We start from the raw sequence: 72,089 nt of genomic DNA on the forward strand, positions 1-72,089 counted from the left end.
TTATGAGTAGACTGCAATAGCTATGGATACACTTGTGCATGTATGTGTGTATAAATAAGAAAATGTGAGCTTAAATGCACAATACACAGAGGCATGGTGCTTTACACATGATACATTTCCTCAACAGGTTTCCAGCTACAATCTTCTAGCTACCCTCACAATACACTTCCAATTACCCTCTGCTTCAATGTGGTTGTTGCTATTGTTTTCCTCTTCTCTTTGTTTTGCTCATTCATGGGTCTGGCCATGGCTACCTGCTCTTGGAACGTGGAGATAGAATACATTAGCTTTGTTTGGGCCAATGCTGTTCGACAATCCAAATCAGCTACTATTCAATGAGGGCATGCTTCACCACACCCAAAACATCAGCTTGTAGACATGATAGCTCTGCATGTTGCACACATATATGGAGATAGCATGTATCCATACGTCATGATAGCTAAGTCTTCAACCTGACACTCTTTCTACATATTGAAAAAACACACACACCCTCAATGGTTCCTCATCCTCAAAAGATGTCGACCTTCATTTGCAAGCTTACATACACACTCAGGGGGTTCACCATTCAGTACCCCCCTACAGAACGTGTGTTCATAGGGTATTAAAAAAACCCCTCTTTTAACATGTCTCAATGAATAAAATGACCCCTTATTTTAAGAAAATTTTTCAAAACTAATTATAAAAACCCTATATTTTAATGTATCTCTGTTAAATTGCCTAATTTTTTTGCATTTTAAAACACTTCCTTTCGAACTCACGTTATATATTAACATGATTACATAGTGCACCCCCGAGCATACACACTACGAGAGAGAGAGAGAGAGAGAGAGAGAGAGAGAGAGAGAGAGAGAGAGAGAGAGAGAGAGAGAGAGAGAGAGAGAGAGAGTGCTTCAACTTCCTAGACTCAAGGTCTAATTAAGCTCCCAGAATTAATCGATGGAATACACATATCTCACCATTATCACTTAATTACCCCTTGAGGCTAGGTAGTTGAAGCATTGGATCTCTCTCTCTCTCTCTCTCATATTCCCTTGCATGACATCCCACCTCCTCTCTCTCATTCATGTCTATCTTGTGCATGCGTGTATTCTCTCTTTCTCTTGCTCATGAGATAATGGGTTATCTTCAGTGTTCGGGAAAAATGTGTCTCAACTTAATATCGTGTCGTTTTCAATCCCAAAAAAAGCAGGTTGAGAGCAAGAGGAAAAGGAGAAATTCCGCACCAAAATAGAGATAAATAGTGCAAACCCCCCAAATAAAACCTAATGTATTAAAATTTCGTCTTGACAAATTTTAGGAAAGGAATTTTGTATGTTTAGAAAAATGATTTTTCCCGAACACTGGTTATCTTGGATATTTAGACATCCCCCCTCTCCATCTGCACCTCAACATGCTACACAATTATCTGTCATTTTTTCCCTCTTTTGGCTAGATACTTCAATTCAGTGCTCTCTCTCTCTCTCTCTCTCTCTCTCTCTCTCACACACACACACACACACACACACACACACACACACACACACACGAAAACTAAATGTGCACAATTTATGTCTCTCTCTCTCTCTCTCTCTCTCTCTCTCTCTCTCTCTCTCTCTCTCTCTCTCTCTCTCTCTCTCTCTCTCTCTCTCTCTAGTCGCATAGCTCCATGTCTATAGCAAAGCTCCACGTTGCACATTCCTCTGTGGATCCACCTTTGCCCATGCTCGTGTCACTATCCTCTGTTCGTTTCCATGCTTAGGACTCCTCTGCCATGCCCTTCCAATTATGCCAGTCCGCATCCTCTGACTAAGTGTGTGTGTGTGTGTGTGTGTGTGTGTGTGTGAGAGAGAGAGAGAGAGAGAGAGAGAGAGAGAGATAAGTAGCTGATGTAGTTTCTCCAACTCCCATCTCATCCTCAACCCCGATCCAGCTCCATCTTCAACGGGCTTGAGTGGCTTAGGCAAGTGTTGATATGCAAGGGATGGCTAGGATTCTTATCTGCAAAACCATGGAGGAGCTTATAGCTATGAGTTATGGGGTTGATGTAGCAAGCGGGTGCTATGAGCAAGACCTTTGTGAGTGGTTTGCACTGTCCTCTCCCAGGCTGAATTAGTGGAATCTTGTACCCTTTGATCTGGGAATGATCTGGGAATCACCTCACAACTTCCCTTGCAACCATGCCCATCTGATCCACATGTAGCATAGGCTCCTATTCGCCTGTGTTCACCGATTTTCCATCTTCACTCTTGCCTTGCCCACACGCTGCTAGGAGCAGTTAATTGGAGTGGGGTAGCTTGAGGCTATATATTCTAGATGGGTTTCTAGACTCGTCGCATCGACACCTCCCGCCAGCAAGACGTTACAAACAGGCTTAAAATACCCATTGAACCCGTTTGTTTAGAGAGGGAATCTATTTCAAAAAGCCACCACATCCATTGAATGTCGTGAGTCTATGTGCACACATGGATTGGGAGTCAGACACTTGAATTCAAACTTGCTCTCTCTCTCTCTCTCTCTCTCTCTCTCAGTGTACGTACGTACACACACACACACACACACACACCAACACTCAAGAGGGTTTAGCTTTGTGCTCAATGGGGCTGGGGATAGGTCTCTCTCTCTCTCTCTCTCTCTCTCACACACACACACACACACACACACACACACACACACACACACACACACACACTCACACACAGCCCCCTTTACTAGTGATGTGTACATATATAAATAAGTCTCGCCAGGTAGAAAGTTGAAAACTCACCCTGCATAGGCTAACAAAACATCAATATAGATAGAGTATACTAGTATGTGACCCGCGCTTTGCTGTGGCCAAGAAGGAGTATCATTGAATTTTGTGTAACCCCCCCTCCCCCCTTCTTTAGAAGAATAACATGTGTAAGTATTTTTTATGCATCCAATTGAAGGTAGTGACAACTATATCTTAAATGCTTTATTATGTGTAATAGTGCATTATGGTATCGACCTAAATCACACTGGATTTGTGAGACAATAGAAAGTGCATAGAGAATTGAATGAACATAACAACTACATAACATAAACTTAAAAGACTACATATGAGGTTTTGGGGGGGGGGGCGGGATGAAGAGAGAGAGTAGAATAAGTACATGTTTTTTTTTAAACTTTAGAGAGAGAGAGAGAGAGAGAGAGGAAAAGGAAAATTAAAAGAAAAACAACAATCCACTTTCATTACTATAAGTAGTCTTTGTAAGCCCTAATATTTGTCTCTAAAGAAACTTCTTTGCAAGCCACTAAATCTTAACTAACAAAACAACTGAAACTTCAAAACGACAGCCTTTGGGATGTTGCATTTGGTACTCGTAGAACCCATGGACCCACACAATAAATGCTCCTACCAAAATGACGATGTCTCTCACACAGGGTGTATAATACAATCCTCCAATTCTCATACCTATCCCTATAAGAGCATTCTGCATTGGCCGGCAAGCGATCTCTGAGCTCGTGAATCCGTATGCGAGCTGAACCTGCATTACGATTTAAAGCCACACTGATATGAAAGTACCCTTGGAGTCCTCCGAAAAACTCATGCACTTCCATTAAAATGTTATCACGATAAAGTGATTCCTGCAAGCCAATTGGTTAATTACAATAAGTTCAATAACCAAAAAATATTTAAAAAAGCATTGTGCCTCATTGGTGTTCCTTACCTAACGACTTCAAAGCTTTCACTAATGTCTACTACATCATGCGTACTAAGTGGGCCTCTCGAACAAGGTGGATCTAAATGAGAAAATTGTTAGTTTGAACACCAAGCTGGAAAATTTTCAAAGGATATACTTAGATCCTACCATAGATAAGAAATGGCCGATGATGAAGCATCCAACTAAACATAGATACTATCCAATGCCTTCTTTGACGTGGCATCTATAAATACAATATTTCAACCCCGTCCAATAAACATCATAACATCAGCTTTTCATGACAATCAAAGTGTATAGAGAATTGAATCAACATAGCACCTATAGTATGCGATACACATGTTGGTGTAATCCAAAAGAGCACACTATTGATACCATTGAAACTTTGAAATTTGCAACAAAATCTTAGTTCTCGATCACTCATAGACATGCATAAAGAGCTACACAAATCTACTCGTTTATGTGTACATAAACCTTAAAATTTCAACATTTTCACAAATGAGATGGAAAAACATGAAAATATCATGCATATGCAACACATAGTTTTGAGATTTTAAGAAAAGAAAATAACTTCAAATGCACTACCAATAAACCTTCAAACACCGACAGATCTTATTTACGATTAACATTTCCACTCCATGCAAAATGTCAAAACTCTTAGGAAACAATCAACAAAATAGTTAGTGGCAAAGCATGCTTTGGTGGAGTTTCAATTGGTAATATATAATAACTATAATAACATTCAAATTTCCTACACTATCATACGTAGATGACCCTTTTATAAAAATAATCGCACAAACTCTATCGTCTTATTTGAACCTTCCACAATTAGGATACATTATACATACTGATAGCCGTTTTTTGGCTCTCCATAATTGCCATAGTGAGTTAACCCACCCTATCAAATCACTCAAACATTGTGGTTACCCTCACTATTTCACTGTATATAGGTGTGTGTGAGTTAGGGGACTTTTCCCTTATCTTCTTAAAAACCCTTAATTAGCTAGTCATTGGGCTAGTTGAGCCAAAAAAATAAAAAAAATAAGTATATTATGGCCCATTTGTGTGTAAATATTTCATTGGCCTAAATAAAAGAATTTTTCATAATTATTTTGGTATTTATTTAAATATTTCTACCTATGGTGTGTTATTTATGCTATGTACATTAACTCAACATTACCATATTTTTTCTTACCATTTTGCGTACTCTTTATTCCATATAAAACATGCAAGCTTCTCTTATTTTTGGTGTAACTGTTAAGTATGGAGACTGATTTACCCTTGTAATTTTTTGTGGTAAAAGCGCACATTTGTAAGGCCCCCATTATGAGGAGAAGCCATCGTGCGTGAAGGAAAATCACTCACCAGAAACCAAAATTTTCATGGACAAGAATCAGGGGCAACTTTAGGGGCCTCAGGGACGGAGGCCCCCGAGACTTTATTTTCCTCTCCGGAATATTCCTTTTCGCCGGAATATTATGGCCGGACGGCGGCCGGAAAGTGGTCGGAAAACAACCGGTCGGTTGGCCGGTGGCCGGTGGTCGGAAGTCAATGGCCGGTGGCCGGTGGCCGAATTCAAAAGCGGATTTGTCTACACAAGGGCGGCCACACATGGGCGGATTGGAGGGTCCGATTTGGACTTTTTCACACAAGGGCGGCTACACATGGCTGCCTCTCATAAGAGAGGGCAGCCCTTTTGGCCTATATAAGGAGGCCATTTCTACACACATTTCATAGTGTGAAGTTGATGCAACAAGGTGAGTGTGAGGTGGTGAGAGTGAAGCAAGACGGAAGCTCTATTAAGGGTTTAATCCCTTTGTAAACTACTTCTTCTTTTGAAGTGCCAAAGCCATTGAGTGGCTGCTTTCCCGTGGACGTAGCCCACATTGGGTGAACCACGTATATCGTGTATACTCTCTCTCTCTCTCTCTCTCTCTCTCTCTCTCTCTCTCTCTCTCTCTCTCTCTACTCTATAATATCTTGTGTGTGAAATCTATCTCTCTCCATTAAGTAATCTACTCAAATATCTATTGAGCTACGTCTTATTTCCTAACAACTGGTATCAGAGCAAGGTTTGCTCGTAGCTAAATTATCTCAAGGAAAGGATTCCTTTAATTGAGAGGGAGTTATGGGGGAGGAAGGGAAGCTCAAGATTGAGAAGTTCAACGGCAAAAACTACCAACATTGGAAGATGCAGATTGAAGACTATCTCTACCAGAAGGACCTCTATTTGCCACTCGGCGGTCTTGCGAAGAAGCCCGCAACAATGGCAGATGAAGCATGGATTATCCTTGATCGAAAGGCACTGGGAACAATCCGGTTAAGCTTGGCGTCAACAGTGGCCTTCAATGTTTCGGAGATGAAGACCACGGAGGACTTGATGAAGTCACTTGACGACTTCTACGAGAAACCATCGGCATCCAATAAGGTATTTCTTATGAAGTGCCTGTTCAATCTAAAGATGGCAAAGAATGGTTCAATTGCAGAACACCTAAATGACTTTAACACAAACATAAGTCAACTTCGATCAGTGAAAATCAATTTCGATGACGAAGTGCGAGCTCTCCTTATACTATCATCTCTACCGGATAGTTGGGACAGCCTTGTGATGGCTGTAAGTAATTCTATCTCTGGCACAAATACTCTTAAGTTTGATGATGTTGTGGGTGTTCTCCTAAGCGAGGAAATGCAAAGGAGAAGCACATGAGAATCATCAGGTGCTGCACTATCATTGGAAACAAGAGGAAGGCATAAGGAGAGGTTCAAAAACCAAAAGGGTCGTGATCGCTCAAGGCGGAGCAAGTCACGCACAAAGTCAGTTCTTGAATGTTGGAACTGCGGCAAGAAGGGCCACATCAAGAAGGATTGCTGGTCCAAGAAGAAGAAGGAGACAGAGTCTCAAGACAACAAGCCAACATCGGAGGCCAATGTGGCAGGTAAAGTAGAGCAAGATGCTCTAATGCTCTCATTAGACAATGTGTCTAATTCCTGGATAGTAGATTCCGAGGCTTCATTCCATGCGACACCACACAAGCAACATTTCCAAGACTACACCAAAGGTAATTTTGGGTATGTATACTTGGGAGATGATGAAGCTTGTGAGATTGTCGGCAAAGGTACAGTTTCTGTCAAAACTGCTAACGGAAATGAATGGAAGCTTAAAGATGTTAGGCATGTTCCTTCTCTTCGCAAAAATTTGATCTCTACAGGACAATTGGACGATGAAGGTCAATACATTGCATTCAGAAACAAACGGTGGAAGATCTCAAAGGGATCTTTGGTGGTTGCCAAGGGAGAAAAAGTCGGTTCACTTTACTTGTGTCCTGTTAGCACGCAGCCTTCAGCTTGTGCAGCAACTATACAAGTTGACAGTGCGGTGTGGCACTACAGACTTGGGCATATGAGTGCCAAAGGAATGCAAATCCTTCAAACAAATAAGCTTCTACCAGGTTTGAAAGAAGTGGACTTAGAGTTCTGTGAAGATTGTGCTTATGGTAAACAAAAGAGGGTAAAATTTCAAAAATCAAGAAATGAAAGAAAAAATAAAAAACTTGAGTTGGTTCATTCTGATGTTTGGGGTCCTGCAAGTACACCATCACTTGGTGGCTCATTGTACTATGTAACATTCATAGACGATGCGAGTAGAAAAACATGGGTTTATGTCATGAAGAATAAATCCGATGTATTTTCCATATTTCAAAGGTGGAAAGCCTTTGTGGAAAATGAAACAGGTACCAAGATTAAATGCCTCAGATCCGACAATGGAGGCGAATATTGAAGCCAAGCTTTTGAAAGCTTTTGTGCTAGCAATGGCATTCGGAGGCAAAGGACAACCCCAAGGACACCTCAACAAAATGGGATTTCGGAAAGGATGAACAGGACAATCATGGAACGAGCATGAAGCATGCAGCTACATGCAGGCCTATCGCTTGAGCTTTGGGTGAAAGCTGTAAGTACGTCTCTGTACTTAATCAATTGGTCACCCTCAACGGCATTGGATGGGGGAGTTCCAGAAGAGGCATGGACAGGTAAACCGGTGAATTATGCATTTCTCAAAGTGTTTGGGTGTGAGGCTTTCATGCACATAGATAGAAGCCTAAGATCAAAGCTAGATGCAAAGTCCAAAAAGTGTTTCTTCATTGGCTATGGAGAAGGAGACTTTGGGTATCGCCTATGGAATCCTGAAGATGGTAAAATCTTAAGAAGTAGGGATGTAATTTTTAACGAACAAAATATGTACAAAGATTACTTGGAAAAAAAAAAAGAAAAAGAAACAGGTGATGAGTACATGGAGCTTGAGGACGGTGAAGACTCAAGGACTGCAAACGGTGACAATGTGCAACAACGTCAACCAAATGAGGAGCCTCAACCTATTCCCCGAAGATCTACAAGAGCAAGTAGACCTCCAGAAAGGTTTGTTCCTTCCTTCAACCATCTCTTGATCTCAGATTCTGGAGAGCCGGAATCATACGAAGAAGCTATGCAACATAAATCCAAAGAACAATGGACGAAGAGCATGCAAGTGGAGATGGACTCACTACATCGCAACCAAACATGGGAGTTGGTTGAGTTGCCTAAAGGTAAGCGAGCACTTCAAAACAAATGGGTGTACAAGCTGAAGGAAGAAGAAGGTGGGAAGAAAAGGTACACGTCTAGGCTTGTGGTAAAAGGGTTTTCTCAAAAGAAAGGTATTGACTTCAATGAAATATTTTCTCCTGTTGTAAAAATGAACTCAATTAGGCTTGTCTTAAGCCTTGTGGCTGCTCATGATTTAAATCTCGAGCAAATGGATGTAAATACGGCATTCCCTCACGGTGACTTAGAGGAGGAAATCTACATGCTTCAACCAAAGGGGTATGAAGTAAAAGGTAAGGAGAAAATGGTTTGCAGATTAAAGAAGAGCTTGTATGGTTTAAAGCAAGCATCAAGACAATGGTACTTGAAGTTTGATCGATGGATGTTGGATCATGGATTCACAAGATGCAACCCGGATCACTGCGTCTACATGAAGAATTTGGGAGATGGGAAATTCATCATCCTAATGTTGTATGTTGATGACATGTTGATTGCAAGTGCTAACATGTAGGACATCAAAGACTTAAAAGAGGAGCTGTCCAAATATTTTTCAATGAAAGATTTAGGTGCTGCAAAGAGGATACTTGGTATGAAAATATCAAGGGACAGGACGAAGAAGACAATAAAGCTATCTCAAGAAGATTACATCAAGAAGGTACTAGAAAGGTTTGCAATGCAAAATGCAAAACCAGTTTCTACACCTTTGGCTGGTCATTTTAAACTAACGAAGGATATGTGTCCAAAGACACAAGAGGAGATAGCCTATATGTCTAAAGTTCCATATGCTGCAGCGGTAGGTTCTCTAATGTATGCTATGGTCTGGACAAGGCCAGACATTGCACATGCAGTGAGAGTTGTGAGTAAGTTCATGGACAACCCAGGTAAAGAGCATTGGCAAGCTGTGAAGTGGATACTTAGGTATCTAAAAGGGACAACAACAAATGCTTTGTATTTTGGAGTAACTGATATTTTTCTAGAAGGGTATGCTGATGCAGATATGGAAGATGACAAAGATACTCGAAGGAGCACTACTGGCTATGTGTTCACGGTTGGAGGCACAGAAATAAGCTGGGCTTCAAAGCTGCAGAAAGTGGTTTCACTTTCTACCACGGAAGCAGAGTATGTAGCAATGACGGAGGCAAGCAAAGAAATTCTATGGCTTCACAGATTCTTAGAAGAGCTTGGATTCAAACAAGACAATTGTGTCTTGTACAGTGATAGCCAAAGCGCTATCCATCTTACGAAGAACTCAGCCTTTCATTCAAGGACAAAGCACATTGAGGTGAGATATCACTTCATACGCACTCTTTTGGAAGAGGGACAGCTAAAGCTAGGAAAGGTGCATACAAGTGAAAATCCTGCAGACATGTTTACAAAGGTGGTCAATAAGGAGAAGTTGAGCTTTTGCTCATCTTCAATCAGCATTGAAGGATAAGAAGCCAGAATGGAAAGTAGTTACAGGTTTGGTTTGGAGATCAGTCTCCAAGTGGGAGATTGTTAAGTATGGAGCCTAATTTACCCTTGTAATTTTTTGTGGTAAAAGTGCACATTTGTAAGGCCCCCATTATGAGGAGAAGCTATCGTGCGTGAAGGAAAATCACTCACCGAAAACCAAAATTTTCATGGACAAGAATCAGGGGCAACTTTAGGGGCCTTGGGGGCGGAGGCCCCCGAGACTGTTTTTTTCCTCGCCAGAATATTCCTTTTCGCCGGAATATTATGGCCAGACGGCGGCCGAAAAGTGGTCGGAAAACAACCGGTCGGTTGGCCGGTAGTCAATGGCCGGTGGCCGGTGGTCGGAAGTCAATGGCCGGTGGCGGGTGGCCGAATTCAAAAGCAGATTTGTCTACACAAGGGCGGCCACACATGGACGGATTGGAGGGTCCGATTTGGACTTTTTCACACAAGGGCGGCTACACATGGCTGCCTCTCATAAGAGAGGGTAGCCATTTTGGCCTATAAAAGGAGGCCATTTCTACACACATTTCATAGTGTGAAGTTGATGCAACAAGGTGAGTGTGAGGTGGTGAGAGTGAAGCAAGGCGGGAGCTCTATTAAGGGTTTAATCCCTTTGTAACTACTTCTTCTTTTGAAGTGCCAAAGCCATTGAGTGGCTGCTTTCCCGTGGACGTAGCCCACATTGGGTGAACCACGTATATCGTGTATACTCTTTCTCTCTCTCTCTCTCTCTCTCTCTCTCTACTCTATAATCTCTTGTGTGTGAAATCTATCTCTCTCCATTAAGTAATCTACTCAAATATCTATTTAGCTACATCTTATTTCCTAACAGTAACTCCATCCCAACAAAAATCCAAAAAAACTAGTTTATTTATGTGTATATTTTTTCACTATTGTCATTTTTTCCTTGCTACATCTATTCTCTATTACTCTCATAAATTAGACCACCAAAAATATTCATCTTTTTATGGTAGACTTATAATGAGAGAGATTTATTTTGACCCCTTTATATTTTTTCCACCTATATTATTTATATTTGACATGTACATATTTTTTTAGACCCCTCAATATTTGATTTTCCTAGTTCTACTATTCACTTATATCATGATCTCAATAATATCTTCAGTTATAGACCTGCCAAATAAGGTCAAGGGTATGTGGCATGCATGCATGCACCATGGGGAGCTCACTCTTGGAGGTATTCAAAAGAATCATCCAAAGAAGGACCTCATAAGGACCTTGTGCAGTGGAAAAAACAGTCGGTTTTGCTGAATTTTTAAAGATCACATGCTCCCCGAATTTGAAAAGGTGATACAAACAAAAGTTGTAGCTCGTGAGCTGAACTTTTACCTCAAATTGTTTCATGTTTTTTTGAGCTACGAGCTGTGAGCTATGATTTTATTGGTGGACCCCAGTTTGCCCATGCTATGCAGCCACACTCCCTCTTCCACTTTATCATTTTCCTCTTTCACACACACTTCTCCACTCATCATCCCCACCTCTCTCACCACTCCTCTCTGCACCCTACTCACCTTCTTCTCAACCTTGAAGAATAAGAGAAACCATGGTGAACTCATGTCTCCTTCACACACTTCCATTCCAAAATTGATCACCTAGTCTCATTTTCCCTCTTCCATATTACCCATATCTCTCAAAAAAACCATAAAATTCAGCCTCTTCTCTTGAAAGACAGCATCATGGTGATTGATTACTCATGTTCACTTACCTTGGCTCCCAAAGGAAGGTCAAGAGTGGAAAAAACGTACCGTCATAGCTATTGGACCGTTAACAAGCGTCAAAATTGACCCTACTCAAGACACTTGGAACATCAACCTTGTAAGAAATCCATCTTTTCTTACCTCTTAAGAGGTTTTCTTCCTTATTTGTATCCTACTTGGATACTCCCATTGTAAATATCCAATTCCATTTGTAAATCAATAAAAATACTAACTCTACTAATTTACTAACACTAACCTACTATGAAAAGTCCTATCACCTCCACTTCTCTCCTCTCTCTCTTCTTCATCTATCCACACCAACTTCTTGATAATTCCAAGCAAAAGAAATTAGATAAGTGCTGAAAATCTAACCCAACCATGGTTAGAGGAGTAACCCTAGCCTTCAAAATTGCTATAAAAGGAGGGTGTAGCTAGCACAAAAAGGGGGGAGCCATAAGCAAGAGCACTATGCTATAGCTTGAGAATCCAAGCTCAACCTCTCTAGAAGGAGCTCTTGAGTGGAAGCTCATTGTCTTATGCATATGCATGTGTTGTATTAGGGGTAATTAGCAAGGGAACTCTATGCCATTGTAAGAGAGAGTGATCATTCAATTGAGAGTAGGAAATCTATCGTTTCTCCTACTAGTGTAAGCCCAACATTTGCTGAATCAAGGAGGGTGGATCTGGACTAAGCTTGGATACTTTGTCTCTCTTCCAACGTGAAGTAATGGACAACAATGATGTATAAGTGTCTTGGTGTTTTTTAAGTTCTTGATAGCTTGTCTTTGGGTGTTGTCATCAATTCAACCATAAATCCCACATACTGTAAGAGGGCGACAGGGTGGAGAGGACTCCCCGGGCTTTAAGACAGTGATTGGGGTGGCTTTTCTTGTGATGTGTTGTGGTGTAATTTAATAAAGCTATGTTGAAAAAATACTAATCTCACTTTCATTGGTCATGACAGATTTGTAAGAAGGTATTAGTGCAACAATCACCCCCTCCCCCTTCCCTCTCTTTCTTACATATATAATTGTGTTTGCTTGATCACAACCGATACATTTCAAAGCAGCCCGAGCACTCTCTTTCTCTCTCTTTCTCTCTCTCTCTCTCTCTCTCTCTCTTTACGCGTCCTAGTTTGCATCCAAAACTAGGTGGTGCCCCAAATTTGTGTAGGGTTAGGTTGCGGGTTTGTGTGTGTGTTTGTTGTTTTTTCCCACCCCAACCCAATTGAGCAGCACGGGAGCCTAGACGGGTGCTTAGAGGCCACTCTTCTTGTTGCCCGCCCCGGACCGCCTCAATACTTTGTGGATACACATCATAACAGGGTCTCAATGGTCCCTAATTTCCAAGCAAAGGGTTTTATAGGATGAAGTTTGTTGTTTGCAAAGAGAAAACAAAATTTAGGCACGTGCATATGCATCAATACAATAAAATATCCCATTGAAGTGGTTTGATGTGCATGACCCCAATCTGAAGTTGTCTACAATGGTCATTACGAACTAATAATGGGGTCTGGAGAGTGCTACCCAATTATTTAAGAGTGCATAAAGTGAACCAAATCTAAAGGAGTAAGACAATTTCTACTTGTAAACCTAAAGATAAATTTCAGAATGAAATGTAGATAGTGGTAAAATATCATGGAATCTATCAAGCTTCCAAGTATTTCATTGCAACGTCCTTGAAGCTCACACAGCTAAGAATAGTTGTAACGATGGAAGCCTCTTTTCTAAAAACATGCTACTTTATGTCCCCAAGACACAAAGGTAGTACCTCATATTGTTTTGACCAAAATTATCATCTCAACCAAAGTCTCAAAACTTAATTTAAGTATACTCTATGGATTTATGCCATGTAGATCAAACAACACAAGTATTAAAAAAAAAAAAAAAAAAAAACAACATGTTCACTAATTTATCCTACCAACGCAGTTCAAAGCAAGGTATGCTTTAGTACATCAACATAGTGAATCAAATTAACACACAAAAGTACGTACTTCAACTATTTCTAGTAGCCAAGGTTGAACGTTGCTATATGGCACGACCATCAGAAGCTCGAGCCATCTTTGTCATCAATGCATTCAATCGATTCAAATGGACCTTGAGGCGGGTTACCTCTCCTTCTAAAGCAAGGACCTGGTCCTTAAGTGCATCGATTTGGACCTGGATTTCCCTATTGGGCATGTGTGACCTTTGGATTGATTCAAATTGTTGCTCCATGCGCACCAGCATGTTGAATTGGTTCTCCTCAACTTGGGCCATTCCTTCATTGAAGCGTTGTGCACATAAACGCACCTCATTGCGGAGGTCTACAATTTGTTGGCCATTCGCTTGTTGAGCCACGTCCAAAAGTGCTTCCAAGTGTCGTTCAAAGTCCAATTGCCTAGACTCACTACGGACAAAGAAGTCCCATAATGCAGCCATGAGTTCATGATTCCCATCATTTACCACAGGATTAATAGAAGAGGATCCCATGCATCGAGCACTTCTCTTTTCCGCTCGAACATTGGCAAACCTTGGAGGAGTGGACTCAATACCATCTGACTCGGTCTCAATGATGGCATTGTTATTCATGTTTTCCATAGCCGTACCATTAAAAAGTACATCACAATGCATATAAAGTTGAACTATGTGTCAACTCCCACAAAGGAAGCAATCCCTTGCACAATATTACGAACATAACATCTTATCATACAAAAAACATAATCTACACAAAGCATAAGAGGTGCAAGCTCAAGAAAAGACACAGAGAGACTTTAATGTTTTCCTCAAACAACATGCATGATTTTCTCTCTTCCTTATTGCACATATCCCTCTCTCTCTCTCTCTCTCTCTCTCTCTCTCTCTCTCTCTCTCTCTCAACATAGCACTAGAATGGTAACATGACACTTTTATGTCCTTGGACACTTTTGTGTCCTACTAAGTGACCATTTTGCTTGAATTATTTGAAGAGTATGAAAATGAATTTCTAGGTGCTATATATCCACAAAGTTGCCTTATGAGCTGAAAAAAACTTGGCATTTTTTTTTGAGTATCGATCTCACCATTAACCTTACTCTTGCACAACATTTTTGAACCTAAACTGTGTGAAAAAACGGGTCCTGTTTTTGGCTTTTTTTTTCAAATTTTGGCAACTATACCACTCTAAACTTCATGTTTGTGAGGTTTAGATGGCTAGAGGTTAGGCCTTCATAGTTCTCAACATGTTTTGATGCTTGTAGGGAGAGCTAAGTGTTAAAATTGAAAGTTATGACCAATTTACAAGAATTGCATTATCCTGTTTTTTGGCCAAAATTAGCACTTTTATGATTTTTTTGGTGGCTTTCTTGATATCCAAATTCAATTTTGATTGTGTAAGTGTAATGTATAACATAAAGCTAATCTTCCTTGAGTTTTGGGGGACCTGATATGCTATATAGCATAGTATATAATGATGGTTGAGTTTTTTGATTGCTGAAGAATACGATACATTTTAGAGTAGCAAGTATAACTTTCTCAATATTTCTAGTTTCTTAGGCGAATTGTGTGTATTTTGTAGGTAGTGACCATATCTAATCATAGACTACAAACTTGGCTAGATATTGAGTAGTTTCTATGGGTTTCTAGAGGTCATAATGCTAAACCCAGTTTTTTCATGTTTATTGTATTTAGCACTTTATCATTGCCCCCAAGGTTCCAATTGTAAGAGATCCATTATCCTTTTGACATGCTCCATGGCTCCTTTTGAATCCAGAGGCCCAAAGGGAACTAAGAAAACATGTATATAGTATCTGTATTGAGCGTGACTATAGAAACTTTGATGATAGGTCCACCGAATGGAAAAATGCAACTTTTTTGTACCTATTTTTTTTTCCCAAAAAAGTTTAGTGAGGTAAAAGCAACCATATGTTTTGGTCACCAACCCATTGAAGTTAACGGGGCATTTTATCTCATGTCCTACAAAAATCTCCACTCTTATTTATATGCAACCAACTGTAAGAAATTGCTGTTTTGGGCAAAATGCACTGGTCCAGAAACTTTGGAGGCTTGTAGTGACCAAGGGATGAGAAAAATTACGAGTTTCTTATTTTTTCCATATGTAGTAGTTATTGAACTATAAGCGCATGAAAGGATTTTTCAAAATGAGTGGATCTACTATGGTTTTGGAATTTTTTCCCAAAACCCTGAAAGGACACTTTTATATCCTCTTAGGTTACCATTCTAGTGATAGCAACCTATCCTCTCACAAAACGTGAGGATCAATGCATAGAATTGTTGTTCTTAAACAAAGATCTCTAAGATATGAACCTAATATCTTGGATGCCTCAAACTCAAATCCCAAGTGGAAAACTCTATTGCATAGAATTACAAAGTCATAATAAACACCAAAACATTTAGAAATGTATCTAGATTTTCAAAGAACATTGCCTAAAATGGATCACAAGCATGGCAAAGCTATTGATATATTGTTTGTCATATAACCAAACACAATCAAGGACATTATCGTGCCACAACTAATCTAAGAGGAAATATTAACGTAGCTTGCTTCATCATGCAATTGGCAATCGGCTTGGAGTTTCTCCATTCCTAAATTAAGGACCGTTTTTCCATCCCAAGGTTGATTATCTCCTAGATTAACAAACAATATTAGTAAAAAAGGGAGATTTTTTTAAAAATAATACAATTGAAGCACCAAACACAACAATTTACACATACCAGTTATTGCAGCTATGTATGGTCCTGCCAAACATGAAAGTTGTTTAGGCAAGTAGATTTGGTAGATAAACTCAGTGAACCTAGAACTCTAGAGGTACTCCCAATCATCGGGAACGGAGTATCCTTCATATCTAGCAAACCATTGAGCATCATCTTCATCTTCGGAAGACACACACACTTTCCTTGTCGAGTAGACACCGTACTCAACGTCGGAGGAGTATGCCAAAATACGTAACGTAAAGATATCAATAGATGGAAAATTCCTAAGGTCCGTAACACATAAGGAAACAAAAATACCATGAATCTTACTTTATGCCAAGTGAATTTGTGATTTCATGCACACACACCTGGTCTTGTAGTGCTTGCGGATGGTCCTAACAATTTTTTTGTGCGGCAAAGGTGCACACCAAAAAAGTGGCTCTGCTTAAAATAATGGAAAAAAAATCAAGGTCCCAAAGATAACACAATAAGTCTCCACATGATGTCTTAATGGTGGAAAAAAACATACCAGGATGTGGATGATCTTCTACATTTAATAGAAAGGACACCTCGGAGATGTAAGTCATTTGATCCATGATCTATATACCAAAATAGAAACCACAAAATAGACAATGTAAGGAAGGAAAAAAACCTTCACATGACATAGTTTAGTATATGTTATGGAGAGAGGCAGAAATTAATTCAAAAAATATTTTATGATTTGAAACATATATAAAGAAGAACACAATGATGAGAAGGATTGGAGCCTTCATATGGCATTGATTGATATCTCATGGTACATAATGTTTATTGTTAGTGCAATTTTTTTGTAATTACATCAATGTCACATAGGAGAATTTTCACTCCAATAGTTGAGTGTGCGCATGACAGTGCAACATACAGTTGTCCATGAGTGAAGACTGGTGTCACGAGGTATAGGCCCAACATGGTAATGCTTTGGCCATGAGAGTTATTTATCGTCATACACAAAGAAGGATTGGAACCTTCATATGGCATTGTTTAATATCTCATGGTACACAATGTTTGTTGTTAGTGCAGTTGTTTCGTTTACATCAATGTCACGTAGGAGAATCTTCACTCCAATGGCTGAACGTGCACATGACAATTCAACATACAACTGTCCATGAGTGAAGACCGATGTCACTAGGTATAGGCCCAACATGGCAATGCTTTGTCCTTGTGACTTATTTATCATCATACAAAAAGCCAATCTAACTGGGAACTACCTCCGTCTAGGAATGAATGGCAACTTTGTACCAGAATGCACAAAACATATTCGAGGGATGAAAACCCGAGTGCCTACCCGTGTATCTGAAATAACTTTTGTCTCCAGAACTCTTGCATGAAATGCCTTGCACACCAAGCGTGTCCCATTACATAGACCTCGACTTGGATCAATGTTCCGTAGTAGAATTTTTGGGGCATTCAATTTCAACTCCAAGCAATGTGTTGGAAATCCACCACCCAAGGTGAGACTATTTAAAAACTCCACAGAGTATAAGAAAGGATCTTGCATCGAGTTTTCCGCCACAGAGTCAGCACTAAAGTATTGCATAACATCACCTTTCATTGTGTACAGGGCCTTAGCATTGACAATATCAACTTCAGAGTTTTTTGGAGCAAGGATGGCCCGCTCTCTGAAGTATTCGCATGGACCATATCTTTATCAATTTCTGAATAGATGCAACCTATCAATACATCCAATGAGGATGAAGAAAGCACCATGTGAGGAGGGATTTCTATCATTTGTTCATCACCGATTGTCAAAGTCCCATTTCCTACATCCATAAGCCATTCTCTATAAGTAGAATTTGCAACATCACCACCTCCCACACGCATGTTATGTGCCAATCGAAGAATCTTCACACGATTCCATAAGAAGTGTAGCATCAACAATGTCATCACGCACTCCCTGGAACACCACTGGTAAGATCTGTCTGAAATCTTCCCCAAGAAGCAACACTTTTCCACCAAATGGATTTGTTGAGCACATGATATCTTGCAAAGACCTGTCCAAAGCTTCGAAGGCATATCGATGCATCATATGAGCCTCATCCCACACAATCAACTTGCACATTCTAAGCAATTCAGCAAGTTGACCTTGAACAAGGATATTGCATGTGCTACAACTATCAAGGTCCAAGGGTATCTTGAATCTAGAATGTGCACTGCGTCCATTTCGCAATAGCAATGCTGAAATATGAGAAGATGCTGTGGCCAATGCAACTTCTCCTTCTCCACGAACACGTGACAACAAACAATTATACAAATAAGTTTTCCCAGTCCGTGTAGGACCATCTAGGAAAAAAATAGCCCCACCATCAATAGTCTTCCATGCAACACTGCCTCAAAAGCAATCCTTTGATCTTCATTTAGACTCTGCTCCATTTCACGTGACACGGATAGCTCTTGCATTTTGTCAAGGCATTGCTCTTGGAAAAGCAAGCTATTCTCATCACCTGTCACAAAGCGTTCAGGAATTGGAAGTCCAGGAAATTCAGTTAAACTTCGTCCAAAAGTACCAAGAATGTTATGCAAATCTCTCAACGCATACCCTTCAACAACCTGTGTACAACCATCTAATGACTCATATCTCATCTCCAACATGTGTTGATAGTCCTCATACAAAAAACGTCGAAATCTTTCCCATAAGAGATGAGGGGAGGAGGGTTCACAAAACAATAGAATGGTCACAAAAAAATGTCTCAATTGCAAGCGTGTATGTGTATTGCAAGCTTCCTCCATGCATCCGAACCATTCCCCATCATCTTCCAAGATACCCCTTGCAATGCATGCTGCCTTGAATGTTGGAAACAATACACCATTTGCGGAGCATAGATCCTCAAATGATTTACATCCTTTACAAATAGTCAAAAGCAAACGGACATAACATCGTTCACCTACAGAGGGCTGCACAAAATACATCCGCCCAATAGTGTCCCCACGACGTCTCTTTGTCCATTTCTTGGAACCCGAATTCCACACCCACTTTTGAAAAAAATCGATGTACAAACTATCGTTTGCTTCAGGATTCTCCAAGTTGCATGTGAACCACTCTGTCAAAGTGGTCTTCTCTGCATTATCTCTTTGCAAGACATCATTAAGTCTATCATTATCTCGAAAAGTCACGATTTGACTAGCCGGAACATGCACGCTCAATCTCTGAACAATTGGTGCGTCATTGTGCAAAGGATATTCAAAAATTCTCCGGCAAGACTCAGATGCAGATACATAGCGGCCATCCGTGTACATGTCTATCTCATCAACGTTCACCCTTTTTGCATCACGTACCGATGTATGGAATCTTACAGTTGCCCTATCATGCCCCTTGTAGATGTACTTATAGACATACTTGACGGCTGAAATTGTCGAGCATACCTCAACATTGATATGCGCATTAAATAGCGTTGACAAAATAGGATTATATGGCACAACCCATAGGTTATCAATAGTAGAACCTCTAACCTTGGCAGTGAAGCCATTGTTTCGTCGCACATAAATGCGGTAGCCATTATTATCCATGCTTGTTTGCTCCACAAAATGAACGTGGATATTTTCTAATACATCAGCCATCAACCATGCAAGGAGATGAACTATTGAACTCACTGCCTGGACCATGAATTTTACAACTAACAATGATATCATGTAGCACTGGAAATCGATTTTTATCTGGCAGCTTTGCACAAACCATCTTGTCATAGTCAAATGTTGATTGAGGCTTACATCGAGGATCTAGAATCAATTATAATGTATGAGAATGTGGCAAGCCTCTCTTTTGGAACTCCACGACGGACATGTAAGCCACCACTTTCCCAAAAATATCTTTCTTTAAGATATACTTCATCATGCTCGAGTGTTTCAAGAAGAAAACCCTGGTGGTTATATCTGATCGATCAGAGGAAACCTGTCCTGGAAGTAATGCCTCATTTATTTTTGGCCATTTGGGGTTACATGTGAATGTGATAAATAGGTCTGGCTTTCCCTTTGCACGCACAATTTCCATTGCATCTTGATACAATTGGTACATGTGCCGAGGGCCGCGCCTATAAAAGATGAGGGTAAGACAATTCTTCGACCTGCAGACCGTCCAACTACAACATCACTCCCAGACAAATGCACCATGTCAACCAAGCCTGCATACAATTCTACCCTCAACGTCTATTGATTTGTACGGACCCATGCAAGATGACATTCCTCAATGGCACAATATGCATCAACCATAAATTTTTGAAGTAAACGACCCCCACGAAGCAAGCACGACTCTGTATCAGCACGAACCTGTAGCCGATATGCATAGTACTCTCTTTGAGTGACACATTGTTGACCAACCAAGGAATCCAAAGGGCCATGCACATTATCATAAGGAAGCTTGACATGCCATCCATCTTCTCCCCGTGGAAAGAGAAACATAAAATAGTGGCATGTATGACCTGTGTAGATTTGAAATCCTTTGCAGCCTTCCATTTTGACAATGTATCACAATGTCTCGATGGCCAACTGTTTGTCCATCCCCTTGACCTGGCATAATCGTAGCAACCTCATTGCCAACAGGTATCAAGTACTGCCTGGAAGTATTTCTATTCTCACAAATTGTCATTTTGATCTCCACACCAGGACTGTCACGTAACATTCTACCAACATTGTAGAAGGCATTCGCATACGGATTACATGATCGCATCATCATTGATAATGCTTCAAGAGTGGACAAATTCAAACCATCCAAGGCACTCATACGATTCCGAACCTCATGCTCAGTATCATATACATATATCTGTGCAAATTTTGGAGCCCCTGCTTCATGTGGTAGCAAAGAACCAATTCGATGGTACACACCGCCATGTACACAAAAGCAATATGCACCAGACCTACCCAGCAATGTCTCATCAATGGTAGCTCCAAGAGATGCAAATGCCATAACACTATTGTAACTCCTGATGTTTCTTCTGAAAGACCTACTCAAAGCATGACTATTAGTGAGTAGCCTCTCCAATACATCTGGCGGTCTTGCAAGAGGAAAGAGGGATACTTTTCCACCTTTGCAACAATATTTTCCCATTGATGGTGTATCTTCCTTCTTCATTTCACACGGCCAAAGACGTGCACCACAAAACTCACAGAAGGAGGACATGGTTCCTGTATGATTTGTAGGCAGTGAGACATGTTTCAATGGTAGCATGGAAGGGTGGACACCTCGTAGACATGGATAGGCATGTAGAATGCAAGAAATTCCTCCAAGTGATGTGTCATGAACATACGGGACCTGTTCCTCATTTTGAGCGTCTATGAGAGGGAAAAAGTGTCCGTCATGTTGATGGCGCTACTGTCTTATGTTGGAGGTGCGTTGCCTTGCCCGTTGTCGGACGATATCTTATTGTCGCATCCAAACATGAAAGAGTGTGTTGTCTTCGTCCTTGTCCTTGCATGATAGTTTGCAAAGGAACTTGTGGAATAGTAACATCACCATGGATAGAACCCTCCACAAATGTGGAGGGACTCCTACCACGACCATGGCCATTTGTTGAGCATGGCAAGGCATCCTCTAGTAAGTATATCGTACGTTGTATAGCGAGTTGACGTTGATAATTTTGTGCAACCTTTCGGCGTGCACGCACATGAGAGGAATGACTTGTAGATTTAGGAAGACAAAGGCATGTGTCCCTTGTCCTCATAAATGCTTCTTGCAAGCAACAGAGAAAACACTAAATTCATAATGAGTGCATAAGTTTTATCATTTTAGTTACTCCCAAATGCAAGCATAAAATATCCTCAATACATCATAGTATTAATTAAAGTAGTGTACTTAAGGTAGGGAAGTTCCTTATCTATACTAACTTCCAAATGCAAGCATATAATACCATCAACACATCATATTAATTGGACTATTATACCCAAGGAAGGAATAAAGAGTGCACATGAGTTCAAGGCTTGTTTGATAGATCCTTTCTATTGCTTTTCGTTTCATGCATCCTCCCACTTCTTCTATCAGTAAGATATATTAAATTTAATAGACGTCATATGCTAAATTGAATATAAAATGACACCATTGGAGTTGAAGACTCAGTTGTGAGACTTCTTGAAGGTTATTTAGCATCTCCTATCATTGGTTCTCTCTATGACATCAAGAACAAATTTTTCATGGGTTCTTGCATGAAGAAGGAGAGAAAGGTTGAACCACCCAAGTGTGGTAAGAGTGGTTTTGTTGGTTTTCTCATCCAATGTGGTAGACTGGCTTTTCCAATTCCTTCTCCAAATATTTTAGGTTGGTTCTCCAAATTCACATTTAAATAGTATGCTTAGGTATCAACACTCATCGGCAAGTCTATTAGCATTGCCCGTATGACATTCAAAACCTGCCCGATAATGGGGTCTTCCTATTGTGCTACCAAACGTGCCTATCATGGCTACCTGCATGAAGAAGAAGAGGAATCTTAAAGTTTGGTAGATTGGTTATCAGAGTTTCTTGCCCCGTTGCAATAGAATCGCTCTCCCAGCTCCCTCTCCATTTTTGACTGCTATGCTAAGAGCAAGAGTTTCAATGGGTCTTGCTTGTCTCATGCAATATTTCTCAGAATAACGTAAATGAGGTAAGGAGCTCTACGTTTTCCACTGTAATATGAGGAATCACTTGGGTTTCCTTCGAAATAGAAAATTTTGGGGTAAGTTTTTGTCACAAATTTTCTTGACCACTCTACCTCTCTCTCTCTCTCTCTCTCTCTCTCTCTCTCTCTCTCTCTCTCTCTCTAGCTATCTATACCTCACAATGCTAGGAATTGCATGTGCCATGTGTTAAAAAAAAATAAATTCCGAATGCCTTCTTTTATAGTAGGGAATGTTGAGATGACGTTACATTTTGACTCTTTTATCTCTCTCTATGGTGCTAGAAAATGTGTTTATCATGGCTACATACATTAAGAAGGAGAGGAAGCTTGAAGTTTGGTAGATTGGTTATCAGAGTTTCCTGCCCCGTTGCAATAGATTGGCTCTCCCATTTCCTTCTCCATTTTGGACAGCTATGTTGCCCATGATTAAGAGGAAAAGTCTAGTTCATTGACATGTGGACATGTCAAGGGGCCTTACTTATCTCATGCAATATTTCTTTCTTAGAATAGCAAAAATGAGGTAATGAGCTCTACGTTTATGACTGTAGTATGAGGAGTTACTTGGGTTTCCTCTAAAATAGAAAATATTCGGGCTAGTTTTTGGCACAAACTTTCTTGATTGCTCTCTCTCTCTCTCTCTAACTAACTAACTATATATATATATATATATATATATAGTTTCTTAGGAATTCCACGTGCCATGTAGTTTTTTAGAAATATAGAGTGCCTTTTGTCATGAGTGTGAATCATGCACTTGCCTAATGTTAAGATATGTTGAGATGATGTTGTATTCTCCTCTCTTTTGTGTGTGTGTGTGTGTGTGTGTGGGTGTGTGTGCTTCACAAGGCTAGGAATTGCATGTTTCATGTGTAAAAAAAAGGAAATAGAGAGGCTTTTCTCATGAGCATGAATCATGCACTTGCCTGATTCTTGGAGATGTTGAGACGAGGTTCCATTGGGCCTCTTTTAGCAGTTCAATATGTATAATCAATTTAGACATCATGGCAGCATAATAGAACATAGGTGTAGTAGTCCCAATGGTCCCGAAGGCTATGGTGCAAAGGTGTAGAGAGGTAGCTAGTGGTCAAAAGTGATTGAGAGAGAGAGAGAGAGAGAGAGAGAGAGAGAGAGAGATGTTTTAGCAGGGTGATAGATTAAATCACTCCAAAAGAAATCTTAAAGCTCTCAAGTATTGTAGCATTGATATTTTTTATCCAAGTGCTCAAAAAAGAGCTATGTTTAGTGTAATCCCACATAAATTTTACTTTTGAAATCATTATTTGAAGCTAAGAAAACCTACAAAGACATAGAGGATAGCTCGTGGCCAAAAGTGGCTATGATAGAAAGAGGGAGGGGGGAGGGAGACAATTGTCTCAAAAGCTATAATTTTTCTTTAAACATTGTTCAAACCTAGGTTTAGTGTATTCTCACTTGCAAATTTGGAATTCACCTCTAAATTCCAACTGGAAAGCAAGAACACCTACAAAGCTTAAAGGAATTTAGGGTGTAAAAAACTTCAAATATAGGCAAAGGGTTTCCATTTGCCACCACCCATATTCACCACTCACATTTTGGAAAAAATCATTGTGTATTGGAGTGCCCGAAGATTGGTTTAGTGTACTTCCGTCCATGGATATCTTATTTTAAAAAAGAGGGCCAAATAATCTCAATCATGATAAAGTCAACCACACAACATTGACTGTAGGTGAGACCATTTGAACCATCACCAAATTAAAGGCTTTTGCTTCTCTTTCTGGTCCCAAGGGAAAACACACCACGTCAAAAGACCACCACTCATTGACACACAGGAAAAATCCAAGTTTAGTGCAATCCCACCTATGAATTTTGAGATCCACCTCTAAACTTTCACCTCAAGGTGATAGCACCCATGAAACTAAAAGCACCCATGTTTTGGAGAAAAGCATCCTAACTTAAGTGCAATCCCACCTACAAATTTTGAGATTTATCTCTGAATTTCAGCCCAAGGTGATAGCACGCATGAAACTTGGAGGAATTTAATTTAGAAATCTCCAAATATAGTGGAGGGCTAGCCTAATTTGTCGTGCCCTTCATCATCAGTGTTTTGAAAAACATTTGGCTATGAGAATTCTCTAAAAGATTAGCTTAGTGTAGTCCCACCTAACAAATTTTAATATGTACCTTGAGATTTTCATTTTGACCTTGAGAACACCATAAGGTGATTGCACCCACGAAACGCAAAGAAAATGAAATGTCAAGAGGACCGGTTTAGTGTAATCCCACCTGACAAATTATAATATTTACGCCTAAAAATTGTAAATTTCAAATTTTCATTTAGACCTTGAAATCCCAAGTCAAAGGTGAGAATGGCATATAGTTTAGAGAAAACCTTCAACTTTAGTCAAGATTTTCCTCCGCCTTTGTCGCCTCGAATTCACTCGTGCTGCCTTGGATTTGCTCACTCTTTGCCTCATATTTGCTTTCCTTCAACCTTGGACTTGGCTTCTTGCTTTGGGCCTTGTCAATGCCAAAAACCAATATATGGAATTAGCATCTTATTTCTCTCTCTCTCTCTCTCTCTCTCTCTCTCTCTCTCTCTCTCACACACACACACACACACACACACACACACACACACACACACACACACACACACACACACTGTCTTCGGAAAAAATGTGTCTTAGCTTAACATCGTACCATTTTCTACCATTATAATAATAGACTTAGTTGTGGTGCAACTATGTCCAATATCACACGAATTCCTAAGCTTATACACCAATTCCGCCCCAAGATCGAGGAAAACAGTGCAAAAACACCCTAGTTTCCAAACTTTTCCCTTGTTAATAAAAAGTCCCGGTTGAGGGCAAGGCGAGAAGGCAAAATTCCACCCCAAAATAGAGAAAAATTAGTGCAAAACCCTGGAAAACAACCAATTTTTTAAAAAACTTTCGATCTAGCAATCGGAAAGCACCAATTGGAGGCAAGAGGAAAAGGTGAAACTCCACCCCAAAAAATTGAGAAAACTAGTGCAAGCTTGGCAATAACTTGAGGGCAAAGGGAAAAGGCCAAACTCCGCCCCAAAAGCACGGGTGCAAGACAATTGTCAAAGTACATGGGTTCTCCTCGCAACAATGTTTGCAAAAAATGTGTCCCAGCTCAATATTGTGTGGTTCTTAATGTCAAAAATGCCAATCGAGGTCATTTACAGTTAGTGATCTCTTTCTAGAGTGCCTGGCACACCAATAAGGCATTATATGTAATTTTATTAAAAAAATTCCCCTTGGTAAATTAAAGGAAAGGAATTTTGTATGAATGAAAAACGGTTTTCTATACTCCAAAAGCAAGGTGAGGGCAAGGGGAAAATGCCAAATTCTTCCCCAAAAGCATGGGTGCGAGATAGCCGTCAAAGTACATGGGTCCACCTTGCATGGCCTGCAGTGTTCAAGAAAAATGAGTTTCAGCACAATATTGTGTCGTTCTCAATTTCAAAAATGCCGATTGAGGGCAAGGGAAAAAGGAGAATTTCTACCCCGAAATAGAGAAAAATAGTGTAAAAATAGAAAAAATAAACTTATTTTTTAAAAAAATTCCCTTGGCAAATTAAAGGAAAGGAATTTTGTATGTTTTAAAAGTTTTTTACACCTTGATGTCCAAACTTTCAAAACAACTATTTCCCAAAGTTTCATTTTAGGGCAAGGAAGGAAAAGGCGAAATTCTGCTGCAAAACTCTAGATAACAACCTTTTTTTTTAATAAACTTTCGGTCTAGCAATTGAAAAGAGCCAGTTGGGGGCAAGGGAAAAAGTGAAACTTTGCTCCAAAAAATCAAGAAAATGTGTGCAAAGCTTGGCAATAAGGTGAGGGGCAAGGGGAAAGGCCAAATTCCGCCCCAAAAGCATCAGTGCGAGATAACCATCAAAGGACATGAGTTCGTCTTGCATGGCCCGCAATGTGATGGGAAAAATGTGTTTCAACTTAATATTGTGCCGTTCTCAATTTCAAAACTGCCGGTTGAGGGGAAGGCAAAAAGGTGAAATTCCGCTCCGAAATAGACAAAAATAGTGTAAAAAGTTCAAAAAATAAACTTATTTTTTCAAAATTTCCCCTTGGCAAATGAAAGGAAAGGAATTTTGTATGTCTAAAAAACATTTTTTACACCCTAAATATTTTTTGTGTTGCTTCATGAAGAAGATGCTTGTCAAAGACATCATCTCTCCTGACTATGATATCCTCCTACACCAGACCATAAAAGCGCTAACTTTTGGAAAAAGTGTTATAGCTAGCATATATAATTTTATTGGACATTCAAGACAAACTTCCCAAGTTCCCCCTCTACTTCTTTGGAAATGGATGGAGGCATCGAAAGTACTGCTTCATGAGCATCTTTACCAATATATCAAAGGTCTCATCCTTACGTTAAAGAAAACATATCCAAGTGAAATGATTGGAGTCATCAACCAATAACATCAAATAAAGGGCACTCTCAAGTGATGGAACCTGCATAGGTACACCAAGGCTCCAAAATCTTCAAGGCTTACCAAATAGAGTACTTTCATAAAGTCTCTCTATGTTGCTTCTCTCAGATAGCAGAACTACATCATTGCATTGGAAGTACTTTTCCACAAGTGTGTGCCATTTATAAAGGTCTCACAAGTCTCATCCCTATGGTAAAGAAACCATATCCAGGCAAAACAATTTGAGTCATCAAAGAGCACCATGAATTACTTATATTGTGCCTACTGCTCCTCTACAGGCTCTACTATTTTATTCAATTTGCACTCTGATTCTTCTACCAGATTCTCTCCCAAGGATCTCCTACCTTTACAAAAGTAAAGGTCGAAATTCTAACCCGCACCCGTCAATCGCACTCAACCACTCCAGCAAGCCCGTCGCATGGCTCACATTGGCAATCTATGCAAAAAAAAAGATATAATGATTTACCTCCACCCCAAACTCTGAGTGTCCCCTACCCCCGTCCCCATCCTTGTGCGCATCTAACCACTTCAGCAAGCCCGTCACCTTGCTCACTCTCGCCTTTTATGGCATATATGATTTGCCTCCACCCAAAACCTTTTTATTATCTCACGCATGACGCAAATGATTCGCTTTGGAGGGTAGACTCAATCACAATAAGTTTTGGATAGATTCTCACAATAAATTCCCACATTATGACTTAACGTAAAATCATGAGCTTCTGTGAGGGAGGCACGGCATACCTAGCTAGGTACGATTGGGGGCGGGGGACAGCCGGCCCGACGGGGGGACCAGTGGTCTCGTGCCCCAACCGTACGTAGCTATGTACGTGGTGCCTCCCGAGCAGAAGCTCATGATGTTATGCATTGTATGAAAAAAACTGAAAAAGTCTCCTTTTCCCTACATGAGAAAATTTCTAAATCTTCTTGTGAATGGACCCTTTTAAATAGCCATACAATAGGTTGGCACCAGTGTTAGAAAAAAACCGGGCTCTAGTGTATTTTAAACGTAAATTTTGAGGTTTCCTTTAAGAAAACCGGCAAATTTACACAAATTTTAGTGTAATTACCTTCAAAAGCTTCAAATTTTGACCTAAAAACCGCGACCTTATTTTGATCGGTTAGGAAAAATGTATTTTTCTAGCCCTGGTTGGGACGCATGTTTTATTACATGGAATTTCTAAAGATGCTTTGGAGGTGGCCACTTGGAGGAGAGATGATATAAGTTGTATGCTCCCTGCTACTATCACTTTATAATGACATTCAAATGCACCTCACTTCGCAAGCCATGAGAAGATGACGCTTATTATAGATGACCACAATAGATAAACATACGATTGCTACTGCTCAACTTTACAACAAACGTTTTGACATCTAGCTACTTACAAAGTTAGAGCCAATAGCTAGAGAGAGAAAGAGAGAGGGATTCTTTTGCCTCATCAGCCGCTTCCTGCCTTGCATAGGGTGAGGTAGCATGCCTGTCCTCATTTCGGCTCACGCTCCAAGACCTCAAGTGGAGCGTCTCCTCCGTCTCCGGCTCTCGCTCCAAGACTACGACGGTCTCTCTCTGCAAGGCTCATTTTTGAAGGGTGACCTTTATCCTTCATTAAGCTATATTTAGGCAACATTAAGCTATATCTAGGCAAAAATTAGACATAAGCACAAAGACTTTCTCGCTCATCTTTAATTTCATTCATTTCGTTTGCAAGATTCTCTAGCTCCTCATTTACCAACCTTAGTCAATGAGCCTTACCAATATGAGATTTAAGTTTCTACCTCACTATAAAACGTGATTTGTTCAAGGATCGAACTCGAACCTGTAAGACCAGTAGGTAGCATCATGGCTTAAACCACTTAGCATCTCGTACATTGTTGTCCGCAAAGCTTCTTTTAATTTAAAAAAAAACAGTTGACCCTCGCCGCAGCACTTGTTGACACCCTGCAGTTCGTCGTCACAAGCTGCCCTTTCAACCACCATCAACCCCCCCTCTGGCACTATTGCACACACCTACACCGTCCCTCAAATATTCTACAAAAGCTGCAGTAAACTGAGCTACGCATGAATGCGTAGCATCTTCAAATATTCTATCTATTTGAAGAATTACAAATAGCTAGGGGCCGAGGAATCCCAATCCTTGAGTGAGTACTTCCGAGCGAACAAGAAACCGAGCGAGCATAAACAATGAAAAAGATTAGATCAAGATCTCAATAGTTACTCTACAGAGTATAGTGTAGGAAAGTAACCATGTTGAATCTTCTGAAACAAAAGAGCCATACTCTTCCTTTAATGTGTTCACACACACATTGATACACAGTCATATCCTTGCTTCTGAACCATCTTGCTGAGCATATTCCAAAACTCTATTTGTGCAAACTTATTCTCCATGGTAAATTCACATGTTGCAATTGTCATAAGTTTGTGCACAAATAGATAAAAAGATGGTAACTCAGATGCCACATGTCCATCATAATGCATAGGTAGCTCTTGAACTTGAATGATATCCTTTGATTGCTTGAGTGCCATGTGTAGGCTACTTTGTGAAGAAGGCATTGCATGTAGTATACCGACTACTCTGGAGGGACCATCTGACTATTACTAGTGTGTCCTTCATTCCAATGCCTTGTGTGCTTTCAATAGCAATGCGAACCTTCCAGAATTGACATTGGCCATGATTGAGAAGGAAGATTTGTTCACCACTAGCAAGTTCAGTAGCCTTTATTTTCACCGACTCTCCCATTAGAGTTAATGGATGCAAATTGAATGGATTAGTTATTTCATAATGTTGTATCACAAAAGAGAAAGAAAGTGCATAGATGCTATCGTCAAACATAAGAAAAATCTTGTTGCCACATTGTCGTCCATAAATGGTTATGTGCCTAGCCATGGTTGGCTGCAGGATGAGGAATTTCAAACTCCAAGCAAACCTTTTCGAGCAATATAAAAAGAGAAAAACCCCACAAGATACATAGAAATTAAATCATAATAGAAACATTTAGCATCAAATTACATATTACAATCTGTCTATCATTGTCTCTAAATGTCTAGAGCGTTCCTTATGGAGACTTTAATCATCCACCCTTATATTAGCTCCTTGATTATCCAAGGTTATGCTCCCTCATTTGAATCACGGCTTGTGGCCTGCATCAATATTCAAACCATGGTAGATGCTTGGACAAGTAAAATTGTGTGTGTGTGTGTGTGTGTGTGTGTGTGGACAATGTTGTGGAGGGGGAAGGAGGGTTTCTCAATACATAATATTATGGCAAAGTGCTTGTAGGGAAGTTAAACAAGAAGTAGATTTGGTAGATCGTATTGGTAGGTTGGAGACAATATGAACAATGTGTATGTGCAATCTTTGGTGCTAGATTGTACCTTATTGAATTGGAGATAATTTGTTTTGGGTGAGTGAATCCGTTTTGTCTAGCTCGCAGAGAGCTCGCAAAAAAGATCTTTCAACGTATAATCATGACACTTGAGAAACAAAGAGGAAAGGAAAATATCCTTCACATCACATGTATCATGAAAAAAATATTTTTCATGGACTACGGACTCTTTTAGAGTTTTCATGGTAAGTGGCAAAAGAGGAGGCCCCAATCACAAGGACTTTGTGGCCAAGGGTGGGAGAGGTGATGAAGATCATAAGGTACTGTCGACATGAACGATAATCATCACTTGCTTGAAACAACTTGGCAATCACCTCTTATGCAATGCCTTTGCAATCACCTCGGCCCTATCTTTCGGCGAGAACAAAGGTGAAGAGTTTGGGTGTGTGTGTGTGTGTGTGTGTGTGTGTGTGTGAGAGAGAGAGAGAGAGAGAGAGAGAGAGAGAGAGAGAGAGAATGAGGTTCTTCTTCCATAGTTGTGGGATCACAGCCGAGTTGTGATCACAACCGAGTTGTGGGATCACAGCCGAGGAATCTTTTCTCAAAAACCAATCTCTCTAGTCGTGCGTCAAAAATAGATATTTCAGCAATCCCTACCTCCACCTTCTTCTAGAGTTCCACAAAACTGGGTCTGATTCCGCCCATTGGGCAACGAGCTCTGCATGGAAGGGATATGCATGCTCTCAACCAATCGAGCCAATTACGCTCTCTCTCGCTCTCGCTCTCGCTCTCTCTCTCTCTCTCTCTCTCTCTCTCTCTCTCTCTCTCTCTCTCTCTCTCTCTCTCTCTCTCTCTCTCTCTTTGACTTAGTGCCGCCTCTATAAGTCACTCACAGTGCTCAGAAAAAACATAGGTTTAGTGTAACAGAAACCTACGTTTAGTGTAACCCCACCTACAAATTTTGAGATTTACCTCTAAAGTTTTATAGTTAAAGGTGAGAAAACATCCAAAATTTGAAAAAAATGAATGTAAATTGATGTAAAAACCTTCAGATTTAGTCAGTTTACCTCTATTGCTTCTAACATGTAGGTTTTGAGAAGTTTTTGGAAAAAAGTTTTTTTCAAGCACTCGTCAATCACTCTCAGTGGCCGAGTTTAATGAATTTTCAGTGTCGTGTCTCTTGCTCACTCGCAGGGCTTCTCTCTGTCATGCACTCTCAGAGTCTCATAAGCAAGTCGGACTCTCTCTCTCTCTCTCTCTCTCTCTCTCTCTCTCTCTCTCTCTTTGAAAAAACTTTAGAAAGACATTTCCAAAACATCAAATACAAGCCTGTCCAAAAGACTCAAAAGTCCCTCAACGTCCATCCAATTGATGTCTTCAACCACAGTGGCAATGCTCGTAGCATGCGTCTTCTAAGAGTTCTACGATAGAAGTCAATATTCATGAGCCTTCTTCCTCTCCTGGCTTATGCACTAATTAGACACTTCTTCACTTTCTAACAACAAGAACACTGGTACACTGATTCTAGTTCTGCATATCCTCGTTGCATCTAAACCTTTGTGGTGGCTCCCGAACTCTTCTTGCTATGCGGGATCTCACATGGACAACATGAGAATGAATGGCACATGAAACGTAGTATTGCATTTTGGCGTAAATCTTGGGAAGTGCGTACCCATCATAAACGCAAGCATCTTGCACATCTCGCACAACAGCTTGTTCAACAATGGTCCTTACAACGAAATCGCTGGACAGCCTTGTCCTTGGGCACACATCAACCATAGCTAGAGCACCTAATGAGGTTGGTGTGGCCTCTTTCGTGCTTGTTACGTCCACCATTATGACGCTTGATCACCATGACTTCTTATGCCGCAACTGCTTCTACTTCCTCTTGGGCGTGGATCTCTCTCTGTCTCTCTCTCTCTCTCTAAAAAAAATCAACTCTCTCAAAGAGCGCATGTCGGCGTGCAAGGGTCTCTCTCTCTCTCTCTCTCTCTCTCTCTCTCTCTCTCTCTCTCTCTCTCTCTCTCTCTCTCTCTCTCTCTCTCTCTCTCTCTCTCTCTCTCTCTCTCTCTCTAAAAACTCAACTCTATCAAAGAGCGCAAGGGTTTTTATTTTTCTGTCTCTCTATCTCTCTCTTTTTTAAGAAAATAGTTCAAATATTTTGGAAAATTGAAAATTTCTACTAGTATTTCGGTTTACATCTTTATAGGGCGGGACCTTGATTAAGAGCATTGCAAGCCGCCTAGTGGAATAGGAAAAGAGGTCTTAAGCTCCAGGGGCAGCCTCGGCGCCAGCGTTGTCGCTGTGAGAGGAGGGATGAAGGGCGAAGCCGGCCAAGTCACACGCCTTGCATCTCATCCCATTAGCCACGTCCTGGATGCGGAATCGGGCGTTGTCCAGCTCTGCTGGGAAACGTCAGGGTGTCTACCCACAACAACACAGGAATAGCAGCTATGGCTACCCCTCCGGCTATGAGGGCGCCTGTTGTGCACAACGCCATCAAGAAGCCTACGGGCACCAGCATTGGGCTTAATAGCAGAGCAGCAGCGGTGCCATCACTGCCAGCACCACCACCACCGCCACGCCCGCCCCCACCAGGAGTGTCACAAACCCTACCACCTGACTCGACGTTGGCTTGCGCTTCTATAGGTGCTGCATCAGCTCCCGTGTCTTCTTCTCCACTTGCTCCCGCGCTTCAGCTGCTGCCATCTCCCACTCTGCTCAACTGCGGCAATATTTTCTACTCTAAAGCCGGCCCCCTTAGAAATATAACTTTGCAGGTAATTGAAGCGAAGCCAATGGTTCCAATTCTTAATTCTCTCTCTCTCTCTCTCTCTCTCTCTCTCTCTCTCTCTCTCTCTCTCTCTCTCTCTCTCTCTCTCTCTCAAAACTCAACTCTCTCAAAAAGCGCGCGCTGGTTCCAATTCTTAATTCTCTCTCTCTCTCTCTCTCTCTCTCTCTCTCTCTCTCTCTCTCTCTCTCTCTCTCTCTCTCTCTCTCTCAAAACTCAACTCAGTTGAGTTTTGAGAGAGAGCTGAGTTGAGTTTTGAGAGAGAGAGAGAGAGAGAGAGAGAGAGAGAGAGAGAGAGAGAGAGAGAGAGAGAGAGAGAGAGAGAGAGAGAGAGAGAGAGAGAGAGAGAGAGAGAGAGATTCGCGTGTATAGGCCACAGAGGCACGCCATCGCCGCGAGCTGGTTTGGGGTCTTTGATGATGGCTTGCAGTAGCGGCAAAATAGAGCCATGCAGGTGCCCTCTTCTCTCTCCTCCTGCGCGTCCTCTCTGCGTGGCCTCTCTTTGGCTCCTCCCTTGAGGCCCCGAGCTCGATCGCCGCCTTCTTCCTCTGCTCCTCATCACACTCTGAAGTTCATGGTTATGGCGCCCAAAAACAAGGTGAATGCATATGATTCTGATTGGAACAAAACATGGTTTGGAAGCGGGATGTTTACCGAAAATACAGAGGCCGCACCTATGAACATTGTGCAGAAGCTGGAGAAGAAGAAGCTTCTTAGCCAAGTAGAGAAGGCAGGGCTTCTTTCAAACGCAAAGAGTATTGGACTCACTCTCTCCTCAATAGAGAAGATGGGTTTGTTGTCGAAGGCCGAGAATCTTGGTTTGTTGAGCTTTGCAGAGAGCTTCGCAACATCGTCACCTGCACTTCTCGCATCTCTGTCATAGCCTCTAATTGTCCTATTTGTTGTGACATTGGTTGTAGTACCCGATGATAGCACGGCTCTTATTGTGGCTCAAACTGCCTTTGCTGGGCTTCTGGTTGCAGTCGCTGGAGCTCTATTTGTTGGCTCCATTGTCCTCAGTGGCCTCCAAGAAGATTGATGGAGAAAAACAGCCTTTTGTCTTTTCTAAGCGGATGTGGCTCATCCGTTCCCTTGCGGCTTATGTATGTAAATGTGGTGCATTTAAAATTCAAATGGGTGTATTATGGATAGCTTCGTCATTCGATCCTCAGTAAGAATCAGTGGACCTGCTTACTCAAACCTTAGACTTGTATGATTGATGTGTGTACTGCTTCCAGTCGAGAGAGAGAGAGAGAGAGAGAGAGAGAGAGAGAGAGAGAGAGAGAGAGAGAGAGGAGAGAGAGAGAGAGAGAGAGAGAGAGAGAGAGAGAGAGAGAGAGAGAGAGAGAGAGAGAGAGAGAGAGAGAGAGAGAGAGAGAGAGAGAGAGAGAGCTCTAGTATCTACCCTGCTAGCCGCCATGGCCGCGTTTGAGGGTAAATACGCAGCTGAGCTTATTGCCACTGCCAAGTACATTGTGACCCCTGGCAAGGGCATCCTAGCAGTCGATGAGAGCACATGGATTGTTGGGAAGCGTTTGGCAAGTATACATGTGGAGAATGTAGAGTCAAACAGGCAAGATCTTCGGGAGCTTCTTTTTACTGCCCCAGATGCCCTCTAGTACCTTTGTGGTATCATTCTCTTTGAGGAAACCCTCTATCAGAAAATAGCGAGTGGCAAGCCGTTTGTGGAGTAGTCCCCGACATCAAGGTAGATAAGGGCACTGTCGACCTTGCAGACACTGACGATGAGACAACCACTCAGGGATTGGACGGCCTTGCCCAACACTGCCAGCAATATTATAATGTTTGAGCCCGATTTGCGAAGTGGAGAGATGTGCTCAAGAATATTGGTCCAACTGAGCCGTCTCCTCTTGCCATACTTGAGAATGCAAATGGGTTGGCTCGCTAGTCCCCATTCTTGAGCTTGAGATTCTTGTGGATGGGCCCCATGGTATTAAGAAATGTGCTGCCATTAGACGAAGATTGTGCTTTTGCTGCTGTTTACAAGGCTTTGAGCGATCATCATGTACTCTTGGAGGGCACCTTGTTGAAGCCAAACATGGTTACTCCTCGCTCTAAAGCGCCAAAGACAACCCCTCCGGAGATAGACAAATACAAAGTACAAGCACTTCAAAGGACGATTCCTCCTGTTGTTCCTGGTGCCATGTTCTTGTCGGGCGGTCAAAGTGAGAAGCAAATTTGAATTGGAATTCCATGAATGAGCTAGATACCAAGAAGCCATGGCCACTTTCTTTCTCATTTGGACGAGCATTGCAAGCCAGCACTTGGAAGACTTGGGCTGGAAAGAAGGAAAACATTCATGTAGCACAAGCTGCTTTGCTTGCCTGATGCAAGGCCAACTCTGAGGCTGTCCTTGGCAAGTATGCTGGAGATGCTGCTAAGAGTGTTGGCACTGATGAATCGCTTCATGTTGACAACTACAAGTATTAGCTCTCCTATGCTTGAGTTGTTGAGTTTTGATTGCAATGATGTTTTATGTTCTGTAATAATGTTTAGGTGCGGGGATGACTGCAGAATGAATCAAATGGGCTATTTTTTTGAGGTTTATGTAACGGGCATCTTTATCATGATTTAATTTAGCTACCGCTTATTCCTAGTAGAGAGAGAGAGAGAGAGAGAGAGAGAGAGAGAGAGAGAGAGAGAGGGCGACACAGGTTGTGGAATCAGAAGTAGAAGCAACAGAAATAAAGGAGAGGAAATCAACAGAGATGCCGCTTAAATTGGATCCCTCGCAGATAGTGGAAGGGACGACATCGACCTTGGCTTGACGATTCTGGACAGTGAGCTTGACAATACGCGCAGGCTCTTCCAGTCCATGGCAGTCTCCTTGGCAATGTCCTCTCCTACCTTCTTGGGCAACAGACCCAGAGGCACAATCTTGGGCGCCAATGAAAAGGCAGCTCCAACCTCCCCTCCTGTTAAACGAACAAAGACCACCTCCTCATATTCTTGCTACCCTTGCTTTATCAGCCTTGCATCTTCATTGTGGGCACAAAACATGCATCACTCAGCTTCATGTCTACCGTCTGCTGGAGTTTCCGGGTGGCTCCCTCAATGGTGATGCTGAACTAGAGCAGGACTAGAACTAGGGGAGCAATTATCACTGCTTCTCTTGTGATCAAAGCCCTCAAGGAGCCCGAGCGCGATAGGAAGAAGATGAATGCATTGCTGCTGTTTATACTCCTCGCGGGACTGAAATAGTAGCTAAACGCGCTATAAACCTTGCTCAAGAACGAGTGTTGCTGTGGTGGGCGTCTGTGCTCTGGTGTGAACACGGTCTTTGAAGACGGCTGGAGTTGCTTATGATTAGTGCTAAGGGCCTTGTTAATCCGCTCTGAGTTTCGTGCAACAATTATCTCTCTTCCTAATCTCGAAGAGGGCGAGCTCTGACATTAGATTCCTGCCCACAATGATGAAGCCCACTGAAAGAAAGCCCACTGAGAGAAACCCAGAGATGCCATCGTTTGCATTTATGACATTGTTATACAGCAGATGCTCCTCATGATTGCTAGATATTTGCATAATTGCATTGACAGAATTCCTCCTATTAATCTGACCATGCAAGCCACTGCAGCACTCGATTGCCTTTTTCTTCGTCTTCTGCTTTCCCCTCAATCCTAGCATTGGCGACAGAGTTTTGCTCCATGCTAGTGTGCCCCGTGAGCTCTTAGCTCGTTTCTGACCTGCAGATTCCTCTTCCTTCTCCTTATACATTTAAGAACATCAAGCACAATGGAAACATTTCTCTTGATGATGTGATCGAGATAGCCCAGGTGATGTGTCCCCGTTCAATGGCAAAGGAGCTTGCTGGCACAGTAAAGGAAATTCTGGGTACTGCGTTTCTGTGGGTTTCTCTGTGGATGGCAGGGATCCCAAGGATTTGAAAACAGAGATTGCCGATGGGGATGTTGAGATTCCAGAGAATTAGCTAATTAATCAATCTTAGGTAGGTGCCTCTCTGGAATGTAGTGTTGCTAAAGTAAGTTTTACTTTGTGGTACTGTTGTTTGGTTTTTTTCGCAAATCATTTTTGGACAAATGTTAGCTTGTTATACTTCTAATGAGTGTATGCTGAGCGTGTCAGAGAGAGAGAGAGAGAGAGAGAGAGAGAGAGAGAGAGAGAGAGAGAGAGAGAGAGAGAGAGAGAGAGAGAGAGAGAGCACCGGCTCACATGCTTTAGACAGTGTTCGAGAAAAATGAATTTTACAAACATCCATAGAGGAAATTTCTCAAAACACTGGCATTTTTTACAATTGAACTCTATTTTCTTGAATTTTCAAACCAGATTTTATCCTTCTTTCCCTCCCTTCAATTGGTTGTTTTGAGTTTTTTAATCAGCTCTTAGCACTATATTTTAGCGGACTTGAAATCTAAAAATTGAAAGAGACGCAAATTTTTTCAAAGAGTTTTGTGTGTGTGTGTGTGTGTGTGTGTGTGAGAGAGAGAGAGAGAGAGAGAGAGAGAGAGAGAGAGAGAGAGAGAAGATCCTACAAGGTAGTTTGGTTGTGCTCACACATTGGCTTGGTTTTCATGAGGACTAAAACTTAAGTGGGAGAATGCGCAAGGTGAAGTGAAAGAGAAGAAAGATAAGTCAAAAATCGAAGTAGATCTAGTTAGCTTTGGTCCCTGAAAGTGAAAGACTTTTTCTTGGATATCCTCCAAGCTCAACATTTTGTTGTAAAGATGTTTTGTGTATGTTGAAAATAGTTGGTAATAGTGATATTGTTTCTTTTTTTTTTTAAGTGAGTGAGAGAAGAGAGAGAGATCTAAGCATCTTCTATCACTTATTAGCGCTCTTCCTAGTGGACATACATGGTAGCTCTTGGTTTGGCAAGTCTCTATCATCTGCAAAAAATGCGATGTCCATATGATGCAACCCTTTCCCTCATCCAACTAGCAAGATTTCCTTACCACCTTGTCTTAAACAGACACAAACTCAAAAGAGATTGAAATTTTCCGCAAACAAATTATGGCCTTCTAGACATCTGCTAGATTTTTCCAAACAATAATCCAAAATGGAAAGGAGTCTTCCATCTTTGTGAACTAAGCTGTTCAATTGATCTATATTTAAATTTCCAAAAAAACATATTTTTGCTAGCAATGGTGACACGTGTATAAGGACGACTAGATTTGTATAATCATGATTGGGGAGAAATGGTGCTGACATTTAGTGTTTGGGTTTAGAGAAAGCTCTCTCTCTCTCTCTCTCTCTCTCTCTCTCTCTCTCTCTCTCTCTCTCTCTCTCTCTCTCTCTCTCTCTCTCTCTCTCTCTCTGTGATATCTCTTTTTAGAAAAGAAGTATATATATATGTGAGAAACTCACTTGATAACTTTGCTCGGTTTTGAGCTTGCTCGGATAAGTTTGCTCGATGTTTGGTAGAACTCCTAGGAGCCCTACTCAAAAAAATTTCAACATTCTATTCTTCTTTCGAAGGGTAAAAAGTGCCTCGAAAGGACGTCGGCCTGCAGACTCTATCCCCCTGCTCTTGCCGTCTCCTCCAAGACTGTGCCGTCTCCGGCTCTCGCTCCAAGACTGCGTCGTCTCCTTGTCCCCATGGCTCTGCTGCGAGAGACCTGCTTCTCTCCCGTCGCTCTCCTCGATGAGTGACAGCCTGCTCAGTAGGAGGACCTTGGCTTCACCCCTACGTAGCAAGAAAGTTTATGAGCCGCTTTTGTGGAAGTAAATGGGTATGGATAATGGATGTAAGCAGGAGATGGTGTTTGCAGATCATACGAGCCTGTGTCGAGGGAGGCAGTCCTGCAGGGGACGATGGAGTAGACTGCAGGGCATGATGGAGGGAATAGAGACGACACACGAGGTAGTAGGAATTGGCAGAGAGAGAGAGAGAGAGAGAGAGAGAGAGAGAGAGAGAGAGAGAGAGAGAAACCTACTGACCTTGAGCCGCACACAGCCGCGCAACCTTGACGTTACCTCCCTCTCTCCCTCTCCCTCTCCCTCTCCTCTCTCACGCACAGATTCTCTTCTTCTTCGCTCTCTCTCTGTGTCACTCTCACACGCCGCAGCAGTTGTTCTCCCTCGACTTATGATTTTCACTCGCTTGCCTTGAGGGCAGCTCTCCAACATCGTAGCCTTGAGGGCAGCGCATGCACGGCGGGCACGATGAGCAGTCTTACGTCTCTAACCCAAGACCTTGGACACAAGAGTGCTAGCTCACTTGCGAACGTGCGTGCCACGACAACAACTATTAGTTTTAATGGTGATTTGCTTGGGACAGCGCCTTCAACCTTCGATCAGTTCGAGGTTCGATTTGGCTTTGACAAAGGTGTTCCATCGGGTGTTGGCTGTCAGGTGGTGCTGGCGGCTTTAAATCCGGAGTTTCCCGAGAGGCTGATGTAGAATGGACTCGTAATTAATATCCTTGGAGGGGAAGCAGAGGCTTCGAGGGAAGCTAAATTGGGAGAAATGGATCAGGCCGAGCAGTTGGAGCTAGGAGCAGAGCTAACTAAGCTTCTGCAACCTACAGATCAAGGCCTCGATTGTGATGAGGGGAGTATGTTCGACTCTACAAGATCAAGGTCTTTACTTTTTTTTGAGTTGACAGCCTTTATTGGACTTGTAAGGCCTTGTTATTTTATTGGACCTGAAAGGCCTTGGAGAAGTAAGGAGGTTATTGGACTTGAAAGGCCTTGGAGAAGTAAGGAGGAAGCGACACATGGAGGGGCTGAAAGAGCTTGAAAATCTCAAGCTGCATAGTAGAAGTATAGATATCTATATTTTGACATCTCATTCACTGAAGAGATCTCTTTGTTGCTTTTTCCTAGGATTCCTATCCCATCCATCAGATGCAGTAAATGACAACTAACTTCATGCACCAATCAAAAGCTAGGCAATTGAAATAGAAATTTATGCATTTTTTGAAAAATATTCTCCCTTTTCCATTAATGAAAAGAAAACACATCACTATGGCCTTAACCCTTTGGGCAGGCCAAAAAGGGCTAAAATCACGAGGCCTGCCATTGATAAAATATACCTTGGGTAAAGGGACCATTAAAGAACGAGTTAGCATTAGAGGGACCCATCACCCCCTAGTACTAAAACGTGCTTGCTCTAGATGAGGGACATCAACAAGCCTTTAATCATGTGTTTAAAGTGGTTGAAAGTAAATAATGTCCGTAAGATTCTAGGTCGAGGCTTATTGGCTATGATGGCACTAAGTACCCCCTTGAGTGGGTTCACTTTGGTGGTCACTGGTCAATTTTGTTACATAGAAACTTGGCTATTTTCCTACATAGCTTGCTGATTTGCATTCGTGATGGTACTCTTGCTATGGATAGCTATTGGAGTGCTCTTTTGACGGCACCCCTTCAATTGACGTTGATTGAAGTATATTGCATGCAGTTGCTTACTCACCTTATTAAGTGGCACTAATTACATGGCCCCTTTAAAGTTTACCCTTAACTCGCAAGATGTGCGGAGGGAGCAAGTTCTCCACCGGTGTATTGGAGCGGGTGGTGATAAATGCACAACAACGCGAGAGAGATACAAAAGCTACACGTTGAAGACGGATCTCTCTCTCTCTCTCTCTCTCTCTCTCTCTCTCTCTCTCTCTCTCTCTCTCTCTCGTCGGCTAGATCTTTAAGGTCTCTTGGGATAGTTTCCTACAACGTTAAAACTCTCTTCTTCTCGGGTGTGTGTGTAGGTGCGTGTGTGTGCTAATAAAAAGAGGAAAATGGTATAACCTTTCTATCACCCAAGTGTGGTAGATTGGTTATGCCATTTCCCTCTTGAATAACAGGTCTTGAGTTCAACTCCTCGTCGGCTATATCTTTAAGGTCTCTTGGGATAGTTTCCTACGACGTTAAAACTCTCTTCTTCTCGTGTGTGTGTCTGTGTGCGCGCTAATAAAAAGAGGAAAATGGTATAACCTTTCTATCACCCAAGTATGGTAGATTAGTTATGTCATTTGCCTCTTGAATAAGAGGTCTTGAGTTCAACTCCTTGTCGGCTAGATCTTTAAGGTCTCTTGGGATAGTTTCCTACGACGATAAAACTCTCTTCTTCCCGGGTGTGAGTGTGTGCGCTAATAAAAAGAGGAAAATGGTATAACCTTTCTATCACCCAAGTATGGTAGATTGGTTATGTCATTTGCCTCTTGAATAAGAGGTCTTGAGTTCAACTCCTCGTCGGCTAGATCTTTAAAGTCTCTTGGGATAGTTTCCTACGACGGTAAAACTCTCTTCTTCCTGTGTGTGTGTACGCTAATAAAAACAGGAAAATGGTATAACTTTTCTATCACCCAAGTGGGTAGACTAGTTATGCCATTTCCCTCTTAAATAACAGGTCTTAAGTTCAACTCCTCTTCGGCTAGATCTTTAATGTCTCTTGGGATAGTTTCCTCCGACGTTAAAACTCTCTTCTTCTTCTTCTTCTTCTCTTTGTGGCTTGCACAAACAACGGCGTTCCCTCTTGCGCATGCAAAGGATGCAAGGTGTAGGCCCCATGATAGAGCCCTATTGTTTTGTGTCTGAATGTCACACTTCAGGTTCCAACTCTCTGAGCCTCTCCATCGAACGAAACGTGCACAAGAGGGTGAGGGGGTCCCAGATCCTCCTTTCATCAATGGAGGAAGGTCAAGTGCTTCCAAGTGAGGAATTTGGGTGCATTTCAGAGGTAGCAACGGATGGGGCCAAGAGCCTTCCGAGCTCAAATGATGTGATCATAATTTAAATGCTTCTATGCAGAATGTGAAGATGCTAACACTAAAAGTTGAATTTGGTAAACCATGGGGTGCCGTCAATACGTGTGAGTAGGGGGGTTGTGGTTTGCCAGCAAACTTGGAGAAGAGCTCCATCGTCAATATGCTCTACGTGAAGCTGGGTAGTTATCTCCGAGCTTTGAAGAAGCAATCATGTAGTTGGTTGTATTTAGGCAAACAATCATGAGTGTGAACCTAAAGCTCTAGAGGAGGGAAGATGATGGCGTGCACCAATATGAAGAGGAAGGGGGACGATGGCAAGGCATCTAGGGTAGAAGAGCGAGCGATTTGAGAAAAACGGGGGCCTGCTATGACACAAATAACCTATTATTTTGCCTCTATGCAGAGCTCACCATCACAAATAGAAACTCTCTCTTCTTTCGCCATCAGACAGACGATCCCTTCATTGGAGAGACACCCGCCCCCCTCTCTCTCTCTCTCTCTCTCTCTCTCTCTCTCTCTCCTCCCTTATCAGATAGACGCTCTCTCTCAGCACCCCTCTGGATTCCCTCATTGTGGAGCCCAAGGTGCATGACATTCGCAACTCGCTTCATTACTACCTGTTTGTACCTTGCAGTTGCCATAGAGGACGGAAACGTAGTGAAGACAAGAAAAGACCCCCAAACAAAGAAAAACACACCATCGTGTACTAGTGATGAACTATCGCCCTCGTATTGGACTAAATCCTAACTGGCTCCTATTGCCATCACCTTCGATAGTGTGCACCTGCATAAAGAGGAGAGAGAGAGAGAGAGAGAGGCTACATCTAGACCCTGCCCTCTTCAAACGACATTGTGTCTGTGTGCCTCAGGATCATGTGGCATGGGCATGTGAGGGTGGGATCTACGGCGGGGGCATTGTGGGTCGTAGATCCCAAATGCGGGTACCCAAGATTACTTTTGTAATCTACGATAAAAAAATAATATAGGGTATCCGCATTTCGGAAGTAATCTAGGGTATCCCTATTTTGGGGCATCGGATTTGAACCCGGGACCTCATGCATGAGAGGCGCCTACCTTAACCACGATGCCATGTGTGCGTTGTGGAACGTGAGGGCCCTAATTTACTTAAAACATGTAAATTAGGCGCGGACGTCGAAAGTAAATTAGGGTATCTTAGATTACTTTTTATTATAAAAAGTAGTGTAGGATACCCTAATTTACTTTCGGCCCCGCCACTGGGATCTACGGCCCGCAATGCCCCCGTCGTAGATCCCACCTTCCCATGCCCGTGTCACTTAGTCCTGAGGGTCTGTGTGTGTGTGCGCAAAAAAATGTGCACCAATAGAAGTAGGATCAGATTTCAACTCGACATTTTATCATTTTCATGACAACGTTGTTGCCACAATGAGTGGCCACTAACTTATCCAACAATGAGAACAATATGCTCTTTTGTTTTTTGTTTTGTTTTTTTGCAAAACTCACAATTGTGAGTGAGTTATATTCAACAACCCAAAAATTACAAGGTCAGCTTGTCATGCTCATGTTAAGCCATGACAACATCTAGGGATCATAATTACATCGGCTATCACGACAGCCACCCCTACCAACCCGCCCCCTCATCCTTGATACACAAGGTCCATAATCTTGTCATTCTGAGATCTTTTATTTACTGATGGCCAAGATTTGCCCCCATCCTACGCATTCCATCTGCTGACAACAAGGCACAACTAGTCTAAACCAATCCTCCGAGTGTTGCTTGCGCCCGAGTGTCCATATTAGCACTTTGCTTTCTTGTATAATTTCTGCGAAGCTTGCCACCTCAAAACCTCCTTCAAACACACGGCGTTCCTTGTCTGCCATACATTATGTAAGAAGAAGTATCTGACGATTTGAGTGATGACGAGGAGTGCAGGACTACCAAAATTCTTACCTCCAATGAATAGGTCAGTCTTGAAAAAACTAATTTTCCATGTCCTTTGGACCCACTTGCATATTTTCCCTGTCAGGCCTTTGATAGTTGGGTGGTCCATGAATAGGTGGGCCAAATCTTCACTAGCCAACCTGCACCCCAAGCATCGATCTGACCCAATCCCTCTCTCCTGAATCTTCACCCTCATCGGTAGAGCACCCCAAATAACCTTCCATAAGAAAACCTTCATGTGCCGCGGAACCTTTGGCTTCCATATTTTCTCCATTACATGCTCCCACCTTTCCTCCGGCCATTGCTTTTCCCATAGCTTGTTAAGGGGGCTAGACCAATTCCTCATCATTGTCTGATAAATGCTTTTAGTATGGGGTTTCCACAAGAGACTGCTTCCAGGCCATTTCCAAGCATTCCAGTCCAACTCGGAATCACAGATTGGCATCACTAGATTGTCAAGCTCTTTCATCACTTTGTGGACAAGCAAGACCTCCAAGCTATTAAATTGGTACTGGGTAACCATAAGGTCAGTGGTTTTCCAACTCTTGTTGCCACTGTCCTAGAAGTGCCCAAGTCACTTCAAACCCTTATTTAAATATAGTCCATGCCATAGGCATGTCAAAAAGAAGTTGATAATAGTAAGGCAACCATTGATGATGATAATTAACATATTTTTTTCCCCAAACTCACAAATTGTGAGTGATAATTTATTTAAAAACCATAAAAGATACAAAGGAAGCCATGTGCCATCAGAGCCATGGCATTTGTAGATTATACATAAAACGTCTCGAGAAATCCATACACAGACAAAGATAAAAAGAGGAGCTAAATTTCAACAACACCGATATTTTCTCGGGGGATAAGGTGCCCGGCTTGCTGTTGGTGCATGAGGTGCATGGCCTTGTCGGTGCTGCCAAAGCCACATGAGCGTCGTCGACGAGGAAGTGCTGCACGAGGTCAGCGAAGAAGGGGCCGTGATGCAGCAAGGGATGCTGTCAAGATGGTAGCCCAGAAGCGTGTCCGTCTGGTAGTAGAGCATTGGGCACAACAATAAATCACTTGTGGGACCTCTGGCGCTAAGTGCAGTGGTGCTGAGCAGACGGCTTGCTGTTGGTGCATGAGGTGCATGGCCTTGTCGGTGCTGCCAAATGCCACACGAGCGTCGTTGATGGAGAAGTGCTGCACGAGGTCAGCGAAGAAGGGGTGGTGATGCGTGATGCAGCAAGGGATGCCGTCAGGATGGTAGCCCAAAAGCGTGTCCGTTTGGTAGTAGAGAGCATTGGGCATAACAATAAATCACTTGTGGGTTCTCTGGCTGCTAAGTGCAGTGTTGCTGAGCGGACGGCTACCTTGACCTTGGCATTTCTCATGCGGAAGTTGAACCCGAGGACAGAACATGTGATGTCGTTTCCTGTAGCTGCCTCCTCCTCAATCACTGGCTCCTCCCGCATCAGCCAGACACGTTGCCGCCGATTGTGCAAATGACGTCGCCCCCACATTCACCACCAAAGACGTTGTTGAGTGAGGGAAATACTGTAAAAGTAACTTATTACTTTATTAAGTGTGGACTTCTTTTCACCTACCTCTATTCTCTAATTCCCACATGGACTCCTTCCACCTATGTAAGTCTCGACATGTGTTTATTCCCACCTACCTATAATTCACATGTGATGGATATTCCTCACTCTCCCAACTTGTCTATAAAGCCCTTAGGACGCCCTCATTTGTAACAACTACAAGGTGTTCTTTCTCCATTCAAGTGCAATCCATTGTCATTGCTCTATTCTTATCTTGCACTCTCTTATTCCTTGACATTATCATATTAACTAACAGTGATATTAATCACATTTAAGTTAATCTCTAAGCTCTCACATGATATCAGAGCAATAGAACTTAAGATTAGTTTTTTTTAAATTAGCGCTAAGAGCATTCCATCCTCTCTAGCTCACACTCAAATTCCATTATTTTCAAGGAATCCGGAACCTGGAAAGATGGCTGAGTTAGCTTCTTCATCTTCCGCATCCACCTACAAGCCCCGCTACATTATCGACAAGATTAACGGCACAAACTACCAAGTGTGGAAGATTCGGATGGAACTCTACCTCACGCAGCTGCAACTTTCGGACGTCACGTAAAGAGTCGAAGAGCAACCTGACCACCTCGAAGACCTCGAAGACAAAGATTCAACATACTTCATCGACACCTATAATACTTGGCATGGTAGAAACAATAGTGCAAAGATGGAGCTCATTCTCCATTGCCAAGATCGGCAAGTCTAAATGGTGAAAAAGCTAACTATTGGTAGCGCCATTTGGAAGTTCTTCGAGAAGAACTATGAGCACACTGACCTCAAGTTTCCTTGATCAAGAAATTGGTAAAAACTACCATGCAAGAGGGCAGTCATCCTCCAAGTTTTTGGAGACGTGGCAAATACTTCTAGATGAAGTACTTATCTCAGGGCTTGCCATCCCTGAAGAGCTTCAAAGTATGTTCTTATTGGCTTCCCTACCTGCATCATGGAGAGCCTTTATCACTACACAAGCAACCACGGCTAACTTGCAGCTATAAAATCTTGTAGCCAAGATCCATCAAGAGGAAAAACTTTGCGACCACACTAGAAGCTCGTAGAAGTCCATAGCATTTGTCACTATGACAAGAAACTCACGCCCTTACAACGGGAAGAATCCTCAACATTCGGGCCCTCCTTGACAACACAATAATTATGGAAGAAAGTCGCAATTGCAAAGCCACCACAATCACCAAAATTCAAAGAAATACGCCAACTGTCATCACGCTTTGGACACCTCACAAAGGACTGTCCTATCTCTCATTCTAATCTATATCCTTCTTACCCTCAAGGGGGGACACACCATGGTCAACCATCTCCTTTTATTTATGGTCAAGCTCATTATGCTGACATATCTACTCATGATAGCCCATCTTATCCTTTGCAACTATATGCCACCACTATAGCTACTTCATATCCCAATATTTGGCTACTTGATACGGGCGCCACCCATCATATGACATATCACCTACACTGGCTATCCAATATCACTTATCTAGAACACCCTCTAGAAGTATGCCTCGGTGATAACAATATCCAGCTCGCCAAAGCCTATGGAGATGCTGTCATTAACCTACCTAATGGCCTACACACTACTATTTCTCACGTATATTATGTCCCTGGTCTCAAGAAAAATCTCATCTCTGTCAGCGAGCTAACTGACAACGGCATCACCATCAAATTCATGCGAGAAGACTGCCACATTTCGGCACAAAACAAAGATGGTCAGTATGTCACACTTTTGGTCCCCAAAACTGGGCGATTTTATCCATTGCGTGACTCATCGCCTGCACATGCATCTACATCATCCACAAAAACACAAGAAAACACACTCAAATGGAACTATAGACTATTCCATATCTCCCAATATGTTTTGCACCAACTCACTCATCGCCAACTTGCACTAGGTCTTCCCAAGCACCTCACTCACATCACACTTTATGAGGGTTTCATTCTTGCTAAAGCACATCACGTCGCATTCCCCACTTCATCATCACGAGCCACTGCACCTCTCGACCTCATCCACTCTGATGTTTGTGGCCCATATGCTTACTTTTATAGATGATTTCTCAAAATAAACAACTACTTCCTACATGGCCGAGAAATCCTCAACCTTCTCTCATTTTTGCACATTCAAGGCATTAGTTGAGACTAAACATGGCTGCCACATTAAAACTCTCCACACAGATCATGGTGGGGAGTACACTTCTCATGCATTCAAAGATCTATGTCTTTTTTTTGGCATTCGACATGAATTCTCCATCACAGACCGCCCACAACAAAACGGTCGTGCCAAGCACAAGAATCACACACTATTAGAAGCTGCTCCTGCCATACTTCTTCAAGCTAGCCTCCCAGACACCTATTGGGAAGAAGCTACCACCATTGCTTGCTACATTCAAAACCGCATTCCATCCACCCACAATCCTACTACTACACCCTACACCCTCTGGCATGGTCACCCACCTCATCTTGGCCACCTTCGCATCTTTGGCAGCATTGCATACCCACTTGTGACGCAACCTTTATCAAAACTATCAACACATGCTAAATGCAAAACTTTTGTCGGCTATGGTGATTGCTTTGGCATCAAGGCATACTGCCTATATATCCTAGACCATCACAAGTTTATCTTCGCCCGCACCGTCGTTTTTGATGAAGAATTCATAATCTCAGGAAAATCTTCTCCACCATTGCACCCTACATTCTCATCAACACTCCACTCTTCTCATCAATCTTTGTTGACGGCCTCACCCACACACACACCCATGCAAATTTCCCACCCTTCTGGGCACAATCTTGAGCCTCCCTTCACCATCCAAAGGCCTTTCCTCATTGCCCATCCACCTCCTCGTGCCCCGCATTCTCATGCACAGCCAAATTGTCTTGCACCAATCTCCTCGGAGTTGACAGTACCATCACCAACACCGTCCGTCCCGGCTGCCACTACTTCCATCACACCGCAGACACTCGGTGCTCCACCTCGTGAGCTCCCATCACCTTCGCTATCGGCTTCACCTTCACGATCGCCATCTTTTTTCCACAAGTCCCACAAAGACTTGTAAGGTACTCCCATCCAAGCAGATGTCGACGAAGTTGAGTCCCATAGCTCTACTTCTGCCACCTCGCCATCGTAACACACCTCGGCTATACACTTGGACCAAACCGACTCTAGCTCGCATTGGCTGCACCCGCTCTCTTTGCGAGATCTATGAAGCCACCGATTTCTCTGTTGTCCTCAGTGATGAAATGATTCTTGAACATCCACCAGAGCCTCTTGAAGATGCCCTTCCCCTCTCCGTTCTCGATGCCCTCGCTTCTAGCGAGAGTAAGGAGTGGCATGCCGCCACATTGGATGAACTCCAAGCCCTCAAAGAAGCTAACACTTGGGAGCTTGTGCCACCTCCTAAGAATCATAACATTGTCTCTTGCAAATGGCTATTAAAGAGGAAATACCACCCCAATGGCTCAGTTGATCGCTACAAGGCACGCCTTGTCGCTAGTGGATTCACACAAAAACACCGTGTGGATTACTTCAACAGCTATTCACCAGTACTGGACTACAATATCTACACATGGCAGACCTCTCAAGGCATGTCTATCTTAGGCCTCTTTGTGGATGACATACCTCTTCTTGGCACATCATATTACATGCTTCTGCAAGCAATCACGTGCATCTCTCACACCTCATCTCGTAATTTGAGTTTGATCCCTACTGGATGAAATTCTCATTGAGGGGGGATAGCATGTATCTACAACATGGCTACATCACACAAATTTTTTGTTTATCAATCTCAATCCGTTACAAAGAGAAGTCCACCTTTAAGGGGGGATGTAGAAGTAACCTATTACTTTATTAAGTGTGGAGTTCTTTCCACCTACCTCTATTCCCTAATTCCCACATGGACTCCTTCCTCCTATGTAAGTCTCAACATGTGTCTATTCCCACCTACCTATAATTCACATGTGATGGATATTCCTCACTCTCCCAACTTGTATATAATCGCTTCGGCCGCCCTCATTTGTAACAAGGTGTTCTTTCTCCATTTAAGTGCAATCTAATGTCATTGCTCTATTCCTATCTTGTACTCTCTTATTTCTTGACATTAGCCTATTAATTAATATTGATATTAATCAAATTTAAGTTAATTTCTAAGTTCTCACAAATACTTCTCATTCAACATCATGATGGAAACAAGCTGCTGCTCAATATGTCGCTCCAAGCTTGTCTTCATCAATGGAGCCATCTTATCACAGTCAGAGATCGAGAGTCAGAGAGAGGAGTGGTGTTGTGTGGGGTGTGTATGAGAGAGAGAGAGAGAGAGAGAGAGAGAGAGAGAGAGAGAGAGAGGAGTGGTTGTGTGTGTGTGTGTGTGTGTTTGTGTGTGTGTCGGGTGAGAGAGAGAGAGAGAGAGACAATGATGCTAGTCTGTGTTTTGTGTGCAATAGAGATCAAGAGTCGGAGATCGCAAGTGGTGTTGTGAGGGGTGTGTGTGCGTGAGAGACAAATCTAGGTTGTGTGGGGTGTGTGGTGAGTGAGGGAAAGAGGTATGAGAGAAGCTCAAACTTGTGTAAAAAAATTGGGTAGATTTTCACAAAAAGGAGGTGCAGGTTGTAAAGGGAGTTTCAAAAAACGAAAGTCTACTTTCAAAAATCTTAAGGGAAATTCAATTACTTTCCTTTTTTGGCTTTCTAAAAGAAGCCTTAGAGTTCAGTTGGGTTAGAATACTTTCAATAATGTTTTCAGTGATGATTGAACTTACATTAAATGTTATTTCAATTTTAAAATAGTAAATGGATCTTTTATTTCACTTTCATTTCATATCTTGACATGTCTTGACTTTTCTTGTATTCTATTGTTTTAGAATGTTAAAGTGAAACTTCACTTGCATAATTTTAGTAAATCCTATGGAAAACAAAAAAACACACACATATTAATGAGTTTTTTTAATTTCACATTTCATTTCAAAGCCTCACACGGCTTGACTGTTTTTACATTCTAACTTAATTCTAGTCAATATTGAGAAAAGTCTCTTTTGTTAAGCAGCCCTTGGCTGAGTTTTCTCCCCACAAAGAAACGAACCAAAAATACTAGCAAAAATTTAAAATTTGCAAGTTTTTGAACTATTTTCTCACATATTTCACCAATTTTTCTTCCCTTTACCATGATTTGCAACCAGCTAGTCTCCATTTTCAATTGGCTCAAGGCTAAGCTGAGGCAATCGTTTCTTGAACACTGGTTCTACTTAAACTCAACCTAATGATTTTATCACGTTCTAATTGTTTTAGAAAGTCACCGTGATTCTTTCACTTGTTTTCTTTATAGTAGGGCTGGTTGAGCAAGCCAACCCTCTCTAGAGCAAAAAAAAAATCCATTGGACTGGGTAGCATTTTTGACTCAAGGGATATCCCCAAGTTCAAACTTCAAAAATATAAAGCATGGACCAGATTGAAGCTTAGAGATATTCTTCTATCACCAGCCCCATTTGTTCCAGTGGATTTGGTGCTTTTGCAGCTAGAGCTAAAGCTGACATCTGCAAGAAATCCCATATACATATGTTTCAAAGCTGGTATCAAGTGCAGGAAGGATCTTCTGGTTGGGGACGAGCTGAAATCAGAAAACTCTCTTCTTAGAGATTTTTGCATTAGTACCCTATCATATGTTTGATGGTGTTTCACCAGAGGTTTACTATGTATAGAAAAATTCAAAGTCCCTGCCAAAGCTGCAATGGGGTATGTACTAGGTGTTGAAGATTCATTGAAGACTGTGCTCACATATGGTTCAACTATAAGTAGAAACAAAATAGTTATCGACTTCCTACAATAGGTTCTCTTTCAAGTCAACTTCAAAATATTGGAAGTGAAGGACCTCTAGCTGGGACACTGTAAAGGGCTTGATCGATGTCCCACTGTGGAATATATGGAGGAGGATTGTATTATGGTTCCTATAGCTTCAAAGAAATGCCTTTGTCTTCAAGAAGGTTTCTACCTTTCCTCTTAGTTTACTCAGGTATGACTTACTGCAGTCAACTCTAACCCTTTGCAGCAACATATCTGATGCTTATTTTGGCATCAATGGAATTCTATAGGACCAAGGTTCTATCATGCTTCTAGATTTAGGATGAGGAATCTGATCTCTTAATGCTCTTTGTTAAGGGGACCCCCCACCCCCAACCTGTGGGAGCCATGTCTATTTTCGTGGCTTTTCTTTAATCAATTCTCCACTCCTTTCAAAATAAAAAAATGTGTCAACCGTATGCCCAAATGCCCATACGACTTGCACCTATGAGGGCATGCGTGGCACATTTAGCCAATTGACCCTTTTTCAATTACTTTCCTTTTAAAAATTGGATGTATTAAAAATATCCCCTCTTTCTTTAAAAAGTATATAACTATATATTACATCAGTATTAGAAAAAAACTAGGTTCCAATGTATTTAACCTGCTGAAATCCTAAAATCCTCATTAGATTTTGAGCTTGCCTACAAGAAAATCGGGAAATTTTCACAACTTATAGTGTAATTACCAGCAAAATCTTCAAATTTTGACCTAAAAACCAGGAGAATTCAAGTTTTCCCTTATTTTCTTCAATGAGGAAAAATGTATTTTTCTAGCCTTGTATTACATATATAAGTTACAACCTACTTGTAAGTTAAAATAGCTATAACTAGGTAGTGTCCTAGTGTTGTAATAACTATATTAATGATTATATACTCTAAACTATAATATATATATATTAAACTTTCTAAAAAAAGATAAACACTAAGTGAAGTATTCGCGGTATCCATCGGCACTTTGGAGTCTATCAATGTCAGAATTTTTCTTTCCTAGCCATTGAGAAAACCTTTAACATCAAGATGCAGCCGGTGTTTTGGAATTGTAACTAGTTTTAAAAGGCCCAATTTTTTTTTGCTCCATTTTCTCATAGCTTCCACGCCTTGCAGTCCTTTTTTTTCAAGAAAGATCAAAACTATTTGGTTTTAATTTATGTATAGAAAATTAATTATTGAGAAGAAGGAAGAGAGAGAGAGAGAGAGAGAGAGAGAGAGAGGAGATACATAGGAAGATAAGAATTCAATATATCTAGTAGGTAGTGCCAATTTTGGATTTATTAGTTTTGAAGGAATCATATGTCATATGTTCAAGAACCATTGCTCGATTGATATTCAACATTGATACATTTTCACCATCTTGCAACTAACAACCTTGATTTGGTACATTATAAATCATTAGGTATCAAAGTATCATAATATAAATCTTTCTTGATGTGTAAACTAGTAACTGTATTTATTTTGAAGAAAGGTAAACTAGTAAAAATGTTCATAACTAATAATAAAAATCTAAAATGGGTGCCTTTTAGTTCATGTATAAGAATAAGCATAGGGTAAAAACTAAATGAAAGAGTGTAAATTAAACTAGAGAGAGCACGTTTCCTTTAGATAACAAAACTATAAAGTTTCTTTGAGAAAGGTAACTATGAAAGGACACACATTTAACTTTATTCAAGTTTTATCATCACTAGTACTCCCGGAGGTCTTCACTTGCCTCTTGGTAGAGTCTTTTCCTCTCTCTCTCTCTCTCTCTCTCTCTCTCACACACACACACACACACACACAGGGGCCAAGCTACAAGGCTCACAGCATTGGAGCTCGTCGGGTTGAAGGAGACACTACCACATGTCCGTGGGAAGGGATTGGAATCCCTCCCTCTTTTATAATAGTACCAGCTCGCATGACTCGCCTATCGGCGGGTCTCGCTCGGTCTTACCACCAGCACATGTATATTGTGTGTACTACTATCAGCTGAGAAACTTGGCGATGGATGCCAACTCAGACACAATTGGACATCCTCAGTATGGGGTGGGTGGGGTTGATTGGCATGTTGGTGAATGATGGGTGAAAAACAAATTGAATATTTATCAAATACAAACATATGTACACCGCACTCGGTATACATATTGACCAAACAACAGGTTGTTGAAATATTTTCCCCTTTCAAGTAATCCACCTTGCATATATTATCCATCTACGTGTCTTTAAGATGCATGCATAGGTGGTCACATTTGGAGAGATGTCAGGACAACGGCAAGGCCGGACTAGTCAAGGGCAAGGCCGGGCTAGGCTGTGTGGAAAGGGAGTCCAACTACGAAGGGCCAGGGGCCATGCTATATAGTGGGTGGTTGGGAGGTGGACTTCTAGGTTCTATTTTCCCTTGTCTAACATTGGTATCAGAGCAAGGTGGAGTCATGGAGGAGGAGAAGGCATGGAGCTCTCTCTCCCTCTAGGTAGGGATCTCTCTCTCTTTCTCCCTATCCCTCGGAATTCTAGCTCTCTCGGATTTGGAGGATAGGGTCGAGCAAGAATTTCACTTGTTTGCATGGAACATGCAAGCAAGAGGTCAAGGCCGCGAGGGAAATGACCCTTGTGTCGAGAGGGAGAAGTTTTTCAACCTCAACAAATCGAGGAGGAGACAGGCTCGATAGATGCGCGTCGGGCTGAGGTGAAAGACTCGCTTCATGAGCACGCTGAGCCGAGCAACGCATGCCATGGTCATCTCTTTATCTCCTACGCGTAGTCGGCTGCAAGAGTCAGCCATAGCCAGGGATTTATTCAGTTCAACTTTTTTTTTTTAAAAAAAAGGTCTTTTGGGCGCCCTATTTTGGGCTCCCACTCTTGCTAAGGGCCGTGGCCATCGTGAATATGCTATGCATGTGAGGCCGCCTCCTGTGGATGAGCGGTAACTGTGACCAAAGGGCCATGTTGCATGGTTGCATCCACAACCAAGAAAGGCGGAATAGTGTCTCTTGCATGATCACACAAGCTCGAATATTTTGGACATGTGATCGCCAAGGCCAGTTGCATGAGGACATTTATGCGGTAAGAAATAAATTTCAATTTTCTTTCTTATTTTCCTCAAGCACATGTTGCATCCCGCCCAACATAAGGCTTGTGCCAATCGTGTGGTTCTCGTACTCGCGTGCCCGTATGGGTTGTCCAAGGCGTCTACACCCAGCAAGGTATGGGTTTCGCAAACTTTGATTGCCCAGAACCACTGATTGTGTTGATGAAATTTTAGCATCGTTCATGGCTTGAGTATGACATGGTTATGATGTTTCTAAATGGTTAATGTTCGTATCCATTGTAACACAATTATTGTAGCAACTTTCCATACGCAAGTACGACTTGATTCTATAACAACAAGGATGTGTATTGCTTAGGAAGCGTATTCTTAAGATAGAGGAAATATCACCTCTATTGCATAGCTCTAGCATGCATCAGAGAAAGTGCATCTTATGCACTCCAAGCACAAGCACGGCTTGTGACAGTTATCTAAAGCATTAAATTTGGCTACAAAAGCATATGCACACAAAAAACCACGAATTTATTCTGGTGTAGTATTTTACTAATGAAGGAAGATAGCATGGCTATCTGTACGATCCATTATCGCTCTTCACATAAGGCAAGGCATTCCGAGAGAAGCCTTGCAACCAACCCCCATGCGAGTACATGAGGGCAAGACAAACTTCAAGTTTCAACATGCGGCTAGCAAGGTCAGTCGTCGGCACAAGTCAGTACTGAGGTATGTATTTGTTTTTGAAATTGTTTGGCAAATTTGTTCGAACATGATGAATGATTCTTGTCCCAGCACGGCTGTTGCACAGGTTATCAATATCAATTCATTTGCTAGTATACATGATCATCATTTCACATGCAATTGAATTATGTGTATGCTGCATTGTTACTTTGGAATTTACATAACATTTCGGGTAAGCATGGCTTGCATTGCCTTCTCACAAGGCTCGCATGCAATCAAGAGGAGTACACTTAAGGCACTCCGAGCACAAGGGCGACTTGTGTGACAGGTTATTTTAAGCATTACAATTTATTGTATACCAAGGACCAATGATTCAATTACTCATTCAACTCAAGCATGGCTTGAGTACCTAATGCCTTGATCTGAAGCACGGCTCATCAACGGTTCAATTTGATGATAAAACATAGCAAATTTGCAAATTTTTTAATATCTCAAGGAGACATGCATGGCCTCTTCCTAGACTTTTTGAAGGAAGCAAGTTGCTCGGTATGGCCGACTCCTTGTAACGGTTTCTATACGACGACGGAGGAGGCTTACCACACAGCGACACGGTTGATTAATTTTGTCATGATATCTGCAGCCACATCCGTTGGCTCTCCACACAAACACATTTATGTGAAGCAAGGCTTCAATTTACAACTCTTGCATTGAGATTTTTTCCGTTTGGGGTAGGCTATGAGCACACTCTTTTGGGGAATTTCTCCATATGCCTGCAGGATATTTCAAGCCGACTTTCTCTCGCGCAATGGAGATGGTTATGATCTACATTTGAGCAATTTTTTCTTCCAACATCTCAAGACAACTGGTTACAGTAGGATGACCAGGAGATGGTTATGATCTACATTTGAGCAATTTTTTCTTCCAACATCTCAAGACAACTAGTTACAGTAGGATGACCAGGTTAGACCATGTTCAGTATTGTCTATTTTTCCATGTTTATACATTTACATTGGAAACTAATGCTTTTGTACAAAGAAAAGTCCTTTGACAATTTTTCATGAAGCAAGGCTTTTCCCTTGTGCCAAGGTACTGCCCAATGACTTGGAGTCACGAGCAGTGGAACACAAGTTTGAAAAACTAGCAAAATAGGGAATATCACCTCATAGAATCCCTACCAGTTTCGACTATGCAAGGCACTAATGGTTATGGCTCTCACGTTTGAGGCCATCACTCTCGCCAAGGGCTTAACAATCTGTATGCACGGCATGCTAACCTGGTGGCATGAATTTCACCGCTTCAGAGATTACGCTTCCGCTAACACACCACACACTCTGTTACGGACAAACTAAGTTCTGGATTGTTTAAATTTTAGGTTGCTGTCAACACACACTACCACTAAAAGGAACCTAAATCTAGGACTATTTCATAGGCAAAGTGCCATATTAAGTCATTTTGTAAAGTCACGACCCCATACAGGGTAAGAGGGTCAAACCGTGGCTTGTGTTTTCTGTTCCCTCTCTCGATGAGAGCGTTATACAGGCAGATTGTTGCATGCTTATAGAATAAGCTGCAAGTCCAGCATAAGATGCGTCAGATGGGGCACAACATATATAGCCTTGTCACTTTAAGAAAGTTCCTCAGCCCAACATTTTCTCTCTCTCTTTCTTATTTCTCTCCATGAATAATGAAAATTTTCTACACAATTTTTGATACATGTTTTGTTTGGGAGTCAGCATGAGCCAAGGTGCTCTCTCTCTCAGCTAGAAATTAGGCAAGACGCCCTCTACATTAGTCTTCATCGTTTCCTTGAGTGAACACTAATTGCCATAAGGTCTATGCACCACACATGCTGACTAGGAGTCATTGTCAGATCTCGGGTATGACCCAACGGTCGGCATTCCTTGGGGGATTGTTCTTATGATTGAACAGATATTCCAATGGAGTACACATCGAATACATCGACGTTAATGGACGAGCAAGAGTCTTGTCATTTCGGAGGATTAGGGTGTCATTTTTGCACTGTTTCTAGCCCGACACTCAAGTTGATTTTTTGATACTCTTGCACTTACATCAGCTGGTCTATACCATATCTCTAAAGGTAGCACACAGTTGAGACAGCATGGCTGTTGATACGAGTAGGCATCTCACTCATGTGGATTTCTTGCTCTCTCTATAGCACTACGAGTGTCTATGGAATCACAGTTTTGGGGTACGACCCAGCGGTGTCGAGAAATTTCCGATCTTGCCAGGAAAGTACCTGGATTTTGGCTGTGAGAGAACTCCAAAAAACTATATGAAGGAGTTAAACCATAGATGCCATGAAGACTAGGGTTTGGAAGGAAGTGCAATCAAAGAAGCCCCGTTCTTTCTCTCTTGCACTCACACAGACAAAGAAAGAACACAAAAGAGAATATCAAAATAACACAAAGATGAAAACATCAAGGCTATGGTCATATCGTATCATGGGTAATATAAAAGGGTTAATAGATGAGTTAATGGCGTTCAATCTTTGCCGACCAAATAGGCTACGAATTGTTCTTTGGAATTTTAGTTTTGTGCTTACCATAATATATATGTTTTATTTAGTGATTGGGATTAATTGTGTGTACAAATCCTCTAAGACTTGGTTCATAGCAAGATAACTACACTTACGTCAAAAAAAAAATTATAGTCTATAAGAGGTAGTATGATGGGATCCGGTGAATGAAGTATTTCATTGAGCCTTTCTGGGCCAAAGAGAAACACTATACATTGTTGAAAGTGTATTTTATGGCTAATCCATACGTTAATTCTAATAGATCGCATAGAGTGGAAATGATAGAATTTCTCATCATGTGGATTATTCATCTAGGATAGTATGTGAGAAATGTAGATATGAGAGAAGTGAAGAGATGAGAAGTTTCCCCCCCAAGCCCTATTCTTGCCCGTAGGCAATAAGGATACTACGGGGAGAGATGTACCTGTAGCAACGAGAACCTAGAATTTGTAGAGAGAATGAATTTCTCAGTGTGAGAGAGATAGGTTTGGCTAAGGAGATGGGATTAGATATATATATGTTGGATTAGAGATGAGAAAGAAAACAACAAGAAATCAACAAAATATCAATGTAGAACACATCTTACTTGTCAAACCCTTTGGCACCATTTTTGATGGAGAGAGAAGAAGAGGGAAGAATTCAACTTTGATTGATACAACAATTCCAAGACCGTCTTCGATTAGGGTTGATCCTCTAAGGATAGCTTACAAGAATCGCTAGTCTTCCTCTAGGAGAAAGTGTAGGCCTTTTAGGCTTATGTTAGTGGCTAAGTACAATTAGGCATTACTACTCACTCCCTCATGAATTCCTCTCATCAATGGCTTGAATGCTTCAATGGTTTTCAAGTAAGAAGAGGTCCTCTTTATAGCTGAAGGGAACCCCCAAGGGTTTACACAAGAAGAGAAGAGCCAGTGTGAACAGAAACTGGAAAAGTTGGAAATGAGTTGTCCTTGCATGATGTGGGTAGACTGGGGTCCAGTATTTTGATCATATCTCCTCAACCGTGGCTCCAAATAAAAATATGGGCAGAAAATTCAGCTCATTAGCTACGACTCCCATTTTATATAATTTGTCCAATTAAGATTGGAACCTTGTGTAAAAAAATCATCAAAATATGGTATAGTTTTGGCATCAAAAGTCATCTTGTGGTCCCCTTAGCCTATACTTTTATTTGATTTCAATGGAGACCTCATGCCATATGAAAGCTTGCAATAATGCATTAAAATAATTGTATCTTTGAAATCATGCCACCTAGTGTCCCCACTAGGATTTGATTCCCTCCTAGTAGCTATTTAAAAAGAAATATAAGAAAAATACATAGAATATATATATATTGGAAGTTACCCTAGATATAGGATCTAGCTAAGGTGTGAGATAATAATGAGATAGTAGAAATAAAAAATCATTTCTTTTCCCCCAAGTTAAAGAGGCGGAGCTATTGATGCTTTTTCCATAGTACCTTTTGACGGTAAAGTAAGAATACATTACCCTTGAGATAAATAATAGGATGATATAGAAAGCATATTATTATACTTAGATATGCATATGCACATTATAAGAAATATAATTATGTATCTAAAAAGTTACAAGATAACTCTTATAGCATGTGTTCCCACTATGTACGTGTCATAGCACGACATCCACCCCCTCTAAACCTGCACATCCTTCGGTATGTGCCACATTGTCTCTTTGTAAGATTAGTCCTCTTGTACATCTTCCTTGCTTTCTTCTTCACTGGATGATTCCAAAGCTTCACCTTCACTTTGATCTTCACCTGTGTTTTGTTCTTCCTCCTCATCAACATTTTCTCGATCATCGTCTCCTCTTCTCTTAAACATTTTGATCCTTTTTTCTGCAATGAGAATCTTTACTTCTGTACCATCTAGTTTAGACAAGCTATAAGTAGCATTTTCATGCACATGTATGTTTACAACATACGGTGCAAACCATCTTTTTGAGAACTTACACATGACTGTGTGCTGGTTATCAAAGCTACTATCATATACTAAAACCCAGTCACCTTTGTCAGTTGCTTTGCTCCTGAGCCGATGTCGCTTATCAAAGTAGTCCTTGTTTTTGAGCCTTGCATTTTTGAGTCGTTTCAGGGTTGTAAGCTATAGCAAGAGAAATCTTGATTCCTAATCTGGAAAAGAACTCCCTTGCTTCTTCGTCATCCAGTTCACCTTTGTGTGTAGTGATCTTTCCCACACAACCATAATGGCAAATCACCTCATCAAGAAGGAATTTGCACACAGCTTTCGTGGTTTTAGCTCTTATTGCTCTTCCTTGAACCTAATTAGTTAGGCCCTCTTATGCAAGAACCATGTATCTCATCTGCCAGAGTCCTAAAGGCATTGTGACTAGATCCACAACCCATTTATAGAGTACGGCTAGTGGATATGTAGGGTGCAATCCATCACGATGTCGAACATTTGAATACATTTAACAAGTTACACATGACGCTACAAATTGAGATACATCTTTGTACATACCCTTCCACCAGTATTTTTCTTTTAACTTGGAGAAGGTTGCCCACACACCCCTGTGTCCAGCCCATATACTCTCATGAATCTTGCACAAGTAGCCATCCCTCAAAAAGTAACCATATGCTTTCCTACATATCCCCTTGAATTCATGTTCATACCAATCATCCTGTTTTGTTAGAGTACTCAAGTAGCTTCCAATAAGGGGCCAATCACCTTCATAAAGATCTTTCAAGAACAATTCAAGTGGATTAGTCATGCAGGCATTCACTACAAGCCATGCTTAACATTAGCGACGCTCATACTGCGACGCTCAAACATGAAAATGCACGACGTCGCTATCTGCGACGCTATGAGCGTCGCTATGTTAAAAGTAACATATCGACTCTCATAGCGACGCATATAGCGACTCCGACATGGCTAAAAAAATAACCGAGAGCGTCCGAAAACTTAGATCTCAGATCTGTGTTTTCCACGCGCGCTCAAAGCAAGCAAGGTAACGCTCTCCCTCTCTCTCTCTCTCTCTCTCTCTCTCTCTCTTTCTTCTCCACACACACACACACACACACGAGGAGAGGAAGGAGAGCCAGGTATGCTGCTTCCCTCTCCTCACTCTCATGTTCCCTTCCCCTCTTTCTCTTTCCTTCTCTCTCTCTCTCTCTCTCTCTCACACACACACACACACACACACACGAGGAGAGGAAGGAGAGCCAGGTATGCTCCTTCCCTCTCCTTACTCTCATGGTCACTTCCCCTCTTTCTCTCTCCCTCTCTTTCACACACACACACACACATTGTGTTTTTGAGAGAGAGAGAGAGAGAGAGAGATAGAAAGAGAGAGAGAGAGAGAGAGAGAGAGAGAGAGAGAGAGAGAGCACAAGCATAAACAAAAAACGCACACACACATGCATACACAAAGAAAGCACACACACATTAAGAGAGGAAAAGAGAGAGAGCATGCATAGACAAAAAATGTGCACACAGACATGCATAATCAAAGAAAGCACACACACATTGAGAGAGGAAAAGAGAGAGAGAGAGAGAGAGAGAGAGAGAGAGAGAGAGAGAGAGAGCATGCATAAACCAAAAAATCGCACACATACATGCATATCGAAGAATGCACACACATTGAGAGAGGAAAAGAGACAAAGAGAGAGATATATATAAAACAAAGAGAGAGAGAGAGAGAGAGAGAGAAAAGAAGAAGAAGAAGAGAGTTTTAACATCGTAGGAAAGTATCCCAAGAGACCTTAGAGATCTAGTCGACAAGAGTTGAACTCAAGACATGTTATTCATAAGGAAAATGACATAACCAATCTATCACACTTCGGTGATAGAATAGTTATACCATTTTTCTCCTTTTTTTATTGGCGTGCACACACACCCGAGAAGAAGAGAGTTTAATTTAACGTCGTAGGAAACTAATTAAAGAGACCTAAAAATCTAGCCCGACGAGGAGTTGAAACCAAGACTTGTTATTCAAGAGGAAAATGGCATAACCAATCTACCACACTTGAGTGATAGAAAGGTTATACCATTTTTCTCTTTTTATTGGCACACACACACCCACACACACACACAAGAAGAGAGTTTTAACACCGTAGGAAACTATCCCAAAAGACGTTAAAGATTAATTAGGATTTTAGTAGACTTACGTTAAATTAGATTTAGGTTTATTTAAATTAAATTAGATTAGATTTAGGTTTATTTTTAGTTAGATTTACATTTGATTAGATTTAGGTTTATTTACGTTAGATTTAGATTTACGTTATATTAGAGGTTTATTAATTTAGGTTTATATATGTTATATTAAATTAGATTTAGGTTATTTAATTAAGGTTAGAAGAAATAGCGAAGAAATCGTTTAAGATAAGGTTAGAAGAAATGGCGAGAAAATTTCTTACGCTCACAGCCTCGATAGTCCATGCGGACCAGCAATTCCACTTGCATGTTCGACTGCTGCTACCATACAATAAGCCGTCGTGTTTAGCTAATGGAAGAGAAAATTGAGCATACACAAAAATTAGTGATGCAAGATGACGATTCCAAGGGTCACACACACACACACACACACACACACACCACATCCCATCAAATCTAGAATAAGAATTAAGTGCCTTGAGCAGACATCAGCTACATTTCAAGAATAACGTACTTGCATGCTACAAACAAAGATCTACTATGAAAAGATTTTAAGATGCTGTGAAATGCTACAACTAGAGAAGAGGCAAAGGGGTTTTGTCCACTACATGCAGTATCATGTAGACGTGGGTGTGTAGATTTCTTGTACCCACAAATATAGGCATTGACCAATAAAGACGAGATTATAACCCGGTGGTTCTGATCTCCGTGCACCTCTAGACCGAGGTGTGCGGGGATTGGACATGACTAGAGAATGTGAGGTAGTTTACAGTGTGAACAGAGAGAGAGAGAGAGAGAGAGAGAGAGAGAGAGAGAGAGAGAGAGAGAGAGAGAGAGAGAGAGATAAAAGACGAAGAATGCCAATAGAAGATTAAATTTTTTGTCCAGGTTATAAGATTTTTGCCCTCATTATGAGTAATGACGAGGATGTGGGGCCGTCCAACCGAAACACCTATCTCTCAACGAGGATCTTATGTCCTTGTAACCATTGCAAGCATGCTGTGTGACGGACAAGACACGTTTCTTTGCAGCACGTTCGCGAATTTGGCGAGTTCGATCCATCTATTATAGATCGAGTCGTTGCCAATTATAACTCGTCGGACTCTAACACCGGCCAACAGGAAGCAATCTTGCAACCCAATAGACGTGTGCGCAGGCGCTTTGGTCAAGCAGCATATGTGAGGCCACAAGATGTAGCCTCTAACAGCTCGGCATTTCCCAACGAGACAATGTTTGAGCCCGAAGTTGATGAAATGATCGAGACGATCATGGATTCAGAAAGGCTTGTCTATGATGATATGAAAAGTGAAGCCGATACGCCATTGTATAATGGAGCACGTGTGTTTAGATTGAAAGCGCTCCTGGTTCTTCTCAACATGCAGACAAAGTTTGGATCGAGTGACACTAGCATCACAGCGCTTTTCAAGTGATCTATTACAATTAGTTTACTTTAATAAAACTTTAAATGTATAATGATCTGATAGATTTTTACACAATTCTACCGTATTTTTATGTTGTGTAGATTGCTCAAAGAGCACATAGTACCAGTTGAGAATGTGATGCCAGATTCTCCAGAGGAAGCAAGAAAGATTTTGTGAAACTTGGGGATGGATTATAATTCGATCCACGCTTGTCCTAATGACTGCATTCTTTTTAGAGGGGAATACATAGACATGGAGAAGTGTCCGAAATGTGATTCTGAAAGATATCGAGTAGATCTCCACGGAACAAAAATTCCGCAAAAGGTTTTGCGACATTTTCCTCTACTTCCTCGCATCAAGCATTTCTTTGAATATAAGTCCATGGCCGCCCTAGCATCATGGCATGAGGAGAATAAATCTTCGGATGGTGTGCTACAGATTCCTGCAAATTGTGCAGCCTGGAAACATATAGATGGAACATGGACGGATTTTTCCAGGGAAGCTCAAAATTTGCACTTAGGCCTGGCTATGGATGGCGTAAATCCATTTGTTCAAAGATCAACATCTTACAGTGTATGGCCCGGTGTCATCGTCAACTACAACATTCCCCCGTGGTTGACTACGAAGAAGGGGAACCTATGGATAAGCTTGATTGTGCCGGGGCGATATAAAGCGAAGAATATGGATGTGTATCTTTGTCCACTATTGGAAGAGCTACAACAATTGTGGATTGGCATAGAGGTGGTGGATATGAGTCGACACACAGGTCGACGGAATGCTTTGATCAGAGGCATTCTAATGTGGACCATGCATGACTATCCCGGACTAACAGAATGCTCAGGTGATCTATTTACACTCCTCACTCAGACACTGTAAATCTTGCTTTTTCTCAAGTTGATCTATTATCATGTGTATACATGCAAGGCTTCAAACAAGCGGATACAGAGCATGTGTCATATGTGGACCTAGACTGAATGCACGTAGGGCGCCCTCACTGAAGAAGAAAATCTACGAAGGTCATCAAGCGTATCTTCCAGAGAATCATGTGTTACGCGACGGATTTTTGGGAAGAGAGCCACACCGAGGATGTCTGCACAAGCATGGTTAGAGCAGAAGAAGATGTGTGATGACGGATTGCCCCCAGGGATGAAGAGACTATCTCTATGGTACGAGTTACCATACTAGCCCCGACTCATGATCAATCACTTGCTCGATCCAATGCACATATTCAAGAATGTGGGTAATCTACTATGGGACCATCTGACCGGCAAGAAAGATACTTTGGGAGCCATAGTTGACCTTAGAAATGTGGATTGTATGGAGCAATATTGGCCGCAAACAGCGTCCGATGGATCGATAAAACTCCCTAAAGCACCATGGATTTTCACAGGAGCCCAAGAACGCAAAGTAAAAGAGAACATTCGATCTTTGCGGACCCCCACTGGCGTAATGCACTCGCTTCGAACGTGTTTTACTAAAGAAGGAAAGCTTACCGGTTTGAAGTCACACGACTGGCATAAAATGTGTCAGGTATGTTCATAGTGGAGTATATCATAGTGAGAATTGTGTAACAAATTCGTGTGTGGACGTACTTTAATATCATTGCTGCACGTGTTTTGCAGTTTATTTTACCGGTTTCCATTGAGGGATGTTTGTCTCTTGACGTCCGTAACACAATCTACAAACTTGCGAAGTTGGTACAATGGATCTCACAAAAGGAGATCAACGCGGACTCCATACCATTCGCCAAACTAAACGCTGCTGAGGTTGTGTGTATGTTTGAGAAATATTTTCCTACTATTATGCTAACCATTCAGGTGCATCTTCTTGTTCACATAGTTGATGAGGTGGAAATAGCCGGCACAGTACATTCCAGATAGATGTTCTTTTTAGAACGTTTCATGAAAACGCTCAAGGGATATGTGCATCAGAAGGCACATCCGGAGGGTAGCATTGCAGAAGGTTGGCTGGTATCAGAGTCCCTAGTGTACATTGGAGAGTGGCTAGATGGATTTGATAAAGCCCGGGACATGCTATGGCGAACCATAGATGATGAGCACATATCTGGAATTGTCATGTGCAATCTCTGTGTTGAGAAGAGGATGACGGAAGATCTAGAGGCTAAAATCAACCGATTTTGCATGCTTCACAATCCAGTCATGCAGAAGTGGATTTCACAATATGAGCTTAAGATGGTTTCACAACCAACTGAAGGGCGCACAACAGTGCGGTGAAGAAGTGACTGAGGAAGAGTGGGAGTACTCTAGGGGTTGCGCGACCAAAGTAAGTTTGCAATGTATCACTAGTAACTTTCTAGATGTTTGAACGGCCACTCATAATCTTTTTTGGTTGTAGTATAAGTCATACACAGCAGCATGGTATAAAGGTCGACATTTTAGGGTGGAACGGATCGACAAAAAACGTTTTACTCAGGATTGTGGAATCATGGCAAAATTTGAACAGTCTAGTCGACGACGGTCCTCTGATGCAGATCTTGTGGTGGCAGAACTCACTTACTTCGGCATGCTACAAGAGATTTTGAGGATCGATTATAGATGATTTTTTGTCGACTTGTTCTACGTGCAATGGTTCAAGATAATCATGGAGGATCGCAACGCTACTGTGCGTAGAGGATAGTCTGGTTTTCTTGAGGTGGATTCAACTAAGAAATGGATTGACCTAAGAGACACTTTCGTACTACCCGAGCATTGTGAACGAGTAAGTATGTAAATAGTTAACGCGTGTTTTAGAATTTATGTGCTTGGAAGCTCTCATGTAAGTTATGTGGCTCTGGCAGGTGATATTTCATCCCACAAAGTCTGCATCAAACTGGTGGTACGTCATAGAGGTAGCCCCTCGTAGTGCACGGACGTATGAAGGATACCATGTGCCAATCACAGCGGCATCAATGGAGGATATCGAAGAAGATGCCCAGTCAGAAGCCGTGGAGGTGGTGCCAGACGAACATCAAGCTGCTACTCTCTATGGGGTGCACGCAGAGGATCTACAAAATGAAACAGAGGACATCTGTTTAAACGGAGAGCTCTATATAGATAGAGGAAGTTATGCTGAGCTATGTGAGGATGAGAGAGAGATCTCTTAAAGCCATATATATATTTTATTTGAACAAGTGTGCTCCGTTTTGTAAATTCAGAGTTATGCACTTGCCTCTTTCATCACTCAAGTTGAATAGAAGAAGAACGCTTTCTGTTGCTGCTAGCCTTTGAACATTCCAAAGCTGCAAGCACTGGAGTGTTCTTGTACGATTCTCCGGCTCTTTAAGTATTTGCATCATTGCGTCATTTTATTTATATGCGTCATTGCGTCATGGTATTTAATGGTCTTTGTGTCCACTCCACGTACGTATGCTCTAGGTATGTTCTCATTAGCAGAGACGAAGAGCACATCCTGATCTCTCTCTCTCTCTCTCTCTCTCTCTCTCTCTCTCTCTCTCTCTCTCTCTCTCTCTCTCTCTATCTACTTGTCCATGTTTTCTACTCCATTCATTCAATATTAAGTTTAAGTGTTCGTGTGTTTAATGCAGGTATGGATGATGACGAGTTTCTTTCTTCTTTGTCACCTCAGTAGAGACAGTGGTATGTGGAGCGTCATCGCTCAGGCGCACCATCGTGCGTTCCTATTCCATCCGCATCTCCCTCTGTTTCGGAGTCCTTAGCGTGCTCCGAAGCTTCGGTGTCGACGAGACGATATTCACACTCGTCTAGGCACTAGCGCTCTAGTGGTGGTGGTGGAGGTGGCAGTTGTTGTGGGGGTGGCGCCACCGATGCTTCGACACCGCCTCGTGTTCAATGAGGCTCTTTACCCTCCCCTTCTTTGCCCGTCCCGACACCAGCCATGGCATCGCCATCGACACCAGGTTTTGCACAGCTGAGTGCCGTTCCCCACAGCTACACACCACTAGCTACTCCTCCAGAAGTCACTCCAGTGGACACTCCTCGCTTCAGGGCTCAGACTCTAGTGGAGACACCTGGCGTCCGTACCCCCGTTGATACGCCGCTAGAGACCCCTGTCGAGACACCAAGGTTCACGCGTCAGAGGCGAGAGGGCTTGCCTTACTCCATCGACTTTAGCGGCAGCATCATCTTGGATGATGACGGCAAGAAGGTGATTTCGCGCATGCGCGGTCTTTGCTCTCAGGTGTTTAGACACTACATACTAAACACCTGGAGTGAAGTACCGAATGAATTAAAAGACAGAGTCATCAGCATGCTTCATGACGAGTTTCCCGTTCCAACACGGGATGACCGCTTCAATGAAGATGTGATGAAGGTTCGAATGCGTGAATACTGTAAGCATAAGCGTTCCGAAGTGCAAAAAGCAATCAAGCATGGATTGTTTTATAAACGTCGCTCACTATATGTTTATACTTACAAAAAGCTATCTTATTGTTTTTTTTTGCAGAATCCGACAGATACGCCGCTTGGACGCGATGAGACGTCTGATTAGACGACGTCAGTTTAGCCATAGCTAGATAGCATTAGTTTCTTTTTTTCCTAGCTTATGTATCATGAGACCATGTAACTATGTATTTTTTAAAACCATGTATATTTTTTAAATAATGACAATGGTTTGTAACTATTACATTTGCAATGATTAACAATCAAGTGATTTTGCTGCTATGTACAATTGTCATTTATTTACTTCCATCAATTCACGCTTGTCATTTTTGTATCTTTATTTTGCAAACAATACGTACTATGGATGATGGAGTTAATGATTATATTGTCTTGTGGCTGACTATTTTGGGTCTATATTTACCTTTGTACTTTTTTTCAAAGGTAAATAGACCAATGAAACATTCAATATGGTTGATGGTTGAATGCCCTGCCACCAAAATTTTTTAATCTCGGGCGTCGCTAAATTGTGCACTGCAGTGTCGTTATAAGCGTCACTATCTATGGCCCTACAGTGTCGCTATATGCGTCGCTATATAGCGATGCTGATAGAGACTGCGGTAGCGATGGCTATAGCAACGTTCTCGTATCGACGCTAATAGCGACGGTTTTGGCGACGCCGGGGGTTTTTTTAACCCAATGTATTTCTGTCGCTATAAAGCGTCACAAGAGCACACAACCTCTTGTAGTGATTGTTACCTTTGACATGAGAGATGGAATAGAACTTTGTGCCCACATCATCTCCCTCATCAATCATCTGTGACTCATCTTCATACCTTGCCCTTGATAGCATATCTGCCACTGTATTGTCTTTACCTGCAATGTGCTTAAACTGAGGGTTTAAGGACTTAATGTCACCACAACACATCAATGTCTGGCGTTGAGAAACTTGTAATCATCCCAAGAAGTGGTAGACAATCTGTTTCTACAACCACACATGCACCAATTAGGTACTCTTTCCCATTTTTCAAGGCTGTAACCATAGCCCATAACTCTCTATTTATCTGTGGATTGTTTCTTTGGCGAGCACCTAGTACCTTTGCTCCAAATCTCACCACATACATGTGTCCTTCTTTGTCATCTTGCCCTATTGCCCATCCAATCCCTGTAGGACCGGTGTCTACTATCACAATTACTGGCCTTTGACACTCATAGTCTACCTTTCTCAAAGTTGGTGCTGACTCGAGCAACTCCTTTATCTTTTTCGTGGATTTTACATGTGCTTCTATCCATTTAAACTTTTGATTGTTTCTAAGTAGCTGATAAAGAGGATCAGCTATATGTGCATAATGTGGAATCCAAAATTGATCCGTTCTATTGACGATTGCTTGTATGGCCTTCCTTGCTGAAATCTCCCTTATTTCAGTGGCATGTTGTTGTTGCATGAACATTTCAAATGCTTGGAACATTTACATTGTTACTGGGTCAAAATGCATACCCTATTGCTCAACATGATCCCCCATGGTTACCCAAAAACTCTCACAATGGTAGATTCGTGTCGAGTTCACCAAAAATATATCGAGCAATTTGCGGTCTTGCTAGGAAAGCACCGGGCTTTTGGCTGTGAGAGTTTGTGAGAGAACTCCAAAAAACTATATGAAGGAGTTAAACCATAGATGCCATGAAGACTAGGGTTTGGAAAGAAGTGCAATCAAAGAAGCCCCACTCTTTCTCTCTTGCACTCACACAGACAAAGAAAGAACACGAAAGAGAATATCAAAACAACACAAAGATGAAAACATCAAGGATATGGTCATATCATATCATGGGTAATATGACAGGGTTAATAGATGAATTAATGGCATTCAACCTTTGTCGACCAAACAGGCTATGAATTGTTCTTTGAAATTGTAGTTTTATGCTTACTATAATATATATGTTTTGTCTAGTGATTGGGAGTAATTGTGTATACAAATCCTCTTGGTCCATAGCAAGATAACTACACTTACGTCAAAAAAAAATTTATAGTCTATAAGAGGTAGTATGATGGGATCCGGTGAAAGAAGTATTTCATTGAGCCTTCCCTGGGCCAAAGATAAACACTATACATTGTTGAAAGTGTATTTTATAGCTAATCCATACGTTAATTCTAATAGATCGCATAGAGTGGAAACGATAGAAATTCTCATCATGTGGATTATTCATCTAGGATAGTATGTGAGAAATGTAGATATGAGAGAAGTGAAGAGATGAGAAGTTTCCCTCCCAAGCCCTATTCTTTCCCGTAGGCAATAAGTGTAACATTTAATGGCCTAATAACTTGTGTGTGACATGTGTCCCCCTTTCCCCTTTTGTGAGAGCTTTAGGTAATTTAATAATTAAACTAAACTCTCATTGGACCCCTTTGCCTCCTGGCCAATAGGAATCAGGCAAGCCATTGGGCTGCTGAATGCTCATTGGACCCCTCGGGAGACTGTCCAATAGTCATCTAGGAGACTTAATTCTCATTGGTTCTTTTATTTAGTGTTTTTAAATTAATTAAAATAGATTTACTCTAGCCTAATTCTCATTGGTCCACCTCCAAGGCCATCCAAAAGGAATTGGGTACACCTTGTGGGCATCTGGCCTAGGGAGCTGACATGTGTCCCTCATTCCCTTTGTGTAAAGGGAGCTTCTCTCTCTGTGTGTGTGTGTGTGTGTGTGTGTGTGTGTGTGTGTGTGTGTGTGTGTGTGTGTGTGTGTGTGTGTGTGTGTGTGTGTGTGTGTGTGTGTGTGTGTGGCTTTCTCTCTCATCCCCTAGAAGAAAGGCTCGCCCCTTCCTATGTAGGGACATGCAAGACTTTTTTTGGTCACACACAAAGCATCCAATTTCTTAATGGGCTGAACCTTAGGGTCTTTTTAGCCCATTATTTCACATGGCTCTTTTGCAGATGGCCCCCCCTTTGGATCCCTATTTTCCCTCCTTTGGATCCCTACTATGGCCGGTCTGCTAGCTTAACCAATATTCTAGCTTTTTCTCCCCTGGCACTTCTCCACATTAAATTATCAGTTTAATATGAGAAAATCATTTAGGAGAATTAGATATTGATTATTATGACATTACCTCTCTCTTGAAATCATAGTCGTCCTCGACTATGGTGTAGAGAAGATAAAGCATATTCATGAGTCCTTTTCTTAGCGGGTAGAGGATCCCTATGTTACCCTACGACATCAGTCCACAATGGATGACTAGTCCATTTGGCGCTTGAGAGCCAGAGTCTGCCGCAAGCATGTCTGCACATTAGTCCTATCAATCTTCCATAGTAGAGTGACAAGCTCTACTTGGTGTTTGGGAGACGTCGTCTCCGCAAACTTGATCTAAGCATGCATACTACTTCATTTTTGTGCACAATAAAGAAAAAGAGAGTCTTATAAGACAAAAGAAACTTTGTTCATTTTTAACATTTTGTACATTTGCTTACTCTTGGGAAGCATTGTAAGCATTGACAAGGTTTAGGTTATCCTTTAATTGTATGCCTTGCATCCATCTAGCATCTCCAAAAGGATAATTCTTAAACTTAATAAGATATCGTCGGATAGTCTTACTGCCTCTTAGTACCTTGTCTTCATGTCGGAGAATGGACTCGGGCTACAACACCTCCTCTTGGTCCTCGTGATCTCCGGTGGGTCTTCAATAGTTGGTTCTTGAGGTGGCTCTCCTTTGTAAGGCTTTAATAGGCTCACATGTAAAGCATTGTGTATGAGCCAATGATTGGGAAACTTGAGTTGATAGGCCATCTCATTGATTGGCCTAAGAATCTGGAAGGGACCATAGTACCTTTTTGCTAGTTTAGCATAGTACTTTTGGTGGCCCGTAGGATTCTTGCCCGTCGTGTGCCTTAATCAAGCCTTGGGAAACTTTAACAAGACCCAATCGTTTTCTTTAAAGGCTTGGGCTCTTCTGTACTTGTCAGCAGCAGCCTTTTGCCTTTGCTGTGAGATAGAGATAGCATCCTTAATCTTTTGAAAAGATTCTTGTAGGTCTCGACTATACTCATATGCAGTGAAGATCTTCCCATGTACCTTAAGTAGCAAGGGACTTTTTGATCTTCCCTCAATTACCTCGAAAGGTGCTTTTCCCGTGGAAGTATGTACAGTGTTATTGTAAGCATACTCCACTAAGGGTAAGTACTTCTCCCATTGGGATCTTTGATCTACTTCCGTTACATAGGCTTTTAGTAGATCGAGAATGGTTAGGTTAGCTATTTCACTTTGGCCATCCGTTTGTGGATGATAGGCCGAAGAGAAGTTTAGCCTTGTCCCTAAATTCTCAAAGAGACCCTTCCAAAAATTACTGGTCATTCTAGGATCTCTATCCGACACTATGGACATTGGCAAGCCATGGTACTTGAAAATGTGGGAAATGAAGAGGGTTGCCATTTGATGGGCTTTGATAGTCTTTTTGACAGGTATAAAATGAGCTTGTTTACTGAACCTGTCTACTATCATCCATATTCTCGTATTCCCATGGATAGACTTAGGCAATCCAAAGATAAAATCCATGGATATGCTCTCCCACGGTGAATTAGGGATTGGCAAGGGTTGAAGCAATCCAAGTTACTTCCCTCTATCAAATTTTGTCTTTTGGCATACCACACATTTAGAAACATACTCTTGTATGCTCACTTTCATGGTAGGCCAATAG

The 72,089-nt window shown here is 41.7% G+C and overlaps 1 protein-coding gene and 2 pseudogenes across 1 annotated transcript; 2 read left to right on the forward strand and 1 right to left on the reverse strand.

Annotated features, from left to right (window-relative positions):
* Positions 1–17,941: 17,941 nt before the first annotated feature.
* Positions 17,942–21,229, reverse strand: LOC147434681 (uncharacterized). Its single transcript, XM_086489663.1, has 4 exons — positions 20,532–21,229; positions 20,006–20,177; positions 18,495–19,710; positions 17,942–18,399 (listed from the first exon to the last, which is right to left on the reverse strand). The coding sequence occupies exons 1-4, from the start codon at positions 21,227–21,229 to the stop codon at positions 17,942–17,944; spliced, it is 2,544 nt and encodes an 847-aa protein (XP_086345789.1).
* A 12,455-nt stretch (positions 21,230–33,684) lies between these two features.
* Positions 33,685–34,389, forward strand: LOC147434682 (uncharacterized; annotated as a pseudogene).
* Positions 34,390–34,686: 297 nt separating this feature from the next.
* On the forward strand, positions 34,687–35,719 carry LOC147434683 (fructose-bisphosphate aldolase, cytoplasmic isozyme pseudogene; annotated as a pseudogene).
* The last annotated feature ends 36,370 nt before the right edge of the window (positions 35,720–72,089 follow it).

The sequence above is a fragment of the Adiantum capillus-veneris genome, chromosome 19 (assembly GCF_014529385.1).
Source record: "Adiantum capillus-veneris isolate H3 chromosome 19, ASM1452938v2, whole genome shotgun sequence".
NCBI classification, from domain to species: domain Eukaryota; kingdom Viridiplantae; phylum Streptophyta; class Polypodiopsida; order Polypodiales; family Pteridaceae; genus Adiantum; species Adiantum capillus-veneris.

What these genes read in the sequence shown, in the direction of transcription:
- LOC147434681 (XM_086489663.1), bottom strand. Translation starts at nt 21,229, where the DNA reads ATGTCCTCCTTCTGTGAGTTTTGTGGTGCACGTCTTTGGCCGTGTGAA. An exon ending in AGGATTTCAAATCTACACAG is followed by an intron (nt 20,178 to 20,531) that starts GTCATACATGCC and finishes GACGGTCTGCAG; the next exon opens with GTCGAAGAATTGTCTTACCC. An exon ending in AGGCATTACTTCCAGGACAG is followed by an intron (nt 19,711 to 20,005) that starts GTTTCCTCTGAT and finishes TTCATGGTCCAG; the next exon opens with GCAGTGAGTTCAATAGTTCA.